General features: G+C 41.4%; 1 protein-coding gene across 1 annotated transcript; it reads right to left on the reverse strand.

Moving 5' to 3' along the window:
- Nucleotides 1-1335: 1335 nt before the first annotated feature.
- On the reverse strand, nucleotides 1336-18019 carry LOC130867548 (protein FAM104A-like). Its single transcript, XM_057759594.1, has 2 exons — nucleotides 17879-18019; nucleotides 1336-1569 (listed from the first exon to the last, which is right to left on the reverse strand). Exons 1-2 carry the CDS (start codon nucleotides 18017-18019, stop codon nucleotides 1336-1338), a joined length of 375 nt encoding a protein of 124 aa, XP_057615577.1.
- Between the last annotated feature and the right edge of the window lie 54070 nt (nucleotides 18020-72089).

A 72089-nucleotide genomic window follows, 5' to 3' on the forward strand; every position in this document is an offset into this window, starting at 1 on the left:
TCATTAGCCGAGTGTCTGTTCACTGTCCCCTGACAAGAACACGGACATCTTCTCCTGAAAACCTACCTTTCCCACTTGGGAAACATTAGCCATAACACGTCTATTGTGTGGTATGTGGTTCCCTTCATAGAGAGCTTGCTTCGCAAACAGAAGAAGGCTCTTCTCAGAATATGTGAAAACTATGTAACCCTCACAGCTACAGGGCAGATGGAATTGATGCCGTCTGGTTCACTGATCACTGACCTGATCATTGAGAAAGCATGGGCATTAAGGAAGGGCGTCCCTGCACAGGCTGGCTGGTTGCTCCATATGACTCTTTGTGGGGACAGGTCCATCAGTAAGTGACATTGTCTGCTTCTTCTAATGGCACCTCAGTTCACTCATCATAAGCCGCATTAATTGTGCTGATGGTTTTACCATTCCTGGGGTCTGCCACAGGCTGGGCAGGCACTGTTCCACCGGCCCACCCCGCCCCAAACAACTGCACTGATTTTGATGGTGTGAGATGCCCTCATCCGCGTGAAAGACTTGTTATACAAGGAACAGTCATCCCACCCAGCTTTCCAACAGCTCTTTAGTCAGAAATTGTGTGCAGTAGCTTAGACTTCATCAACATTACACATCATGGATGGAACAGTAAGGAACAACACACAAGCCGTACATATCTAGATTTTGCACTTAATCTCTGACAGATTTACAAGTGCTCTCCACAAAGTCTGACGGGAACACAAAGGGGCATTAAGGGAAGAAGCCTTCTCACTAGGGATGTGGAGTGCAGTTACCAGACCCAGGCTTCACGTTCACAACTGCAGAGGTTGACATTTGCGCCATTATAGGTAGAAAATCTCCCTTCTGAGGAGCTGCCCTGCCATTCATTTCAGAATGAGAACAAGCCCCACTCTCCCTCTAATCAATGCTCATTACCGCTTTGGTGTTGGCTTATTTGCTGCTGTTGTTTGTTCTTTCATGTTTTAATGAAGTACATACTCTTTTATGGGTCACTTAGCTTCTCATAAGGAGGGGTCACATTGTACAAGGACATTTAACCTGGAGACCATAAATGAGTGACTTGGACCCAACCTGAATGGGACAAACAAGCCATTCAGTATCAGGAGAAATCCTCATGCTGCTATTTGAACATGAATTGGACACCAGACTTGACAGAAAACATATCAAACTGTCACGAATGACCCTCTGAAATCACAGTGGTGGAGCAAAACAGCAAAAGAGTACAAATGCCCATTGACTCTTACTGAAAATACAGACAAGAGCCAAGACTGCTTTCTGGGAACGCCATTGCTTTTTATAAAGAAGGGAGGAGGAGCACCCAGGTCATCACAATGGTAATTGTCCTCTCTGCTGTAGGCTATAGAAATGGGCTTCCTTCAAGTTCTGGTTAATGTTGGAATAAGGACCTTGGCCTTGGCACAGTGCATAGTCCTCGTGTGAGAACTCGTGGACATTGGAGTAAAGTTCAGCAATGCACCGGTTTACGCTGCTTTCTGGTACACTTCCTCGTACTGGATCATTGATGCTGCTGTGGTTTCTTTCATTATCACTGCTTGATGACTGGAAGGAGAAAGACAGAAAAAGGATGGCTGTTATAATACTGTAATCATTTCCTGTTCAGCTTGAAGAATACTGGCATCATGCTCTACAAAAGTCTCCACAATCTATGAAGTGCAAACACTTGGGTAGCTCCTTCCCTCCTGAGAGCAACAACTATCACTAAACCTGGGGTTAAGGGCACCCATTTGACAGAAGAGGAAAAAGATTTGTTACAAATCCAAAGCCAAGTCTTTGGGAATGTCATGGAGAGGGTTCAAACACAGGTTTACTGCCTCCAAATCCTTTCACGTTTCCTCTGACCTTGTGGCACCATGCATTTTAATTACCTGAATCAGGCAAGTAAGCTCCCAACAGCCAGGATAAAGCAGCAATCAACGCTGCAGGATGTGATAGGAATGAGTAAAATGTAATGCAAGCACAAGTCACAGTGTGGCAAAGAAATGACGGGGAAAGCTCTACTTACACATATATTCACATGTGCACGTGTGTATACATACCAATAAGAGGATCTTTCCATACATATCCTCGAGAGTGGACATATCGGCACACCTTTTAACAATAGGAGCAAAATTACACATGTAGTTTGAAATGATTTTAATATTTGTTAATGACAACGGTAGGCCATCAGTCAGCATTTCTGATGATTAACACAGATTGGTCCCCAATGGTGTGTTTTGTATAGTTTGCATATGGTGAGTTTGTTCTTAATATTGTCTTTCTTGAAGTAGCTGTACTCTGTAATATTGGTGTTATCATGTGGGATCCCACCCAAAGAACCATATTCTGGGGTTCTGTAGACTTGGGATACAACTCAGTGGTATAGAGCTTTTCTTACATGCATGAGACCTTGGGTAGATCTTCTTGGGTATAGGAACACACATTTTGCACACACTCATGAAGTTCTTGCCTCTAATCTTAAGAGTATCAAAGGTGGAGGAGATTATCACAATGACCTTATGTGATCAGTAATGTTGAACACTATTGGTATCGTAGTCTTATAAGGGCATCTTTCCCGATGATAGCTGTAATAATGACAGAAACCAAGATGTGCCATCATTCTCTGGTCATGTGGAACAGCTCAGCCCACCACATCACCTACAGGTATCCAATGAGTATTTATGCAATGAGATTCATGCACTCAAAGACTGTACATGAGAGACACAGAAGTCAGATGCATCTGTGTGTGAGTAACTATATCAAATAGTTACCAATGAATTCAAGGGCTATGCTTGTGAAACAGGTCAAGAGGAATCTAAAGAAAGTATGCCCCTTATAAGACCTCTAATGTAAATATTTAGATGTAGCAATTTTACTATATGGTTTGTTTATAAACACGCAAACCCAGGCAATGTATCGCATTGGATAAAAACACCCAGTACACACTCTGGTTTTTCTGAGGTAGATTTCCTTTCTTGATTGTTTCATGTGTTTTTTTTAATGGCAAGCAGGGGAATCATCACAAATGGAAACATTTTGCTTTTCACTCTGTGTCAGGAAGATGATTGTATCATACAAAGACTGGATATATTACATTGAGGGGCCCTGGGTATATGGTGACAACAATGGAGAGCTTGCCAGGCACACAAAATGCACTGTGTTTGAGCCTAGTTCAGCATTACATGTGCTGAGCAGTACTCCTGTAGAGCCAGGTGGACTGTGGAGGATTATAATGCTAAGGTTATGATCATCTTCAGCAACATGGGCAAGTTGTGGATTACCTGAGTTACCTGGGACCCTGCCTGTGAGAACTCACAGGAAACCTCTCAGTTTCTAATTTCTAGCTGGCTTATAAAATTTTTACATCAGTTGTATAGTGGCATCACTGTTACAGTAATATTAATTATACAACTTGAGCAAAATGGATATTAACAACCAGAAACCAGTAAAGTGTTTTTATAAGGGAAGTAACTGCACGGGCGCATGAGCACACACCTGTAATACAAGCACCCGAGAGGCAGAAGAAGGAGGATCTAGAGGACAGTCTGGACTCCATATGAGCTCCAGGACAGCCCCAGCTATCTATCATGAAGCTGCCAAAACAAAAACCCAGAAAGATGGACATGCAAACAGACAAGAACAAAGAAACAATGAAAAAAAAGAATGCAGAAGAAAATTCAACTAATCTAAATGATATGTCATCTAATAATAGCCTTCAGACAATATCAGTTTTGCTTTTCCTAAAAAAAAAAACCCGATATTCTTGATTCTTATGGGATGACTATATTTCCCAAGTCCTTTGAAAACCTTAAAATGTGGGTAATAAATGTCAACATTACGTGTTGTTTGGAAAAATACTCATATTGTCTTAGTTGCACAGTTTCAGAGGTCAGTCACACTCAAGACCACCATGGGGCTACATGGCAGCAGGAAGGTAGACATGGTGCTGGAACAAGTTCTGAGAGCTTAACATACAACTAGGAGTGAGGGAGGGAGAAAGGGAGGGAGGGAAGAATGGAAGGAGGGAGGGACAGAGACAGACAGAGAGATAGGATGGACATGTCATGGGGCTTGAAACCACAAAGCCCACAGACATAGTGACATTCCTCCTAATACTTCCCAAGTATATTTAGGAATGAAGTTTGGGCATGTAAATGTACGAGCCCATTGGAGCTATTCTTACTCAAACCACCACATACTTGTACAGCTTGAGATAGGAAGCCATTGTTTCTACTTTTGTGATATCTTCACTTTCCATCTAATCTACACCAAGTGATTCACAGGCAAAACCAAAATTCACTTTGTCAGTAACTGAAAAACAGAGTGCTACTATGATGCAATGAAAATCTATTATGAGATTCAGTTCCTCTTGTCTTCAAAACAAATATTAGAGAAATAAACTGCAATGCTAGAAAAGAGACCTTGGGAAGAGTGCTCTTATGATACAAAGTGGCAAAGACAGCCTACCCTCAGCTCCCTAGGCAGGTCTTCCACCATCCACAATGGCTATTCATCGAATCAACTGTCCTCCCACTTACAAAGCCTGGACTTTGTAACGTTCTTGCTATGAGAATGGCCTTGAGGAAATTTTTTGGTTTGGAAATGTTTATAATGCAGGACCACTGGGGAATTTGTCTATTGTGTGATCAGTTTGCCCTTTTGGCAGCCCAAAATGACATTCTTAGCAGAGATATTTACACCTTCCTATAATTCAGTTTCAGAGTGAGTTAATTTCTCAGAACATAGTAGACCTGAAATATTTCAAGATCTCCAAAATTTAATTGACACATGAATGACCATTAGCATGTTCTGACTACTTCCAGAAAAGTATTTTTAGAATGCCCACCCATGTATGAAGAACAATCCATTATGGAAAAAAAGTAGAATTTTTTGGCACAAGGGTGGCTCATATCTTTAGTCCCAGCACATGGAAATGAGAGGGACTTGCATCTCTGTGAGTCTGATGTCAACCTGGTCTACACACTGAGATCCAGGATAAGCAGGGCTACACAGTGAAACCCTGCCTTGAAACATACAAACAAGAGAATAAAAGAGATGGATTGATTTATGTGTCCCTGAGTGTAGTTTATGTGCACCAGCAGTACTTAGGTGCTTGTGAAGGTTACAACAGGGGGATTAATGCTCTTCAGCTGGAGTTACAGTTGGAGAAAAATACCTCAATGTGGATGTCCAAATTCTAAGATAGAAGCTACTCGTCCCAACTGCTGACCTGTCTCTCCAGCCACACAAATCCCTCCCTTGTTTCTCTGCACTCTCAACGTACTTGAGCACTTGCCGTGGGCACTCCCCTACAGGTCCATGCACTCCATAAAATAAAAGGATATTGCAGAAGAATCTGGGGAAGAAGATCTCACCATTTAACGTTTCCAAAGTTTCTAAACAATGATATGGCCTAGACGTATGGGTAAAGGCAAGGTTAGAAAACCTTAATAAAATCTGCATGTTTCCTTCAGAGTCAAAGAAGCAGTGTGGTCAGCAGAGATCTTGTACAGTTCTGTTTGAGGACAGGACAGAGAATTGCTTGTGCAGGTTTCTTATTTATCAGTTACCTCAGAAGCCTGTTCAACTGGACTGCACTTGAAAGAGAATGCTGGGTAGACACAGGCCTTTGCAATGCCCAATCTATCCAAACACATGCTTGTGGATTTACTACTGGAACAGGAATCTCATCTTGTCCTTAGAGGCCCCTGAGCTGGAACTGACTTGAAAGTCTCTTTCATGAGGTCTATACTTCATGGGGATGAGCTTCCAAAAGAGGGAAGCAGCCAGCAGACCTACCCAGCCATGATGCCTGTGAATCACGACAACCAGCATGGTATGATAACCCTAAGGGTTCTAAGTGGCACATGCACTGTTGGTGACCTATGGATTCTCAATATTCAGTCCTGCTCAGGAGGAGGGAAATCATATCTGATACAGGACACCTAGGGATAGATATAGTATAGGAATCTCCAGAAGCAGTAACTGCCTCTTTAATAAAACATCATAATCCCTAATTACACTGAAAATATCTAGCCTTATACCTAGCCAGAAGTGCAGTCCTCATGCAGCATCATGGAAACGTCTTCTTCCAACAGAGACCACTGAAGAAAGCCACAACTAATGAAAATGCAGCACCGTGGAGCCCAGTCCCAACAGACACAAAGAAGAGAGTGGAGGAGGGAAAGATTGCTTGAACCAGAGGATCATGAGGTTTCTTGTGAGCCAGTGTCTCCTGGGAATGTCAGAAGCTACACCCATGGTCTCACCAATGTGATGGGCTAAGAGTGAACTGAAGAACAACCACCACAGACATGCCAAGGTGGCCAGAAAATGCCCAGCACACCTCAGTGCTACAAAAAAGAAAAATGAAAACAAACCTAAAGGCAACAAAGGGACACTGATAGTTGGAGAAAAAGCCCACATTGTACAAAGGAGTTAAGAATGAGGTACATGGGCCTCTACTCATTTCATTTCTGTTGCTGTGATAAAACACCCTGACCAAAAGCTACTCAGGAATAAAATTTTGCTTTGGTTTGATCCAGGGTTTCCTCACCTATTGTGGGAAATCAATGCAGGAACTTGATCAACATCTCACCTACAGTCAAGAACACAGAGAGAATAAACACAGATATCCTTGCTTGATCTCTTGCTGGCTTTCTTCTTCACATATACATTCTAGATGCCTAGCACAGGGAGTGACACCACTCACAATGGGTTGGGGCTTACTGCATTCACTAACAATTAAGATAACCCCACAGACATACCCCAACCTGATTTAAATCATTCCTCAACAAGACTATTTTAATGTCAATGAATTGAACTGGAAACAAATTATACTGAGTAAGGTTACCCACCTCTAAAATGACAAACATCACAAATTTTCACTCCCAGGTGGGTCCTGGCTTTGACTATTTTGCTTTGTGTGCTTATCTTGGAGTCCATTTGGGACCCAAGAAACTAGAAACAGGCCCTCAAGTTGGGAGAAGATTGCACAAAGGACAGAAAAGAGCAGAATACTGGTAACACCAAAGTGGAGAACAGAAATCATAGAGTCAGAATGGCTCAAACTGCTTGTGGAATAATGGGAATGGGAAAAGGAGGGGTTGGTGTAAGAGTTAATCAAAATGAAGTATGCAGAAAGAAATTACACGAGGACCAATGACCCTAGACCCCGAGTACAATATATTGTAAGAGGAGGATTGGAAGACATGATATGAGAGATTGTGAGGGGCAGACTGTGGGTAGAAAGGTGAAGTGAGAATAGGGGAAGGGAGTGGAGAGGGCAGGATGTGGACAGCTAAGGAAAACTCAGGGTATATGAAGAAGTTTTGTAAAATGTACTAGGTGATAAATGAGGTGCCACAAGGACATGTGCTCGACTCTAGCTCATAGCATACATGCAATTTTTAATGATTCATTTATCCTATGTACATGGGTGTTTTGCCTGCACATTAGTCTGTGTTATTCTATATTCATTGCAGTTTTTTCTCCATGTATGTCTGTGGGAACAGACAGCATAAAGGAAGACTTTGGAAATTTGGGTATTACAGTACTCAAGCATCTTGCCTTGCCCAGAATTGGAATAAGAAATCTGCCATAAACAGGATGCTCCTGAATGCATAAGCATTGTCGGAGCATAAAATAGTAAGTAGAAAGTAGTAGTGGGCTTTCCAGCTACTGGCTTTCTTTATTTACCCCATCCCATCTTGCCCCCAAGCACTCCTTTCCACCTGCGGTGTCCTTGGATCCCCCAACTCAGCCTGCTTCAGAGCTGAGGATCTGGGGAGCCAGTGGTGAGTGCTCCTACAACTGAGGCTTCTTTGTTCAACACCATCCTGCCTGCTCTTAAGACCTCCCTTTGGTTTGTGAGGTCCTTGGATCCTAGCAAGAGGCCCTGTTCCTGTACTGAGGAGATCCATCCTGTGTGGTGAGTGAGTAGCCTTCCAGCTGGCCAGCCATGGGGAACGGGGTCCAGGCCCCTTCCAATTCCCTAAACTTTTCTGGTCAACCAGCAGGAGCGGCTTGTGGCTAATGGCTTTCTTTATTTACCCCATCCCGTCTTGCCCCCAAGCACTCCTTTTCATCGGTGGGGACCTTAGATACACAAGAACAGCCCACTTCAGGGCCAAAGGTATCTGAGAGCCAGCTTCAGTGCTGAGGGGACCTAAGAGAGGGCACACCAAGAAAAACTCCCAAGTACACAGTCAGCCACAGCAAAGATTGGACCAGGATGCCAAGACTCTCCTTGCCACATTTGAAGGAATAGATGGGCAGGCAACAATGCAAGAATTCCTCCAACAGCCTGAAAATCAACATGATAACACGAGAATCCAGCGAACATGCAACAGGAAGACTTGAATACCCTAACAAAGAAGAATTAGAAGAGATTAACCTTAAACATAACCATTTGAAAATGATGGAGTCCCTTAAACAGGAAGTGAAAAACTCCCTTATAGAAATGGAAGATAAGACAAACTGTAGTATGGAGTGGCGGGGCTGCATCCTGCCACCCGGTTAGCTTTACCCAAAATAATTACACGGAAATTGTATTCTTTTAAACACTGCTTGGCCCATTAGTTCTAGCGTCTTATTGGCTAATTCTTACATCTTGCTTTAACACATATTTAATAATCTGTGTAGCCTCACGAGGTGTGGCTTACCAGGAAAGATCTTAACCTGCGTCTGTGTTGGGTCAAAGAATCATGGCAACTGCCTGACTTGGCTTCTTTCTACCAGCATTCTGTTCTGTTTACTCTGCGTACCTAATTTTCTGTCCTATTAAAGGGCCAATGCAGTTTCTTTATTTAACCAATGAAATCAACTCAAAACAGAAGACTCCCACATCAACAAAGACAAATTTAGGAAAAAGGAATAAATCCCTCAAACATACCCCCCACCAAAAAAACCAAGAAAAATCAATCAAACAGGAAAGGAAACAGTTTAAGACTTGAAGACTGAAATGGAACTAATAAAAAAAAAACAAACCCAAAAACTGAGGGCTAGCTGGAAATGAAAAATCTGGATTAAAAAAAAAAGGAACTTCAGAGAAAAGTATAACCAACAGAATACAAGAGATAGAGGTAAGAATCTCACGTGCTGAAGATACTATAGGGGAAACAGAAGCATTCATCAAAGAAAACAGCAAATCCAACAATTCCTTAACACAAAACATCCAGGAACTCTGCGACACCATAAAAAGACCAAACCTAAGAATAATAGGTGTAGAAGATGGAGAAGAATTTCAGTTCAAAGGCCCCATGATTTGGACGGACACATGGGGCAAAGGGGAAATGGGATGAGAAACATGAGAAGGGGAGGATGGGAGGAGCTCGGGGGATTGGGATGCTTGGGATATAGGAAGGGAGGATACGGGAGCAGCGAAGTATATATCCTATCTAAGGGAGCCATCTTAGGGTTGGCAAGAGACTTGACTCTAGAGGGGTTCACAGGTGTCCAGGGAGATGTCCCCAGCTGGTACCTTGGGCAACTGAGGAGAGGGAACCTGAAATGACCCTGTCCTATACTGATGAATGTCTTACCTATCACCTTAGAACCTTCATCTGGCGATGGATCGAGGTAGAGACAGAGACTCAGTTTGGAGCAACGGTCTGAGCTCTTAAGGTCCAAATGAGGAGCAGAAGGAGGGAGAACATGAGCAAGGAAATCAGGACCACGAGGGATGCACCCACCCACTGTGACAGTGGAACTGATTTATTGTGAGCCCACCAAGGCCAGCTGGTCTGGGACTGAATAAGCATGGGTTGATTCTGGACTCTCTGAGCATGGCGGACAATGAAGGCAGATGAGAAGCCAAGGACAATGGCACTAGGTTTCGATCCTAATACATGAACTGGCTTTGTGGGAGCTTAGCCTGTTTAGACGCTCACCTTCCTGGACGTAGATAGAAGACCTTCGTCTTCCCGCAGGGCAGAGAATTTGGACTGCTCTTCAGTATCGAGAGGGAGGGGGAATGGTGTGGGGGGAGGAAAAGAGGAGTGGGGATAGGGGGAGGGGAGTGGGGGGAGGGGGCAATATGTGGGAGGAGGGGAGGGAAACGGGAAACGGGGAGCAGGTGGAAATTTTAATTAAAAAGAATAAAAAGGAAAAAAAAAAGACCAAACCTAAGAATAATAGGGGTAAAAGATGGAGAGGAATTCCAGTTCAAAGGCCCAGTGATTTGGATGGACACAAGATCAACTCAAAAAAAAAAAATCAGTAGCCCTCCTATACACAAAGGAAAAAAAAAGCAGAGGAAAATCAGAGAAACATCACCTATCAAATAACATAGCCACAAACAGCATAAAGTATCTTTGGTTAACACTAACCAAGGAAGTTCAAGATCTCTTTGACAAGAACGTTAAGATGAAGAAAGAAATTGGAGAGGATACCAGAAAATGAAAGTATCTCCCACGGTCTTGGATTGGTATGATCAACATAATAAAAATGGCAATTCTACCAAAGTCATTCTATAGATTCAATGCAATCCCCAACAAAATTCTTCACAGAACTTGAGAATACAATAATCAACTTTATATGGAAACACAACAAACCCAGGATAGCCAAAACAATCCCATACAATAAAGGAACTTCAGCAGGCATTTTCATCCATGACTTCAAACTTTATTACAGAGCTATAGTATGGAAAACAGCTTGGTATTGGCATAAAAACAGAGACGTTGATCAATAAAATTGAATTGAAGAACCGGATATTAATCTACAAACCCATGAACACCTGATTTTTGACAAGGGAGCTAAAATTATACAATGGAAGAAAGAAAGCAACTTTAACATATGGTGCTGGCATAACTGGATGTCAATCTGTAGAAGAATGAAAATAGATCCATATCTATGACTATGCGCAAAACTTAAATCCAAATGGATTAAAGAAATAAATACTGATGGAGGAGGGTCATCTGTCTATCTGTTGCTTTCATTGGTTAATTAATAAAAAAACTGCTTCGCCTGATAGGTCAGAACATAGGTGGGTAGAGTAGACAGAACAGAATGTTGGGAAGAAGGGAAGTGAGTCACATACAATGAAGCTCTAGCCCAAGATGGATGTAGGCTAGAATCTTTCCCGGTAAGCCACCACCTCGTGTGCTACACAGATTATTAGAAGTGGGTTAATCAAGATGTGAGAGTTAGCCATTAAGAGGCTGGAACTAATGGGCCAGGCAGTGTTTAAAAGAATACAGTTTCCATGTAATTATTTTGGGTGTAAAGCTAGCCGGTTGGCGGAATGCAGCCCGCTGCTCCTTCTACGGAGTGGGTGCCCAACGTGGTATTCAACGTGGTAACTAAATCCACTTGAAAACCTGAGAGGGCTTTTTAAAAAAGGGAGAGAGTTTTTAACACAGCTTTTTGCTGTTTGTGGGTGGCTTGCCGCAAAGAAATTTTCCTGACTCAGCAGCAGGAAAAAATGGCTGTTTTAAAATGCTGGCTTTCTGGGCTGTGCTGCCATCGTGATCTCTGTCTGGCTCCTGCAGGGGACAGAGCTTTTGAATGGAGCATTTAGAGTAAAGTGCTACGATTTGTTTGATGGCAACTAGCCTCGCTGTGTGCCTGAAAAGGGAGCACTATGCGCAGCACAGAGGCACAAGTGACTCAGAGGCACAAGCAGCTTCGCCATGTTAGCTGTGCCATGCACATGGTTCAGAGGCATGAGTGGAGAAGCTCCGCCATGCTGAACTGAGCTGATCATAGGCAGGAAATATCATAATTTCCATAATAACAGCTCAGTTAAGGTTTAGACTGGGCAGGACACAGATGGTACCATATTTCCTCTACATGGTGCAACTTAAGTTGTTAAGTAGTGCTTAACGTTTTAAGAAATGCTCCTGGATAATAAAGAATTACAGATTCACAGTAGGACAGGTTCAGACATAAAAGATCTTTAAATGGTCATAATGTTAAACATACGTAGGCTTGGGAGAGTAGAGAAAGAATATAGAGAATAAAATTAATGTGGAGACAAAATACAGATAGTTATAGATTAAAACAAATAAAGAAAAATAAGCCACATAAAAATGGAAAATTCACAGAGGGTCTGGATTATGTATTTTATTGTGTTTTCTTTAAAATATTTGACTGTGAAGGAGCTCAGTTAAAAAAAAAACATTTCATTAAATGGGCTGCTAAACTGAACTTGCATATATGTTCTAAAGGTATCATGACTTCCAAATTTGAGTCTAAGGATATGATGCTTTGGAGAGGGTCTTCTTTTGTTTTCACAGAGAATGAGACTCTGTGGACTGTTTCTATCCCAATATGGTATGATAGACCACGCCCTCCTGAAAGGTTGCTGTGAACACCCTCAAAAACTTACTTCACTCAACTGCCAACTGAGATGAATCTAGCGCACAGGTTATTTCATGAAAGACTGAATAAGAGTGCCCCCATACATCAGGAAGAAGTCTGGAGAGAAATAAATACACCCATATTTCCAAATAGTGTTTATAAATGGTCTTTTACATTTAAAAGGGGATATGATATAGAAATGAATAATTTGCATTGGTATGGATTTTAAGGTCAATTTTACTATATGTATTTCTGCTCTTGAATTAAGGTATTGTGATTGTGTAGTTCATTTAAAAATGTAGTATATAATTAGGAAATATAGGTTGTTAATGGATAATCACCAATAATAGTCAAGATTGTAGTCATATTAGTTAGGTTTTCTAGATATATAGAGATATATTTCAGTTAGATAGGCATTCTTCGTATCTTTCAAAGACTACAAAATATGGCATTTTAAATGTTTTAATAACTTAGGGCTGTTCATGACAATGAGACACGTCTTCTCCTGACAGCACCAATCTCCTTCAAGAAGAAGATGAGCATTGAAGAGCCTCCTTATAAAGTTGGTTAGCCATTTGGGCAAGAAACTGCTCTTTCTTGGACTGTTGCATAAACTAGACACAAAGAACCCACAGAGAGAGGACTGCTAAATTTGCCTAAAGGTGAGATGGTCTTTCAAGGTTTCTGATTCATAATAGAGTCTGCAAGACATTCTGCAGGACACAAAAGAAAGTGACTGAACTGTCTGAAATTTCCTGCTTCATGAAAATGTCTGCTGGATACTATGGGCCTATAGGCCGAAGATGGAGGCCCCAAAGGTACAAAAGAACTTTGGGTGACTGTCCAGGCAGCGAGATGTCTTTGTCATTTCTAGAGTTTGGAAGTTGCTTATTTCTTGTTTGCTTAGGTAGTATTATATCCTTCTGGTGTCTTTGATGGAGTTGAAGAATAGATAGATAGTTATAGTTATAGTATTTCTTAGTTATGATAAAAGATAAAATAGATATAAATATTGTAACTGAAATTCTTGCTTTATAACTGTTTTGTTATTTGTATATTTTCTATGTGAAGGTGAAAACCTTTCTTTTTTGTTTAAACGGAAGAAGGGGAAATGATGGAGGAGGGTCATCTGTCTATCTGTTGCTTTCATTGGCTAATTAATAAAGAAACTCCTTGGCCTGATAGGTCAGAACATAAGTGGGTGGGGTAGGCAGAACAGAATGCTGGGAAGAAGGGAAGTGAGGCAGATGTGAAGAAGCTCCAGCCCAAAATGGATGTAGGATAGAATCTTTCTGTTAAGCCACCACATCGTGGTGCTACGCAGATTATTGGAAATGGGTTAATCAAGATGTGAGAGTTAGACATTAAGAGGCTGGAACTAATGGGCCAGGAAGTGTTGAAAATAATACAGTTTCCGTGTAATTATTCCGGGTGTAAAGCTAGTTGGTTAGCGGGACGCAGCCCACTGCACCTTCTACACAATATAAATCCAAACACACTGAAACTGATAGAAGAGAAATCGGGAAGTAGTGTGCAATATATGGGCACTGGAGACCACTTCTAAAGTACAACCCCACTGGCACAGACATTAAGAGCAACAATTAATAAATGGGACCTCCTGAAACTGAGAAGTTTCTGTAATACAAAAGACACAGTCATTAGGACAAAAAGGCAACCTACTGAATGGGAAAAGATCTTCACCCACCCAACATCAGACAAAGGTGTGATCTCCAGAATACATAAATAAATAAAGAAACTAGACTTTGAAATTCTAAATAACCCAATTAAAATGAGGTACTGAACTGAACAGAGAATTCTCAACAAAAGAAGTTCAAATGGCCAAGAGATACTTAAGGTCATGATCAACTTAGCTATTAGGGAAATGCAAATCAAAACAAATTTGAGATACCATGTTACACCTGTTAGAGGGGCTAAAATCAAAAACACCAATGATAACCTTTGCTGGAGAGGATGTGGAGTAAGGGGAACACTGATCCTTTGCTGTTGGGAATGCAAACTTGTGCAACCACTTTGGAAATCAGTGTGGCAGGTTCTCTGTAAATTGGGAGTCATCCTAACTCAGGATTCAGGAATAACACTGTTGGAATATTCCCAAGAGATGCCCAATCATACTACAAAAGCATTTGTTCAACTATGTTTAGAGCAGCATTATTTGTAATAGCCAGAACCTGGAAACAACCTAGATGCTACTCAGTGGAAGAATGGATAAAGAAAGTGAGACACATATACACATTATTCACAGTAAAAAAAAACAAAAACAAAAACATGACATCTTGAATTTTGCATGTAAATGGATGGTAATAGAATACACGATCCTGAGTGAGATAATCCACACGCAAAAACACGAGCATGGTATGTACTCACACATTAGTGGATTCTAGCCATAAACAAAGGACATTGAGCCTGTAGTTTGCGATCCTAGAAAAGCAAATAATAAGGTGAACTCAATGGAAAACATGTATAGATCCTCCTGGAATGTGGAAGCAGACAAGATAACCAGGAAAAAGTTGGGATCATGTGGGTGGGGGTGGGGTGAGGGGAAGCAGAGAGAGGGAGAAAGAAGGGAGAAGGGGAGAGCTTGGGGGAGTGGGATGGTTGAGATAGAGGAAGGGCAGATATGAGAGCAGAGAAGAAGATATCTTAATTAAGGGAGCCATTTTAGGGTTGGAGGAGGCATGGCTCTAGAGCGGTTTCCAGGTGTCCACATGGATGTCCCCAGCTTGGTCCTTGGGCAGTAGAGGAGAGGGTGCCTGAACTGTGTTGTCACATAGTCACACTGAATATTACCATAGAACCTTTGTCTGGTGATGGATGAAAATAGAGACAGAAACCCACATCAGAGCATTGAACTGAACTCTCAAGGTCCAGTTGAAGAGAAGGATCATGAAGATGAACAAGGAAGTCTTGACAGCCAAGGGTTGACCCACCCACTGAAACAGTGTGCCTGATATAATGGGAGCTCACCAAAGCCAGATGGACTGGGACTGAAGGAGCATGTGATCAAAGCGGACCCTCTGAATGTATCTGACAATGGGGGCTGACTGAGAAGCCAATGAAAATGCACTGTGATTTTTCTCTACTGTATGTACTGGCTTTGGGGGATCCTAGTCTGTTTGGATATACACCTTCCTAGGCCTGGATGGAGGGAGGAGGGACTGAGACTTCCCACAGGGCAGGGTACCATGCCCTCTCTTAGGACTGGAGGTCGAGGCAGGAGGGTGAGTGGGGAAGAAAGAGGGAAATGGGAGGAAGCGGAAATTTTCAACGTTATTATTTATAAAGCAATAAATATAAAAAATAAAGTAGTAGTGGTGGTAACTATGTCTGTGTGAATGCATTAGATGCCTTGGAACTGGAGTTACAGGGCAGTGTGAGCTGCCATGTAGTACTGGGAATTGAACCCGGTCTCCTGGAAAATAAGACAGTGCTCTTAGTGACTGAGCCATCTCTTCAGACCCCATACATGCTTTTTTTTTTAAACAAGGATACTGCTTTGGGGTGAACAATGTTATTTCCTGAAGCCCTAGGCCATTGAGTAAAAATCTCAGCCCTGCACACAAATTTCCTCTCTATTGTCCGGAAGGCCTCAGAGGTGATCAAACTGTAAAGGCAATTGCCACTGCTATTGGTTGCCCAACAGAACAAGCCAATAGGTGACTTTTGTTACAGGTTGTAGGGAAGTCAGTCTTGAACTCACCTGGAAAGTCTCCCAGCTGGCTAATGTTCACAGTACCCAGAACGGGTTATTATGGCTGTCATGAAGGAAAGGGTGTAAATGATCTTATCCATTGCTGGACACGGAACAATACAATACTGGCTTGCAAGGCATGATGAGCCCACTCGTGTAATGACTGCAGTTCTGTTCCTGCACCTAACCAGTTTTGGTCCTGATTGAATCTGAAGCCTGTTCCACATGAATCAGGGTATGCCTGGTGCTACAAACAGTCAAAACATGATACTTCCTTCAAAGTACTGAGGGAGAATTTACTGTTGTTCTGCTAAATGATCATGTTGTTAAACTGCCTTTTAAATATGCATGTTTGATTGCCTAGGTCTGCACTGCTCGCAACACTGGTTTAAGAAGCTTCTAGTTGCAATGAGTAATCATCAATGCAGAGATAAGTTATGTTTGGAAGGGCTGCTCTTGAGCAACCACAGACAGGACATCTACATCCACGAGGTGCCGGGAGAGATTGCAGGTGAGGGTGAGGAAGAAACATCATACTGTGCAGGTGAAGATGATCAATAAATTTCAAAGAATACAAAAGAGTACTAAAAAGAGATCTCCCTTTCTGGGCTGTCAGGCTGACAGGTAAACCAACCACCATAGCCCACAAACTGCAAACACCAGAAAGAAATATAACAGGTTATCAAACATTCCAGTAGATAGCTTCCCTTACCCTGCCTACAACGCTGGTATCACAAAGAGCTATAGTCCTGAGTTGGGCACGTGAAGGGTGCACATAAGCCTAACCTAAGTAGGTGTGAGGCCCATAATGCACTTTTCTCGTTTGTGTGTCTGCTGTTCTCTTGGAACGTGAGCATCAGGTCCCATGTGATCGTTAGCAGAGTAAAGGCTTGGGACCTGCACTAGTAATCCAGATGCTCTCCTTGAGTCTCCATTTCTTGTTTCACTCACTCATCAGGAGAAAACTGTGAAGCCGTTGTTCTCTATCAGAAAGACAGACATGTACAGAAGCTTTTGTCTTTTGTTTGCATTACCGTATCTCATACCTTAGAATCAGGGAGCAGATTTACATGCAGACTTCTAAAGATGCCAACCTTGGAAACAAAGGCAGTGTTCACATTTAGGTGACCATATGCAGCAGAATCTTCAATGGGTCAAGAACTCTACTTGCTTGACTCAGGTAGATCTAGGTGCATTTTTTCCAAAACCCACCTGTGTCTGTTCCAGAGGAATGGCATGCGTTGACAAGCCTTTCATCTCTTGCTTGAGAAAGGTAAAAGTCAGCCATACTTACTCATTGCGTGATAAGAGCTGCCCAGAAAACCTTTACAATGCTCCCTCCTCACTTATGCTTCCATTCAAACCATGCTGGGTTACCCCTTACTGGTTGTTAACGTTAAGACTGTGGAAGTTGAAATGCCAGCTCTTTGGCATAAGCATCCCTAAAGCTCTCCCACATCCCTTCACACAACCCCACTTTGGTTTTTGTTTTTTCAGGGAGAAAGCAAGAAGAGCATTGAAGCTAGTAGCTCAACACTTTGTTCTTCAAGTTTATGTCTTTCCTAACCATAGAAGGTGGGATTTTATTCTCCCTCCCTATTTGCAAGGTGAGGGAATTTCTGGAACCCCATCCTCCTGTTTGGGCTTGGGAAAACATCTCTGTGGGTCCCGTCTCTGTCCTGCTGTACAGTAAGGCTATACTTATGAAAATACTTAAAATCCTGCTCTGCCTCAAAAGCATTTCAGCCACGAAGACTTTTATGAGTGTGTCTGGAGGGTTCTTTTGCCAACGAGGAGATGGAAATGAATGCCACAGAGTGGGCAATGAGTCAAATGGAGAAGCTGTGTGGCCATCGCTTCTACCTCTATAGCGTGAGGGTCCTGGAAGGCCTGGTCCTTCTTATTCCTCTTTGATTGAGGGTCATCATGGTTGTCCTCCTTGTTGTCATTTCTTCTCCTTTTGCTGAAAATAGTTTTCAGAGGGAGAGGAAAACCTGTCGTCATTCAGGATTGATCTTTTGGGTGCTTAACTTTCAGCCCTGTGCCAATACCCAAATCTGCAGCCTTGTCTAGGATTAGAACAGTCAGAGCTGCTCTGATGGATTCAGAGTCTGCAGGTAGATGGCACTAGGCAGTGGAGCAAACAAGTCAAACAGGAATCCTAGGAATCCTAGATGTGCCTGAAACCCAAGTTCAAGTTCCCTAAATCAGAATCTTAATTTGAAGCACTGCTTGGGACCAAAAACATAAAGAATTTTATGGTCAAACATTCGAAATCTACCTGTCCAGGTTCATTTTCTTCATCCTCTGATATAATTGCTCCAAGTTAGATGATTTTAAGCCCTGCCATAGGGCAAATCAAGATATGTGAGCCTTCTTTGCCTGTCTACTCTTGTGTCCTTTCTGCCTGTGGCTGGGAACAGACATGTTCTGTGTACTGTCAGATCATTCCTGTTGATATACCAACAAGTATGAAGTCACTGTAGCTAGTTGACTTGACTGCCACCATGACACTCTGGCTCATGACTTCCCTGAAACTGTCTAAAAGTGCTTTCATGCTTCATTTACTTATATCTTCCCCCAATGCCTTCTTTCCACAAATAGTTTGTGATATTTGACACTATTATTCTTGAATAATCTTTATATGTCATTATAGAGATATTCTTGATCACTTACTATATTAAAGATAGTTGGTAGGGTTTTAGAAATATATTTGTCTGAGTTTACTTATTTTTCCGTAGATTTAATCCTTATTTAGTGTCTGAGATAATTCTTGATGGTCAGATATCATACTTAGTTTAAAGACTTATCAATTAAATTGCCTACAAAAATGAAGCTGAATATAGCAAGCATAGGGTATACCCAGACAAAGAAGTGTTAACACACATCACTGTCTGGATCTATTTCTGGTGAATTTTCCAAATGTTTCCTAACTTATCTCCTTAGAATAAGTTAAAGTGGGAAATTAACGGCATCAGAGGCAATGCTGAAGATATTGCATTTGATAGTTAATGTAAAGATTTTCTTTCACGGAGAAATGCTCTGAAAGTGAAAAAAATAATGAAATATTGCATGTCTAAATCAAATAATATCATCATGATACAGATGCTATATGATTAAAATTATTCAAGAGATTCATATACTATGTTATTTTGTAAAAAGAAAAATACTTAGCCTGTGTGTGACCTTCCTCAGGTATTTGAGCAAAGCAGACCCACTTTACATAGTTTTAGCCACATGTCGAAAATGAAAGAATTTTGCAATCTGTTAAATTCTCCAAGCATAAGCTTTCCTGTGAGTAATCATGTCCTCAAACCCAAGAATATAATCCTAAATTAGTGTATTGTTCAATATATTTTAAAAAATTGAAATTACAGTTATTCATATCTCTGTGTGCAGATACATGGTATGGTTTATGTGTGGTGGCTGGAAGGAAATTCATTGTAGCTTTTTCTTTCCTGATTCCACATGGAATCTGATTGAAAACACATCATTCGGCTCAGTGTCAATGGCCTTTAGCGACTTTTATCATTCAATAATTTCATATGTGTATAGAATTTGTTCTGATAAATCCCATCATGAAATTTCTGTTCTTCCTCTCCTGTCATTTTTCCCTCCCAACTACCCGCACTTTTTAATGTCCTCCTAAGACCATGTAATGGTGTTTGTTTGTGCAGGGCTTTAAGAATGTCTATTAGCACATGGGCCACTTCTCAGGAGCCAAATCCCTTACAAAGCTGGGTTCTTCCCCAATATCCATCACTTGTTAAGAGGTCCTCAGCTAGCCTTGTAAATTCACGAACTGCTTCCTAATCCATGCCAAGCATTTTCCTGCCTTGATCTTGTGTTTGTGTTGTGCATGTGGGCACAGTTGCCTTGGAATTCATGTGGGCAACAATGCTGTCATGTCCCGCAAATACAATTTCCTGACAAACATCCACCACTCCTAACTTTTACAATTGTTCCTTCCATTCTTCCCTGATGGTCCCTGAGACTTGGAATGGACAGCTTCATGCTTTAGATAACCCACTCTGTGGCCTTGGGGGCCTCCAAGTCTCTTATTCTCTTCATGTTGACAATAGAGGTTCTACTGTTAATTGCCATCTAATTCAAAAGGTGGCTTTCTTGTGACTGTTGAGAGAAGAACTAATGTATAGATATAAAGAAATGTGAAAGGGAAGTTTAAAATAGTTTCCATTAAACAGAATAATAGTACTAAATTCTCTTTAATGCTTAATAATCCAGAGACTCTTGGCTGCCAACACTTTTGCTGGAGACTTATTCCTCAAGGATTTAAAGCCCAGTGTCTGTGGGACATTTGAGCCTTAAAATCCTTGATTTCCAGCAGCGAAGTGGAACAGAAGTAGGGAGCACTCCCAAGTTTTACATTTCTTCCTTAGAATGCTCAGGTCCTTGAGCCTAACATCCAGGCTCTAGGGTCTACAGTGTTGTGGTCCTTGGTCCCTGACAGGGGCTATTGTGACAAGTGCAATACCTAGAATGCCAAGACCTTTGACCCTTTCAGAGTGCTCAAACACTTCCAGGGAGGAAGATCCCACCATTTTCCATCCCTGGCTCCTCACACCCTTCTCTATTTCTTCAGCACCAGTGCTCAGCCTCCTCTGCCTTTCTGTTGTTCCTTGTTGCATCCTCTCCTCCTGCTCCCCATCATTTCTGCCTCAGCCTGTGTGGCCCAAGAGCTCTTCCACTGCCCCTTGCTGTCCCTGGTGCTTCACCAAGGGCTGCTGCCTCTGCAGGGACAGCAGGTGCTGCTCTATGCTGTCTCGGGTGCCATCTCGTCTTCAAGCTACCAGCTTATCCTAGGGTGTCATAAAAAAACAAAACCCCAGACCCCAAACTGGCAAGAACAGGCCACAAGGGACATTCTTCTAATGGACCTGACATTACAACAGCAGAGGGCAAGTTGACTCAGAAAGAGAAGCAAGCTGCCAGCTCATACAGCAGGAATGGGGGTGCAGCAAATATCTCTGCAGCAGTGACTTCACAACCCTTCCTACTAATGAAATGTTGCGAACTGCACCAATGGCAGCCATCACGCTGCGCCACCAGGGCAAGTGTTGCCTTTGACCTGGGTGAAATGGCTGTAGAGCCTTCTACGGTGTATATCCAGGGCTGCAATGCCAAAATGCAAACCCTGACATAAACCTCTAAAAGTTATTTGCAAACACCCTGGCAGGTAGAGCTCCTTCTGGAACTGGAGCTGGAATCCATATGTTCTTGCATTGCAGTCTGCTCAAGGCATCTGTGCACTGTTCCAAGTCACCAGGGTACAACCAAGGCATTTTGTTTGGATTCTGAATGGGAACTGCATAAGGCTGACAGGCACAAGCAGACAGATGGCCTGTGATGGATGTGAGGATTGTTGGGCTGTTTCGATTTGTTACCCTCTATCTAAACAACTCTGTTTCAAGTCTGAGTGTCTGCCAGCCAGGCATGCTGGAAGTTCCCCACAAGGAAGTGCAGGGCACCTTCAACTTCTGCTTCAGGGTCTTCTGTATTCCACTCGACCCTGCCCTGCCCCCACATTTGCCCTTTAGTCTGCAGTGTCTTGGAATACCAGGCTTCCCTGTTTCTGTGCTGAGGAGTGTAATCCAGACTGGTGAGTGAGTGCCATCTCCAGGACAGACTGTCCTGGAAGGGAGCACAGCTCTCCATAGCTCCTGCTGCAGAGGCTTCTTTGTTACACAGGACCCTGCCTCCCCCAAGTCTGCCCTATTGTCTGCAAGGTCCTTGGCCCAGAAACTCTTCCTGCTCCTGTACTAAGGCTATCCATCCAGAGGGGTGAGTGTCTGCCTGCCAGGAAGGGCAAAGGACCCCTCCAGTGAGTGCAGGACACCTTCAGCTTCCTCTGCAGGGTCTTCTGTGTTCCACATAAACCTGCCCTCCCCCCACATTCGCCCTTTTGTCTGCAGGGTCCTTGAACTACCAGTTTCTGTGCTGAGGATTTAAATCCAGGCAAAAACAGCTCCTGCTCCTGCACTGAGGAGATCCACCCAGAGAGTCAGTTATAGCAAAGATTGGACCAAGACACCAAGACTCTACTGGTTCCATTTGAAGGAAGATATGGGCAGATGCCAATGCAAGAATTCCTCCAACAACCTGAAAGGCCACATGACAACACCAGAATCCAGGATCCCAAAACAAGAAGAATTGAACACCCTACTCCAGAAGAAATAGAATAAATTGACATTAAATGGAACATTAAGAAAATAATAGAGGACCTTAAATAGGAGTACCATATGACAATATTAAATCAAGACCAGGTAAAAGTTTAAATAGACCTGTAAGTCGTGAGGAAGTAGAAGCTGTCATCAGAAACCTCCCTACCAAAAAAAGCCCTGGACCAGATGATTTCAATGCAGAATTCTACCAGAACTTCCAAGATGAGCTAATACCTATACACCTCAATGTTTTTCACAAAATAGAAATAGAAGAGTCATTGCCAAACTCCTTTTATGAAGCTACAGTCACCCTGATACCAAAACCACACAAAGACTTAACCACAAAAGAGAATTACAGACCAATCTCACTCATGAAAATCGATGCAAAAATTCTCAATAAAATACTGGCAAACCGAATCCAAGAACACATACAAAAATTATACATTATGATGAAGTAGTCTTCATCCTAGAGAGGCAGGGATGGTTCAACATGCGAAAATCTATCAATGTAATCCACCATATAAATAAACTGAAAGAAAAAAACATATGATCATTTCATTACATGCTGAAAAAGCATTTGACAAAATTCAACACCGCTTTATGATAAAGGTCTTGGAGAGATTAGGGATACAAGGTTCATTCCTAAATATAATAAAAGCAATATACAGCAAGCTGACAGCTAAAATTAAATTAAATGGTGAGAAACCCAAAGCCATCCCACTAAAATCAGGAACAAGACAAGGATGTCCACTCTCTCCATACCTCTTCATATAGTGTTTGAAGTTCCGGCAATAGCAATAAGGAGATCAAGGAGATACGAATTGCAAAGGAAGAAGTCAAATTTTCGTTATTTGCTGATGATTTGATAGTGTAGGTAAGCGACCTCCAAAACTCTACCAAAGAATTCCTACAGCTGATAAACACCTTTAGTAATGTGGCAGGACACAAGATCAACTCCAAAAAAATCAGTTGCCTTCCTATACACTAAGGATAAGGAAGCAGAGAGGGAAATCAGAGAAACATGACCTTTCACAATAGACACAAATAGCATAAAATATCTTGGGGGAACTCTATCCAAGGAAGTGAAAGATCTATTTGACAAGAACTTTAAGTCTTTGAAGAAAGAAATTGAAGAGGATAGCAAAAAATGGAAGGATCTCCCTTGCTCTTGGATTGGGAGGATTAACATAGTAAAAATGGCAATTCTACCAAAAGCAATCTATAGACTCAATGTAATCCCCATCAAAATTCTTCACCGACCTTGAGAAAACAATCATCAACTTTATATAGAAAAATAAAAAACCCAGGATAGCCAAAATAATCTTATACAATAAAGGAACTTCTGGAGGCATTACCATCCCTGACTTCAAACTCTATTACAGAGCTAGCTTGAGAGTAACACTGAGCATATTTTTAAACTGTTTTGTTAGGTATGAGAGGTGTAGACAGAAACCTTTTTTTCCCAATGAGCCATCTGTCTCTTTACCTTTCTTCTGAAACAGTTTATCATTCCTCATTTTGATCTTTTCCTGGTCTTTCTGCTCTTTCAAAGAATTTCAATTTTTTATATATTTTCAAAATCAGAACTAAAAACATACTAGATGCAAGTGAAACACTTGAAAATGTGATGTTTGGAAGGTTACCAAAAGCGATTATTACATGGCATGCTCGTGAGACTTGGGAAGGTGACTGGAACTTCATCGCCTATCAGGCAGAGACTCACAATCAGAAAAGGGCTATAACAGACTTGTAACCACACTTTGGGGTGACATCTGTTCGAGCCCAGCCTCAATGGGGTTCACACTCACACGTTCCAGGGTAGGGGTGTGTAGATTAGAAAATTTTGGTAGGAGGAACAGATATGAACAGAAAGACATAGGATAGATCCCGGAAGGATATCCAGTGAATACTGAGTAAGCCCATGTTTATTTTCCATATGCTTATATACCCCAATCCAAAAAGGGGGAAGAAGGCAAAAGCCTGCTTTAACATAACACTAAGGACAAACAGAACAATTACTTGCTTCAGTACTTGAAACGCCAAGCGACTATAGTATAGTTAAGTTAAGTATTCTGTTGTTTAGACAGTGCACTAACAACCATACCTTAGTGGGCAACCACTCCCTGGGCCAAACCTCCTGTCACATCCTTGCAGAAGCAGGAATAGGCTTGAATTCTCTGCTTTTTTGTCAAAGTGAAGTAGATCCATGTCTAGGGCTATCTTACAGCCAAAACACCAAGTATCCACACCCTAGGTCAGGGTATCTTGTTTGTAGCCACTCCTTAATTCAGACTTCCTGTCAATAACTTTGAAAGAGCAAGAGTAGGCCTACACTCTCTGACCTTCAGTCAAATGGGGCAGACCCACTTCTGTGGACACCCTACACAGACTGGCTCCTTGTGTCTCCTCTGATAGAACATGACTTAGTCAAAAAGAAAAAGTGCCAGAATCTCCATGGTTGTATTACCTAGAATTTCAAAACATAATTAACCTCCCAGATCAATGACCTGTGGCTCTGCATCTGCATATTTTCCTTTTGGTTCATGCTATTATGTTGCTCAAACCCAATAAAGAGAAGAGCTTATGATCTAAGCTCTTAGAAATTCTTGATTCTGGCTGCTTTGTACTTCCATTGAGGACCACTGTTGAAGCACTGTTGGGGACCCTTCCGCAACCTCCTTGGTTATGGATGACCATGGGTAGTGCCACAGAAATCAGGACACAGGGGATGCAGAGTAGGAGATACAGCTGCATACTTTATTGCAAAGCCAGTGCTCCTTTTATAATACTCAAATCATGATTCAAACTAGGTTCCCATAATATATGAAAATAGTTTCATAGACTAGTCATTTGGTTGCAACTAATTTCAAGAGCTTCGTGCCCTAGCTAATCTAAACAAAAAGCTTGCTGTTATGGGAAAAACTCTTGTTGTAATATAATATGTAAAAACACCTCTAAAGAAGACAAACCACAACCTAATCAGAGCCTTTGAACTACAGTGCACATCTGTGTTCTCAAGGACTATTGGCAAGGCACTCTACTGATGGAAGAGGTTTGCCTCCTCCTGACTTGGTTTGCCAAGCCTGTCAGAATGCTACCTCAAGTCACCCCTGCACAGAGTTTCTATGCAGTTCAAAACCAGACCTTTGAATCTTCCTCCTTTTTCCTTTTATAATGAGTTAGTTTGTTGATCCACATATTTAACAGCATTTCTTACATGCTTGACTGATGAGGCTTAATAATAAGTAAATAAAACAGTAGCATAAGCAAACCTATAACAATAACTACTATCCCCATACTGCCAGCAGTGTGGGACAAACTTTGTACCCAAGCCTTAGGGGTCGAACCCCTCTAGTTTCTCAGCAATCTGTTGAGCAATGTCAGCATCTCTGGAAACCTCTGTGCCAATGTAGATTTAATATTAAATGTAATTTTTCAGTTTCCTGTCTTACAAATTTGTTGCTCAAAAAATAATTTCGCATTTTCTCCCAGGCTAATACAGATTCATTAAAAGCCAAATCAGTAACACAAAAAGTAATGGAATTTCAATCACAGTGTAATCTTTGTTCATTTTCTAACATCATAACCTCTTTTTCAGGATACTGTTTGCTTTACGGAGTCAACTTCATTCTGTAATCTGGCATCAATTCCAGCTTGTTGGGACCAAAGTTCATGAGAATCTTTATGCCAAGCTTCAACATAATGCTTAGTCTGCAATGAATTGTGTAAGGCTATCCCAGATACCGTGGCTAGCGTCATGACTGAAATTAGACTCAATAATACAGCAACAACCATTCCAATAAATCTTTTACTATGAGCAAGCAATTTCTTAAAAAACTCTACTGTTAACTGAATTAAAGGATTAGATGACCAAGGTCCATTTAACTTTACAGGTAACCAGACGTAGGGTCATTACTTCACAATGATAATGGACTGACCATTTAAAGGAATAGAATTATTTAAGCAAGTGTATAAGGTACAGTTGACACAAGAAATATTTTTAGAAAAAAAAGTTCCCAGTTAGCAGTAGATAAGGCAAAGGAACACAGGCTGTAACATTCCAGCTTTTACACATAGTAAAATTATACACAGAAGCACTGGAAGCAGTTCCGGGAAATGATCCATTATAGAGGTGTACAGTCTTTAAGGCAGCAGCCAGCTTCTACATATGCATCTGAACAGTGTCAGGAAATTGTAGAATAGCTATCCAAGGTCCACTTATCCCTCCATCTCCCCAGGCCATAAGCCGAGGACCATTAACTGTCTCGTTGTTGTTTGTAGCTGGAGTCATTGGCTTCTGCAGAAGTTATGGACAGTGAAGCACACATGGTCGGGAAAAGATTCTCAGCTGTAACAGGTTTATCATATCTCTGCAGAACAGCTTGACCATTAGCAGTGCGAGACTTAATTTGTCCCCAGGTAGGCACAGGAGCTTTAACATGCCTATGAGGATGTTTTCTGGCCAATGATAACTGGGCCATTGCTGCCACCGGCACCTCAAGATTGTCCTCGTTTCCCCTCAATGCCATTCTTCTCTGCACAGCTGTTTTAATGGGTCCTTCAGGCCTTGATCCAGCGGCCTAGAATCTACTGCTGGTGGCCATCCTGAAAAGACACAAGACCATACCCCCTTCCATCTACCAACAACTGCACAGGAACCCATTCGGCATCAGTAGTTTTGGCCCAAATTTCCTTAAAAGAAGCTGGCTCCAAAGCCTGAGATCTTTCAGACACATAATGCTTCTCTGCTGTAGTCAGAATGTCTCCCTGTGGTAAATTCAAAAAGTTTAAAATAAACAAAGCCTGATGCATAATAGCTCTAGGATTATTCTGTAAAGCCCAAATGTCTTTCATACCCAAGTCCTGCATTTTCCTCCTTTTTAGCTTTTTAATTTGTTGCTATAAGGTAGCGTGGGCTCTTTCTACAATGGCTTGACCTTGAGGTTTATATTCTATGCCAGTCACATGTTTAATATATTGATCACAGAACTGCTGAAATTTTGTAGAGGAGTATGTAGGCCCATTGTCTGTCTTTATTATGGCTGGTACCCTAATACTGTAAAAGCTTCAAATAAATTGGTAATGACATGATTAGTTGTCTCCCCAGATAATAGTGTAGCCCATATCATGAAGGAGAATTTGTCTATGGTCACATGAACATAAGATAACCTGACAAATTTTGGTATATAAGTTACATCTATCTGTCAAATATGGTTGGAATCCAAACCCCAAAGATTTGTACCATGGATATTTTGTATTAAATGTAGGGGATTACAGATAGGATAGTTAAGAATAATACACTTAGCTTGTCTGTAAGGAATTTTATATTGAACATGTAACTGAGGAGCAATGGTGTGTAAATGTTGATGTTCATCCTCAGCCAGAGCAAAGTTTACAAGAGTATCAGCTAGATTATTTCCCTTTTGTTAGATATCCAGGTAATTTGATATGTGATCGTATATGCACAATAAACACTACATGATTTTATTTTTGCAGTAACTTTTGTAATGTTAAAAATAACCCTTGTAGTATAGGATTATTAACATGAATAGAAGCAGGGCAAAAGGTCTTTACAACCCAATTACATGTTTGGAGCCAGCCACTATATTAAGGGCTTTAGTAGGATAATCCTGCAGTGCCTGAATACTGTCCATAACTCATTCTGTTATGCTGAGGAATAAGGAGATAATCGTGACCAAAACTGATTCAGTCCAATAAATGACATGAGTTCTACAACCACCAGTAAAGACAGTTCAAGCTTGTGAAATGGGTCGTTCAGCTATAATGTTGTTAATGACAAAATGCTGCTCTTTAAAAAATTTCTTGCCCCTGCTCAGTACATCATCTCAAATCCTTGAGATGAATTTATTCCAGAGGCTGATATTGAGATTTTAGTAACATTAGTTTAATGGCACCCAGATAAGAATTATTATTTATTGAAGGCATTAATGTCCAAAATCCCTGTGATGACTGACAGAGAAATTTTCTTTTTTCTAATATTTCAGGGGATGGGAAGACAGGGATGATGTATTTATTTCTGTAATTACTTCCTGCTAACTCTAGGACGTTGTTTTCGGGGCCCTGGAAGGCTAGAATGTTAGTCAAAAGCAATGAGGGAACTTAGAAGATTCTGGTTCATTGATAAGCTGAAAATACAGCAGTCACATTGGCTGGATTGGTCCACATCAGGTTTCAGCAAGGTCAGGACTCATAGTCATTTGGAGCAGGTTGTTATCAGCAACTGATGCTTGGATGTGTTTGTCAGCCAAGTGGAAACCTGGTAAAACAGACACAAACTGGGAACAGAAGTTAAATTTATGGACTCATTTGAAGCTTGTTTACTCATATTCTTAATAATTAAGGAAGAGGAAAGAAATCTTGTAAATTTTTATAAACATCTAAAGCCATTATTTCCTATAAATTTTACATTTTAAATATCCTCTAAGACCCATATAATCTCCAAGCTTTTATGTCTTTACATCCTTACAACCTGTATTGATGTTCTCAGTTTTTTATTTATTTTTTTTCGACCCTCTGAATTAATATAGACTCACAATAAAAGCATTTTGACCTGTGACTAACCATCATAGGAGCAGTTAGACTGCAGTTTTAATTTACCAACCATAGATGTGATGTTGAAGTTTTTAAGAAACACGTTTGGACTTCTCTATGGGAGTCTGAATAGCTAAGAGCTTAAGCATTGTTATTTTATAGGAGGACAACCATATAGAACCCTGTAACTCAGAGGATTGCTTGTATTATGATGATTAATTATTAACTTGTATTTATGACCTCAGTCCTTTATTTACCTTTAAAGAACATGATTGTATAATTAATATAACTATTCTTCAGTGAATAATCAGCAGTCTTACTAATGGAGAAGTCAATCAGTATTAGCACAACATAATTAAATATTTAGAATTTTATAGTTTTTCTTAAAACTCATTATTGGCCATATATGAGTTTTTTAATATCATTTTAGTCTCTTGTTTGTCCCCTTGTCCTTTAGACAACATGAAAATCTCCATGATTGTCTCCTCTCGTGAGTTTATCCAGCAGTCCAGAACATTGCATAGATACATTTCAAACAAAACCCAAAATATATAATATATGTATGTGTGTATGTATCACAATAAAAATAACTTAAATTTGTAGTAACATATAAAAACCTGTACTAATGTGAGACTTTTGAAACCAGCAGTAGCTTTTTTTATCTTAACCAATAATAATTTGTACCCAATTTCCTTTAAAGATGGTAAGTATTTGTAACCAATTGGATCTAAATGATTAAAACATATATTTTTTCTGTGAAAACAAAAGCATAGTTTTCCCCAAACATAATGTATCTTTAACTATTATTTTAAATCAACGCTTTTAAAAGTACACAGGAAGGCATAACTCAACATTTCTTTTTTTTAAAAAAAGCAGTATCAAGACAGAGAAGGGTTAAAATGAGAAGTTGCTGGCCATCAGAAAAGACTTTGAGGGTCAGCACAGTGAAGAACTTGACTTAGGAAAGAAAAGAGGGGGAGCAGCGCTGGTGGGCACAGAGTGTCCATGACTTCCAGCATTCCTGAAATAAAAAGTTAACTTCTCCAGTCACCATCAAAGATTCTCTGTTACACATCTGTGCAGTTTTTCAACTTCAAGCATTCAATCTCTGCCGCCCTGTACACAAGCACATCTCCCTGTAGTATCTCTGCCCACCTGAGCATGTGCCTGTATCCAGTGCCTTCTGCAGGTGCTGCTGGCAGGTTGTGGACCAGAGAACAACAGAGGAAGGTGGCCAGTGGCATGCCTCACCTTAGAGAAGTTTTTCTTTCAGGACCCAAAGCCCTGGAACTGATCCAATAAAAAATGCACAGGAGTCTAGAGGTAGAGGCAGCCTGCCTCCTCTCTTCTAGGATAACAAAGAACAATAGACAACAATGGACAGTAATGACAGACAGACAGGTACCGGTATCACTTAAACTTTTCAAAGACATAAACACATAAAACAGCAACATAGTAAGAGTTAAAACACAGACCAAGACAAAGCGAACTCATTCATCTGCACACACCTTTTTAAATCTCTAGATTCAAACTCTCTTCTGCAGGGAACCAGGGGCACACATCCTTTATACATTTCAAAAATGGAAGCAATTGTTGTTGTCTTTCCTTAGTCCCTCTAACCTTTAAAGTATCTCTAAGTAAATGTACAAACAGCTCTTGGCTGTTTTCTTGGCCATATTCACTTTACTTTTTTTAAAAAACACTTATATACAAGTTACTTAAGTTACTTCTTAGTTTACAATTATACTCGAGTTACTTTTTACTTGTATTTCGTGCTGCGCAGCTAACCTCGTTTTTTGTATTTACACTGCATCTCCTGTCCTGATAGCAGAAGATTGACCAATAGGCAAATAAGGTAAAGGCAGTTATTGAGCAATACTTTTTTAAATTTCAAATCAGCAATAGCAGACATCATAATTTGTATTTTACCTTTATAATCACTATCAATTATTCCTAAATGCACTATAATTTCTTTCATACTTAAGCTAGGTCTTCTGGTTAATAACCCAAAAGTCCCAGGAGGCAAGGGCCCATAGATCCCAACTGGCACCTTAACAGGCAAATTGTCCAGCTTTTGAAGTATGGTATGTCCACTGCGGCCCTATGTTTAGTGCCGGCTGGAGTGAAAAAATTGTGGCTTGCCCTTCTTACATCATGGACTTATGCCCAGTATAGCACCCCGCTAAAGTTGTTTACAGTTTTTCTTAAGGTGATATTTCATAGTCTTCCCTGAATTCTCATTCTGCTTATGGTAAGCAGTGACCATAGTTTCTGACATAAGCTGCATTTTTCTGGTCTTTGAAAAAATACTGTTACAAGTTTTCATGTATTGATTCAAATCCCCTGATTCCTTAATGGGTAAAATGGCCCTTCAGCAATCCTCATTAGCATTCTCATGAGCCAATAACTTCAGTAACTGCCGTCTTGCTTCCTCAACAACTACAGTTCTCTCAATAGTCTTCTTGACGTGGGTATTAAAATCTATGTGAAGTTCATTTAGCCTTTTGAAAAATCTTAGTCCAGGACCCGTAGTGTTCTCCAGCTGGCCTATTCTGTTCCCACACCTCATTAGCAATTTTTACTTGTTGATGTGGATTGTTATATTCCCAGTTCCTGATAACATAGCATATGTGTTAGCTCTAATTTGAGGGTCCTGACTGTGGACATTCTGCTTTGCCTTCTCAATGCACAAATCATTATACCACATTTGAAACTGCAAATACTCTCCTTCTTTCAGTAGCAAACACACCACGATTTTCCAATCCTTAGGAGCCCAATTTTCATAATGACAGGCAGTGTCAATTAAAATTTCTTTAGTGTCATGTGACTGTGTACAAAGTAACTGCTTTCCGACTCCTACTAATATCATCCACATTGACACCTTCATACCATGGCGGTTGGGCTACTCCCCCAATAGGCAGCTGTCATATGACAGGGAATACATGATGGTCAGGGGGTCATCCTCATCCTGGTCAAGGCCAAACTCATCTGGAGAGTCAAGATCAGAAGAATCCAAAGATTGTGCATACCCCCTGACTGCAGCTGCCTTAAACGATTGCTTCTGCAGGGAAGGAGCTGACAGTTTCACCTTCACTTTGACAATAGTTAACAATTCTTCCAGCTGTTTTTCTAACTTACTTGTCCTCTCCTTAGTAACTTCATGATCCTTCTGAGAAACTGTAACTGGCTCCTCAACTAACTGGGAATTATCTTTTTCAATCTCAGTTTGCATTTCTTCACTAACCTGTAACTTTTTCACCAGAGCATGAACCTTGGATGCTAAGTCTTTCACTGTCTGCACGGCTTTAAAGACTACATAAACAAGAGAACATACCTTGCTTTACAGCCTTCTCAATGTTCATCCGAACCTGATCCCAATTTCCTATACCCATTAAATTCTCATCTGAGGGAAACCAGGGATTATAGTCTTTGATAATTTTAGACACATCTCTATGTCTGACATAGACACATGAGCACCATGAGTTTTCAGCAAATGTTTAAGCATAGACAGAAACAGAGAAGAGTTAGCTTGTTCCGTTACCCTGTAATTACTTACCGTATTATCTGGCACTCATGATGTCCTTTCAGGGTCCCTGTTTGGGCGTCAATTGTTGGGGACCCTTCCCCAACCTCCTCGGTTATGGATGACCATGGGTAGTGCCGCAGAAATCAAAGCACAGGGGATGCAGAGTAGGAGATACAGCTGCATACTTTATCGCAAAGCCAGTGTTCTTTTTATAATACTCAGATCACAATTCAAACTAGGTTCCCATAATACATGAAAATAGTTTCATAGACTAGTCATTTGGTTGCAACTAATTTCAAAAGCTTCGTGCCCTAGCTAATCTAAACAAAAGGCTTGCTGTTATGGGAAAAACTCTTGTTGTAATATAATATGTAAAAACACCTCTAAAGAAGACAAACCACAACCTAATCAGAGCCTTTGAACTACAGTGCACATCTGTGTTCTCAAGGACTGACCATTGGCAAGGCACTCTACTGATGGGAGAGGTTTGCCTCCTCCTAACTTGGTTTGCCAAGCCCGTCAGTGAGAATGCTACCTCAAGACACCCCTGCACAGAATTTCTATGCCGTTCAAATTCGGACCTCTACAAAGCACTTATGAGAAATTAAAATGTGAAAACTGTACAGCCACTCCCTCAAGCAGACAAAATGTTTCTGCATCAGCTCAGGAACTCAGATGTATTGCATTGAGGCACAAGGAGTGAAGCTTTCACATTCCAGCTCTGCTGCTAATATGAGGTAGTGGGTGGTGTAATGGCTATTTTTGGTTGTCAACTTGACTCCATCTGGAATTAACTAAAACTCAACTGGCTAGGTACAAGTGTGAGAGATTTTTTTCCATAATTAAATCATTTGAAGTTGGAAGATGCAATTTTAATCTGGATCTTTTGAATTGGGGAGATAATCCAGGCCATACCTTCTGCTGGTCGCCTATATAAGGACATGGAAAAAGGAAGCTTTTGCTCTTTGCCTGCTTGCTCTATCCTTGCTAGCAAGTCCATTCCTTCCCTGGCATTACAGCCAAGTTCTTGGGATTCGAACATATACTGATGACCAACTGAGACATCCAACCTTGTGGACTGAACAGCTACCATATTCTTGGATCTCCCATTGGGAGATGGCCATTGTTAGACTAGCTGGACCACAGCCCATAATCTACTCTAATAAAAATATATTCTATATGCATAGAGATTCTTTTTATCAGTTCTACTCCTCTAGAGAAACCTGACTAATACAGGTGGGTTCTACCTAACTCATTCAATTGCTCTGCAGTCAGCTACAATAATTTTAAATAGTATAGGAACAGTTCTTCTGGGTTTACAAAATCTTTTTTCACTTGCCATAAATATTTTTTTCAGTGTTTTTGGCAAAGTAGATAAATACCTATATTGTGTGTGTGTGTGTGTGTGTGTGTGTGTGTGAGAGAGAGAGAGAGAGAGAGAGAGAGAGAGAGAGAGAGAGAGAGAGGTGGAGAGGGAGAATATGATATACACATACATGATAATTATTTTGCAGTAGCAAAGTTACTAGGATATGTTTAGCAACAACCCAGAGCCAAGAGTTTTGAAACATTCCTTCTAATTGAATAGGTAAAAGATTTCCTCCATCTCATTCCTCTAGAACCTCTTGATGATAAACAAAAAGATGCCTCTATCTTGAAACCCAGAAATAGCATCTTGGTCATATTTACCTCCAACTCCATCCCCTCGAGCTACTATATTCTTCCACCACTTTTCCTCCCAACTTCATGTACTCCTATTTTTTTGTAGAGACAGTATCTCACTGTGTAACCCTGTCAGGTCTGAAACTCACCATGTAGATCTGGCTGGCCTAGAACTCACAGTTATCTGCCTGTCTCTGCCTCCTGAGAGCTGGCATTAAAGGCGTGTACTACCACACCCAACAATGAATTTTCTTATTTTTATATTCCATTAAAAATTATTCAAAATTTAAGTATTTTGAAATACATGTAACAAAAGAAATGAAAGACTTCAACATCAAAAAAATATCAAGATATTGAAAGGAAGTCACAGAAGATACCAGATGATGAAAAGATATTCCATGCTCCTAGATTGACAGAATTAATACTGGGAAAATGGCCATACTACCAAAATTAATTTACAAGATGAATACAATTACCTGTCAACATTCCTTAACCTCTGAGCCATCTCTCTCCAGTCCCCTGTCAACATTCCTATCATATGTCACAGGATAAGAAAAAAATAATACAAGATTCCACATGTAATCAGCAAAGACTATGAATAGACAAAGAAACCCTAAAGAGTAAGAACAATACTGTAGGTATTACAATAAGAGACCTCAAATTATATTCCAGAATTATAATTATCCAGTCTGGTACTGACATAAAATAGACAAGAACAAAATGGAGTCTAACAGAGGTCCTGGAATTAGAGTAAACACATGCCTACTTTATATTGGAAAAAGATTAAACAAATGGTGCAGGCAAAACTAACTAGATTTCTACTCTAGAGGAATGAACATAGGTTCTTTTTCTTTTCTCTTTCTCTTTGTTTGTTTTTGAGATTCTTTCTCTGTGTAGCTTTGAAACCTGTCCTGGAACTTGCTCTGTAGACCAGGCTGGCCTCAGACTCACAGAGAACCACCTGCCTTTTCCTCCCAAGTGCTGGGATTGAAAGTGTGCACAAACACTACTCAGCATTTTTTATATATTTATTTATTGTGTCTTATTAGAGTCTTATCTTTCACCTTGCACAAAAACCAACTCAAAAAGGATCAAAAGCTTTAATTTAAAACCTGAGACTGAGGGATGGAGAGATGGCTCTGTGCTAAGAGCACTGATGGCACTTCCCAAGGTCCTGAGTTCAATTTCCAGAAGCCACATAGTAGTTCACAACTCCACTTCCAGGAGACTATACACCCTCACGTCACAGAGATATATATGCAGGCAAAACACCAGTGCACATAAAGATACAATTTTAAAAACCAGAATGATCCTTCAATTTACCAAGGTAATCTGAATCCATTTAATATAAAAATAAAACCAAATATTGAAACTTGTAGAAGAAAAAACAAAGTGTACATTTCAAGACACTGGGGTAGGCAGGAGTTTTTTGAACAGAGCACCAATAGGCCAGGAATTACTCCCCAAGAATCAGCAGGTGGGAGTACATGAAAAGAAACACTCTGTCCGAGCCTCAGTATTGAAAACAGTTTGGTATTGGCATAAAAACAGAGAAGTCGACCAATGGAACCGAGTAGAAGACCCTGATTTTAACCCACAAACTTATGAACACCTAATTTTTGATAAAGGAGCTAAAAGTATTCAATGGAAAAAAGAGAGCATCTTCAACAAATGGTGATGGCAGAACTGGTTGTCAACGTGTAGAAGAATGAAAATAGATCCATATCTATCACCATGCACAAAACTCAAGTCCAAATGGATTAAAGACCTCAATATTAGTCTGAACACACTGAACCTGATAGAAGAAAAAGTTGGAAGTACTCTACAACATATGGGTACAGGAGATCACTTCCTACGTTTATCCCCAGCAGCACAGACATTAAGGGCAACATTGAATAAATGGGACCTCCTGAAACTGAGTAGCTTCTGTAAAGCAAAGGACACTGTCACTAAGACAAAAAGGCAACCCACTGACTGGGAGAAGATCTTCACCAACCCTGCAACAGACAAAGGTCTGATCACCAAAATATATAAAGAACTCAAGAAACTAAACTTTAAAATGCTAATGAACCCAATAAAAAAATGGGGCACTGATCTGAACAGAGAATTCTCAACAGAAGAAATTCAAATGGCCAAAAGACACCTAAGGTCATGCTCAACCTCCTTAGCGATAAGGGAAATGCAAATTAAAACAACTTTGAGATACCATCTTACACCTGTCAGAATGGCTAAAATCAAGAACACCAATGATAGCCTTTGCTGGAGAGGTTGTGGAGAAAGAGGCACACTCATTCATTGCTGGTGGGAATGCAAACTTGTGCAACCACTTTGGAAATCAGTGTGGCGATTTCTCAGGAAATTTGGGATCAACCTACCCCAAGATCCAGTAATACCACTATTGGGAATATACCCAAGAGATGCCACATCAAATGACAAAAGTATCTGTTCAACTATGTTCATAGCAGCATTGTTTGTAATAGCCAAAACCTGGAAACAACCTAGATGCCCTTCAATGGAGGAATGGATGAAGAAAGTGTGGAATATATACATATTAGAGTACTACTCAGCAGTAAAAAACAATGACTTCTCGAATTTTGCGTGCAAATGGATGGAAATAGAAAACACTATCCTGAGTGAGGTATCCCAGACTCAAAAAGAGGAACATGGGATGTACTCACTCATAATCGGTTTCTAGCCATAAAATAAAAGACATTAAGCATATAATGTGTGATCCTATAGAAGCTAAATAAGAAAGTGAACCCAAAGAAAATCATATAGTCATCCGCATGGAGAGGGGGAAGTAGACAAGATTCCAGGGCAAAAACTGGGAACTTGCGGGTGAGGTGGCATGGGGCAAAGGGGAAATGGGATGAGAAATATGAGAAGGGGAGGATGGGAGGAGCTCGGAGGATTGGGATGGTTGGGATATAGGAAGGATGGATACGGGAGCAGCGAAGTATATATCCTATCTAAGGGAGCCATCTTAGGGTTGGCAAGAGACTTGACTCTTGAGGGGTTCGCAGGTGTCCAGGAATATGTCCCCAGCTGGTACCTTGGGCAACTAAGGAGAGGGAACCTGAAATGACCCTATCCTATACTGATGAATATCTTGCATATCACCTTAGAACCTTCATCTGGCGATGGATCGAGGTAGAGACAGAGTCTCAATTTGGAGCAACGGTCTGAGCTCTTAAGGTCCAAATGAGGAGCAGAAGGAGGGAGAACATGAGCAAAAAATCAGGACCACGAGGGATGCACCCACCCACTGTGACAGTGGAACTGAGTTATTGGGAGCCCACCAAGGCCAGCTGGTCTGGGACTGAATAAGCATGGGTTGATTCCGGACTCTCTGAGCATGGCGGTCAATGAAGACTGATGAGAAGCCAAGGACAATGGCACTAGGTTTCGATCCTAATACATGAACTGGCTTTGTGGGAGCTTAGCCTGTTTGGACGCTCACCTTTCTGGACGTAGATAGAAGGACCTTGGTCTTCCCGCAGGGCAGGGAATTTGGACTGCTCTTCAGTATCGAGAGGGAGGGGGAATGGAGTGGGGGGAGGAGAAGAGGAGTGGGGATAGGGGGAGGGAAGTGGGGGGAGGGCAATATTTGGGAGGAGGGGAGGGAAATGGGAAATGGGGAGCAGGTGGAAATTTTAATTAAAAAAGAATAAAAATAAATAAATAAGTAAAAAAAAAAAAAAAAAAAACACTCTGTCCAATAAAGGAATCAGTGAGCAGAGCAAACAGCCTGCAGAATAGGAGAATATCTTTACTAGCTGCACATCAGACAAGGGACTAATATCCAAACTTTACAAAAATAATTAGATCTTAAGCACCAAGGAAATAAAACTGCCAGTCAAAAATGCTCATATGAACTGGATAGTTTTCTTAAGAAAGAAAGAAAGAAAGAAAGAAAGAAAGAAAGAAAGAAAGAAAGAAAGAAAGACAAATGGCCAATAGCTGTTTTATAAAAAGTGTTCAGCATTCCTAGCCATCTGAGAAATTCAAATTAAATTACTTTGAGATAGTGCTTCACTCCAATCAGAATGGCTATTATCAAGAAATCTGAATACCAAGGTTGGAGAGGATGTGGAGAGGGAGAGAATGAACCCTTATGTACTGTCAGTGGGGGTTCAAATTAATGCAGCCATTGTGGAAACCAGTTTGGAGACTTCTCAGAAATTAAAAATAGAACTAGTATATATGCCCCAGCTAAACTCCTCATGGGCAAATCCCTGAAGAACTTCACACCCTATTATAGAGATATTTGCACCCCTACAATTAGTGTTGCTTTATTCATTTAACAAGGCCCTTGAATCAACCTAAAGACCATCAAAAAATGGATAAATAATATTTGTTGCATATATTTAAAAAATTGAGTGGGTATGGTGACACACACCTTTAATCCCAGTCCTTGGACGGCAGATGCAGGCTAGAGTGAGTTCCAGAATAGCCTGTACAGTTACACAAAGAAACTCTGTCTCGAAAAAAAAAATTGGAATACTAAATCTACTCAGAAAATTTTCAGAAAAATGTGTGGACTCAGAATGTATAATATTAACCAAAGTCACACAATCCCAGAAAGAAAGAGATGTCTCCATTATGTGCAGAGCCTAGCCAATAATATGTGTATACACATAAACACATGTACGCACAGTAACATGTAGAGAAAAGAACAAGGAAAGTTGTAAATTAGAGGACAGGAAGGACTGCATACAAGTAATGGACATGAGTTATGAAAGAGGATAGAAAGCTAAATTGTTTTTCTGGTTCTAACTCTATTACAGATTTTTTGGGGTTGGTGTGAGTAACTGCATATAAATACATCCAATAGTGAAAGTGTAAAATCTCTGTATTCTTTTTAAACCCATTGAGTTAGCTCACTTAGTGCTACCAGCATGTGCATAGCCACCCTCTAGAACATGGATAGCCTTTCTGGGTCCATATCCAAAAAAACCTGACTCCTTCCCACAGAAACCATCAGTTGTCAATAGAATGTCAATTAATGCAGATACTCAGGGTCAAAGTAGAGACTGTAGAGACTTGAGAGTGCTCAACCCTCAATGGGACGTCTGTATCACACCCTTTGTCCCCAGGGCTCTGGGATGAACTCAGAAGAAGGATCACAAAGACTAAGAACTAGCGGTAGAAGAGGATTGGTGGGCAATCACTTTCCTAACATGACAGGACTGTTGTTCACATTCACTCCCAGTGACTATGACGGGATGCACTAGCCCTGAACAGAAGGATGGATGTGAACTGTGAACGAAGACATGAAGCTCATTGCTCTTTCTAGTTCTAATTCCATTATGGACTTTGGGTCTTAAGACAATTGGTTTTAATATTACTGCACTCAGCTTCTTAAGAGAATGGCTTTTTAGTGCCTTTCGGCCATTGACATTTAAAGAGCACTATTGTAGAACTCTGAGACCATTTCTGAGGCCTCTCAGGCTTAGTGCTTTTCCCCCTCCCCTGGGAAGCTAACAACTGCACCTGCATGTACTCTAATGTTGGGAACATTCCGTCTCTCTGAGTCCTTGTGAATGTTTTCCAAATAGAGCTCTGTTCCTGGAGTTGGGACAAGATAACCCACAGATGTCCGCAGATGTTTTGACTCAGTCCCTGGGAAGGGGTCAAAGTAACCCTCAAATGTTTCCTCTTACCTCGCCTTATCTGGCAACCGCCCTACAGCCCTGGCTCAAACCAATTATTGTTAAAAGCCCTTTTTATAAGCCAATCCTAATAGTTAAAGAACAACCCCTGAGTTCCCCCTCCCTTGTTTCTATGGCTTTTTACTTTAAAATTAGCTTGTGACAGTCATTCAGGGTCTTTTGGCTTCAAATGCTAAAAGACCCTTCCGCAACGGAATTAAATCCTCTTGCTTTTACATCAACTGCGGTGTGAGAATGGTCTCTTGGGGCAACTCCTCCTCGGTGACTGGACTTCAGGGTCCAACACTATGGTACGCAGATACTCTGAATAGCAAACAGTTTTGAAAGAATACAAATAGAGTAGTTTTTGGTTGGTTAGCTGGTGTTTTTTGTTTGTTTGTTTTTGTTTTTCAAGATGGGGTTTCTCTGTGTAGCCCTGAATCTCCAGGAACTCACTCTATAGACCTGGCGGGTCTCAAACTTAGAACTCAAGAGATCTGCCTATCTCTGCCTCCTAAGTACTGGGATTAAAGCATTTGCCACCACAGACCAGCTAGAACAGATTTTAAGTTCAAATGTTGCACAAAAGCAAAATACAAGTTATACACAAAAGTTATACATACACACTCTCTCTCTCACACACACACAGGTCTTCAGTATCCCTAGACTTCTACCCATGAGTTATATTCATAACTAACACTGCTTTATATGTTATTTTAGCAATGTTTTACAAATTTTCAAATCTTCTATAGGTCGTTTTTTATAAAAATAATATTCTACTAACATGGCTGCTTCCAACTTTCTTCACTCAGCTGTGCTTCTATGTTAATAAGTATAAAGCTTTATTTTACAGTACAGTATTATAGTCATAGCTAGAAAATCTACATTTTATTGCTTTCCTATTTATAGCTTGCTTAGTGTATTTCTTGTGTTTCGCTATTAGTAACGTTGTTACCATTAGATGAGGATTGATCTAGGTGGCATAGAAATCAAAGAAAGAATAAAACAACCCTCGACAGGAGCAGATTGTCCTTTAATCAGAACAATGAGAGCTGACAGTCTCTCCATGGGAATAGAAACCATGCATACACTGTACATGGACCATGAGGGTTTTATGTGCAGACAGAATTCTTGAGCTGGAAGAGTCCATCTTCAGGGCTATTCCTCCATGGTTTCAGAACTGTAATTATCAGTGGAGGTTACGTGATGTTATCAGGGGAAACATGGATGTTCTTCTTGAAGGGGAAGGGAGATTGCTTAGTTTATGAGACCAGACCATCATTTGGGCTCCCTTGTCAGGAGCCTCCCAGATCCTAGAGGCCTGGCAGATGCTATCAGCCTGTCCTTAGAGTAGGAGGCTTCCTTATCAGGAAGTTCCAGCATCCTGGCAGCCTACAGATGTTAGTAGCTATCAACATTCCTGCCCCGGTTCCTTAACCAGTCTTAGGCTTTTGGGGCATTAGCACTTTAGCTATAATAAATATCTTTCCAGAAGAGCTGTGGAAAATTACACAGAATTGGACCAGTGTCATGAGTGCCCATTACCAGAAACGTAGATGGACACGTCTGTGTCTTTCCAAGGTGTCAGAATTTGTTGAATAACAATTCCAAACTGTATCAGCATCCTTGTCAAGTAATCCCATTTTCCCTTGAGGTGTGGCTGTTGCAAGATATGTTCTTTAATTTAACTTTATTTACTAATACTAAGTCTTTGTTCACACAAATTGTTTCTGTGTAAGTTGCAGATTGGTCACAAAGGGTTACCAAAGCCACAGGCATGTTGGGGAGCTCAAAGAAGAATCACCAGAGGCTGAAAAGGGGTTGTCCTGACAGTCTGGGGAAGGCTTCTTCAGTACAGAAAGAACTTTGATGCAGACACTGCAAAGTTGAGCCACAAGGTCACAGGACTGAGCCAAGAAGCTTGGGCCTGGACAGCATCAAGATAACAGCTGGAAGAGGCCAGGCCAGGAATGGAGATTGAGCTGAGCTGAAATCCTTGAGGCAATAGGATTCTCTGCCTGATGCTTGATGCACAAATCAGTTTGTTAGCTGACAGACTGGGGAGGCTGCCTTGGTCTCGGTGCTAAATGTCTTCTTTTGTTGTACTGTTTATTATTGTACGAGGTGATGTGTTGTCTAAGAGCATTTTCATTCAGGTATATGTTACAGCCTGGGTAGAGTCCCTGCCTTCCTCCTTGCCCTCCTCACCACCCCTCCTGTCAGTCTCCTTTGTCATACTAGAGACTCACTTCTATCTTCATGTCATATATGCATACATACATATGCATACATACATACATGCTTGTATGTCTCTGTAAAATCGAGGGATAGTGTGTAAGAGAAAACTTAGGCTAGTCATCTTTCAGCCACCTTCTTGCAAGTGACAAAACGATTTTCTTCTTTATGGCTGGAAAAAATTCCATTGTGCATTATGCCACATTTTCTTGGTTGATTCCTCTGCTGTTGGACACATAAGCTGTTTCCATGACTTACCTACTGTGAATATTGCTGCAGTGAACATCAGTGTTACAAGAATTATATCTAATTGTTACTCTTGGCTTAGGATTGCTTTGACTAAATGCCTTCTTCTGCGCATCCATATGAATTTTAAGATTGTTCTGGCAAGAATTTCATGGGGATATTGATGAGCATTCATTGAGTAGAGTCCTTTTGCAGTATAATCAATCTCACTTATTGATTCTTCAAATCCAGAGCACAGGAGGTCTTTCTATCTTCTGGTATCTTCTTCAGTTTCTTTCTTTGGTGTTCCCAAGTTTTTATCATGCATATCATGGAGGTTTTTTCCTTCCATGTTTAGGTACACTGCCAGGGATTTTCTTGAGGAAATCATGAGTAGTATTGTTTGCCTCATTTCCTCCACAGCTTGTTTGTTATTGGTGCATAGGAAGGCTGCTGATTTTTTTAGATTAACTTTGTATCCTGCCAGTTTGCTGAAAGTGTTCATCAGCACTAAGATGATTTTTTTTTGTTGTTTTGTTTTGTTTTTGATGGAAGCTTTACGGTGTTCTATGTATTAAATCTTATCATCTACAAGTAGTGAAACCTTGACACTGGTGTCCCTGTCCTCATGGAGTCCAGGTCAGGGTGTTGAACCTTCCTTGATCTGGTGTCTTTGGTAAGTCCTGGGGCCTAGTTTTTCTTACATGGTTTGAATATGCCTGTGTGGTGATTTAGTAAGATTAATCAATCTTAATCTCTCAATCTTCTTTAGTAAGTTTCCAGAATGGTTCCCTTTGACTTTTAGGAATAAATCATTTGTCAGTCTGGTACTGCTGACCCGTGCTGGTGCTTATGCATCCAATGGAGTGTGCTCAAGCCCCTGCCTCTGCACTGGCATGCAAAGTGGAACATTGAATTATGCTTGTAACATGGAGTTGCCCACTGTTTTGCATTGATATTCAGGAATTTAGAGTAGGAACAACCTGATTTCAGTTTAGGGGAGTGCTTTATTAGTGTTGGTTTTATAAACCAAGAACAATACGGATGCAGGAGCAGCACAAAGGTTACTGCTTACTTCCAGTCTTAACAAAAACCAAACAGGATAGTGTTTTCTATTTCCGTCCATTTGCATGCGAAATTCAAGAAGTCATTTTTTTTTTTTACTGCTGAGTAGTACTCTAATAGGTATATATTCCATACTTTCTTCATCCATTCTTCCATTGAAGGGCGTCTAGGTTGTTTCCAGATTGTGGCTATTACAAACAATGCTGCTATGAACATAGTTGAGCATATACTTTTGTTGTATGATAAGACATCTCTTGGGTATAGTCCCAAGAGTGGTATTTCTGGGTCCTGGGGTAGGTTGATCCCGAATTTCCTGAGAAAACGCCACATTGCTTTCCAAAGTGGTTGCACAAGTTTGCATTCCCACCAGCAATGGATGAGTGTACCCCTTTCTCCATAACCTCTCCAGCAAAGGCTATCATTGGTGTTTTTGATTTTATCCATTCTTACAGGTGTAAGATGGTATCTTAAAGTTGTCTTGATTTGCATTTCCCTGATCACTAAGGAAGTTGAACATGACCTTAAGTGTCTTTTGGCCATTTGAACTTCTTCTGTTGAGAATTCTCTGTTCATCTCAGTGCCCCATTTTATAATTGGGTTGATTAGCCTTTTACGGTCTAGTTTCTTGAGTTCTTTATATATTTTGGAGATCAGACCTTTGTCAGTTGCAGGGTTGGTGAAGATCTTCTCCCCGTCAGTGGGTTCCCTTTCTGTATTAGTGACAGTGTCCTTTGCTTTACAGAAGCTTCTCAGTCTCAGGAGGTCCCATTTATTCAATGATGCCCTTAATGTCTGTGCTGCTGGGGTTATACGTAGGAAGTGTTCTCCTGTGCCCATGTGTTGTAGAGTACTTCCCACTTTCGGTAAGCCAGACCCAAAAAGAGGAACATGGGATGTACTCACTCATATTTGGTTTCTAGCCATAAATAAAGGACATTGAGCCTTTAATTCATGATCCTAGAGAAGCTAAATAAGAAGGTAAACCCAAAGAAAAACATATAGGCATCCTCCTGAATATTAAACTTCATCAGGCAATGAAAGGAGACAGAGACAGAAACCCACATTGGAGCACCGGACTGAAATCTCAATGTCCAAATCAGGAGCAGAAGGAGAGAGAGCACGAGCAAGGAACTCAGGACCGCGAGGGGTGCACCCACACACTGAGACAATGGGGATGTTCTATCGGGAACTCACCAAGGCCAGCTGGCCTGGGTCTGAAAAAGCATTAAATAAAACCAGACTCGCTGAACATAGCGGACAATGAGGACTACTGAGAACTCAAGAACAATGGCAATGAGTTTCTGATCCTACTGCACATATTGGCTTTGTGGGAGCCTAGGCAGTTTGGATGCTCACCTTACTAGACCTGGATGAAGGTGGGTGGTCCTTGGACTTCCCACAGGGCAGGGAACCCTGATTGCTCTTAGGGCTGATGAGGGAGGGGGACTTGGTTGGGGGAGGGGGAGGGAAATGGGAGGTGGTGGTGGGGAGGAGGCAGAAATCTATAATAAAAAATTAATTAATTAATAAAAAACAAACAAACAAAAAACAGGATATACAAATTAGAAAAGAAAAATAAGTTCCTTTATTTTTGTGCCACAACTAGAGTGGAAAAACTTCAAAAACTTCATTTCCTTTCCTCCTGTCTCAGTGTTACATTTTTTTTAATGTAACGAAAGCTAAGAACTATCTATACATTTAGCTGTGAGCTAAGGTATTAGAAGTGTGAAAATCTCTTGCTGATGCAGTGGGTAGTGTTCCTTCTGAAGTTATAGCTTAAGAATTCATCAGTAGCATAGGATTATATGAAGAACTTTTAGTTTTTAATGTCCGGTTGTTGGGTCCCTGTTCACCTCACAGATTGAGTGTAATAATGGTTGGTTTCCTGGAAAACCACGAGTATGTTGAAAATTCTGCAGACTTTCTCATTAGAAGTTCCTGATGGTGAGGAGTTGGAATGTTGCAGATAATGGACCAAAATCATCTTGGGCGATCATTATCCTCTTTATCGCGCATGTATCCCTCCTCTGTTTCTGCCCTAGCATCCTCCTGACCATCAGATAACCATTGAAAATATGTGCTACCCTGGCAGGCCAATTGCTTCCAGTGACTCAAACGCTAAGAATAAGATAGCTTCTGAAGCCTGTGATGCCATAAGCTAGGGTCTGAAACCGGTAGCAGATACCTCTGCATTGCCTAACTATTGACCTGATGTCACCTCCAGTGTATCTTGTAAATGGTTCATAGGTTTCTTTTTTTTTTCGTAACTAGAAAAGGTTAAGAGAAATACATTTCTGTGATAGAACATGTCCTTCATAACAACCAGAATTGCTCCTGGACCATGGTCACTCATGTGGCTCAGAATAAACCCCATAGTATCTCTTTTGGAATGGTAGTTGTGATCTAAACATACTGTCGTATGAACCTTCAGAAATTTTCTTCTTCATAAAAGAGGAAACAGTAAGAATGAATCTTTTTTTTTTCAGAATTTTGAAAATTAACTCAGGCTGACAGTAGCCTGAAAACATTTATGCAAGTCATCTGGGTGATCATGAGGAGAATAGCAATTTCCCGCCCTGTAGCTTGTCTGGTTGCTCTAGTCCCTCCTCAGCTCCCATGTGGACTTGAAAGCCAGCCAGCAGCATGATAAACCTGAGCCTGGCAACCACAGGAGCAGCAGCGGCAATGCAGCCACCATGCTTTCAAAGCTCCATTCTTAGAAAATGCTCAGTATTTGAACTGTCTGGGAGTTGCCTATAAAAGCTCACTCACAGCGCTCATCTGTATTTGACTTCATTCAGAGCTCACTTTATCCATTTCCCGTCACAAAACCAAAACCAAAACAAACCAAAACAAAACACAGGCAGTTCTTGGACTCTGAGCTAACTGAGTCAGCAGCATAATATTGAGAAACAATTGTCCACCAAAACCAAAAAACATAAAAGACAAATCTGGATTGAGGATGCGTTTGAACAGCTCTGATATATTCTGGGAAGCCAGAAGTCTCTGTTTACACTTCAAATGGTGAGCATGTTCAGTGAAGATTCTCATTTCCAGGTAACTTGAGAATCAGTTAAATCAGGAAGTAAAGCCTGGGGCAGACTGTTAAGCAACCTAATTCTTAAAGCTTGTGTCTCAGTTAAGGTTTCTATTGCTGTGATAAAACACCGTGTGACCAAAGGAACTTGGGGAGGAAAGGGCTTATTTTGCTTACACTTCCACATCACAATCCTTATCAAAGGAAGTGGGCAGGGACCCAAATTAGGGAAGAGCCTGAAGGCAAGAGCTGATGCAGAGGCCATGCAAGAGTGCTGCTGACTGGCTCACTCCTCATGGCTTATCCAGCCTGCTTTCTTAAAGCACCCCTTACTACCAGGCCAGGGGTGGTACCACCCACATGGGGCTGGGCCCTCCCACATCAATTTCCGTTAGGAAAAAGCTCCACAGGCTTGTGGATAAGCCAGTCTTATGCAGGCAGCTGCTCAACTGAGGCTCTCTCCTCTCAGATGACTCTAGTCTGTGTCAAGCTGACAAAAAAAAAAAAAAAAAAAAAAAAAAACTATCCAGCACACTTAACCTCTTGTCAGCCAGCTGTACAAACATCACTCTTCAACTCCAAACTTCCCTCTTTGTTCCTAACATGGCATGTTAATTTTATATCACAATATGAAGCATTCCAACTTTGAAAACTTCCACAATCTTTTAAAAACTGAATACTTTAGAAGTCCAGACTCTTTAAATTATCCAAAATCTCCCTAGAATACAAAGTCTATGTAAATTCCAAAATCTCTTAACTGTGAGTACCTGTAAAATGAAAAATACGATACATGCCTTTTTACTCCAAGAAGGAAGAATCAGAAGACAGAGAGAATCAAATCTAAGAAAACTGTAGTCCGGAACTGAAAATTTCAGTGTCAGACTTCTGGGACCCACTTATGGGGCATTTCTTGTCAACAAAAATTGTAAGACATATAAAGAGAGGCAGGCAGATCTCTGTGAGTTCGAGACCAGCCTGGTCTACAAGAGCTAGTTCCAGGACAGGCTCCAAAACCACAGAAAAACCAAAAAAAAAAAAAAAAAAAAAAAGACATATAAAGAAACAAATGGCCTGTGTAGAGAAAAACTATTGTCCATATAGATGTCTGCAAACTGATGCAAATAAGCTATAAAATGATGTCATATTGGGAACTAAAAAGGTTGCTCAGCAGGAGAGAACATACTGCTCTTACAGAAGATTATGGTTTATCCAGCCTGCTTTCTTAAAGCAGTACCACCAGGCCATTGAAAGTTCTGTGACTCTGTGAAGAAGGCAATGTGACTGGGACTGGAGAAATGGCTGAGTTGGTCCCATATTAAAAAAAGAAGTCAGGCATGGAGCTTTGCCTGTAATCCCAGCATCGAGAGTCCATGACAGAAGGATTTCTGGCGTTCACTGCTAAGCCAGCCTAGCTGAATCAGTAAGCCCCAGGTCTCACTTAGAGAACTTGTCTCAAAAACTAAGGTGAGTGGAGCAATGGTAGTGCATGCCTTTAGTCCTAGCACTCGAGAGGAGAGGCAGAGGCAGGCAGATCTCTGTGAGTTCCAGGCCAGCCTGGCCCACAGAGTGAGTTCCAGGATAGTCAAGACTGTTACACAGAGAAACCCTGTCTTAAAGAAAAACCAAAACACTTAATAAATAAAGTGGATGACCACTGGAGAATAAAATCTGCAATTGGTCTCTAGCTTCCACACACATGTACATGCATTTCCACCCATAGACATGCACACACACACACACACACACACACACATGAGTGTACACATGTGTTCGCATATACACAATATATGATAAATAAACAGGACACTCCTAGAGAAGAGGCCTATGTGTTATACTGGCAGTGATACTGCCTTGGTCCCTGCTCCAACCCTGCTCCTTTAGCATTCCACATGTGTCTTGCAATCTCTGCTCTACAGTATTAGAGGGAGTTTCACTCCAGTTTTTGCCGCTACAATGGGAACCCCCCAAAAGAGGGGTATGTGTAACTAATTTATGTACCTTTTGAGATTCAGTGCCCAAACAGTGCTTTTTAAGCCAATGAACATCAAATGGATAAGTGCGATGGATCCTTCAGTTAAGGTTTAACGCTCATTAAATAGCAAAGCTCCAACACCAAAAATGGGGACAGAAGATGAACACCACTGTAGTATACCCGATTCCACTTCCAAAGGCTGCTTTCCTGGAAAGTTTTCTACCATGTTTTGTGGACTATCCAGGATAACTCCTAATAATCTTAAAATCATGGGATTCACATAGGATATAGTATCAGATACTTCTTTTTAAAATTCTGTGTCTGGTTTATCTGACTTTAGTGGAATTATTTAATGCTCTAGATGCCTCAGTTTCATAGTCCGTTCTTTTTGTCAGTCTTTATTTTCTACCTACTTTACAGGCATATTAAAAATTATTCCCTTATTGCATTTTAAAATTGTTGTTCTTGGTTGGGCGGTGGTGGCACACGCCTTTAATCCCAGCACGTGGGAAGCAGAGGCAGGCGGATCTCTGTGAGTTCGAGACCAGCCTGGTCTACAAGAGCTAGTTCCAGGACAGGCTCCAAAACCACAGAGAAACCCTGTCTCGAAAAAAACCAAAAAAAAAAAAATTGTTGTTCTTTCAGTTTCTTTCATTATTTCTGTTTTTATTAGTTCTTTGAGAATTTGTCCTATGTGGTTTGATCATATGTCCCCCTAACTTCTTCCAGAACTACCCACCTTTCCTGACCCACTCAACTTTGTGTACTATTTTTTCTAAGATCATCAAGTACAATGTGTGTTACCTATGTACTGTAAAGTGGGTAGCCACCCAGTGGTGCATGATTAACCTACCAAGCACTATACTGTCCAAAAGAACTGACTTTGCCTCTTCCAGAAGTTATCAATTGCGAGTGTCTGCCTGCTGGGCAGGCCTAAAGGTCACTGCAATGGAGTGAGGGCACCTTCAGCTTGTGTAGCAGGATCTCCTGTGTTCTACTCGACCCCGCCCTGCTCCCTGCCTTAGCCCTTTTGTCTGCGGTGTCCTTGGGCTACGAGGCATCCCTGTTTCAGTGCTGAGGAGTTCTATCTGGACAGGTGAGTGTGTGCTATCCTCAGGTAGCCTGTCCTGGAAGAGAGCACAACCCCCTTTCCCCAGCTCCTGCTGCAGGGGTGTCTTTTTTACACATGACCCAGCCTCCCCCAAGCCTGCCCTGTTGTCTGCAAGGTTCTTGGCTCAGGAACAGTTTCCTGCTCCTGCACTAAGGCTACTTACCCAGAGGGGTGAGTGTCTGCCAGCCGGGCAGGCCTGAAGGTCTCTGCAAGGGAGTGTGGGCAAGTTTAGCATGTGCTACAGGGTCTCCTGTGTTCTACTCGACCCCACCCTGCCCCCCACATTGGCCCTTTTGTCCTCAGTGTGCTTGGGATACCAGGCATCCCTGTTTCAGTGCTGAGGAGTTTTATCCAGAGGGGCTATCCACCCAGAGGGGGATACCAGATATCCCTGTTTCAGTGCTGAGGAGTTCCATCCAGACAGGAACAGTTCCTGCTCCTGTACTGAGGAGATCCACACAGAGAGTCAGTCACAGCAAAGACTGGACCAAGACACCAGGCCTCTCCTGGCTCCATTTGAAGGAAGAGATGGGCAGGCACCAATGCAAGAATTCCTCCAACAACCTGAAAGGCAACATGACATCACCAGAATCCAGGGATCCCGAAACAAGAAAATTTGAACACCCTACTCCAGAAGAAATAGAAGAAATCGACTTTAAATGGAACTATATGAAAATAATAGAGTATCTTAAACAGGAGGTGAAAAACTGCCATAAAGAAATAGAGATGACAAACAAAAAGGTAGAGGAAATGAATAAATCTGTCAAACATACCCAAGAAAAACAAGAAAAAGCGATCAAACAGGTAAGGGAAACAGTTCAAGACTTAGAGAATGAAATGGAGGTAATGAAGAAAACACAAACCGAGGGAAGGCTGGATATGGAAAATCTGGGTAAACGAAGAGGAACTACAGAGACAAGTATTACCAACAGAATACAAGAGATAGAAGAAAGAATCTCAGACATTGAAGATACTATAGAGGAAATAAACTCACTGATTAAAGAGCAAAACAAATCCAACAAATTCTTAAAACAAAACATCCAGGAAATCTGGGACACAGTGAAAAGACCAAACCTAATAATATTAGGGGTAGCAGAAGGAGAAGAATTACAGCTCAAAGGCCCAGAAAATATATTCAACAAAATTATAGAAGAAAACTTTCCCAACCTAAAGAAGGATATTCCTATGAAGGTACAAGAAGCATACAGAACACCAAATAGATTGGATCAAAAGAAAGCATTCCCCACACCCTATAATAATCAAAACACAAAACATACAGAATAAAGAACAATATTAAGAGCAGCAAAGGAAAAAGGTCAAGTAACATATAAATGGAAACCTATCAGAATTACACCTGACTTCTCAATGGAAACCATGAAAGACAGAAGGTCTTGGATCGATGTGCTGTAGACACTAAGAGACCATGGATGCAAGCCCAGACTACTATACCCAGCAAATCTTGAATTCACCATCGATGGAGAAAACAAGATATTCCAGGACAAAAACAGATTTAAACAATACATTGCCACAAACCCAGCCTTCCAGAAAATACTAGAAAGAAAATCACAAACCAAGGAAGCCAATAACACCCATAATAACACAAGCATCTGACAACCCTCCACCAGCACAACTCAAAGAAGGGAAACACACAAACTCTACCACCCAAAACAAAAATAACCAGAGTTAACAACCATTGGTCATTAATATCACTTAATATCAATGGACTCGATTCACCTATAAAAAGGCACAGGTTAAGAGAATGGATACGAAATCAGGATCCAACATTCTGCTGTTTACAAGAAACACACCTCAAACTCAAAGACAGACACTACCTCAGAGTAAAGGGATGGGAAAAGGTTTTCCAATCAAATGGACCAAAGAAACACGCAGGTGTGGCTATACTAATAACTAACAAAATTGATTTCAAACTAAAATCAATCAGAAGAGATGGAGATGGATACTTTATACCCATAAAGCAATAATTCATCAGGAGGAATTCTCTGTCCTGAATATATATGCCCCTAATCTAAAAGCACCCACATATGTAAAAGAAACATTACTAGAACTCAAAGCACACATAAAACCTCACACTCTAATAGTAGGAGATTCAACACTCTGCTCTCACCAATGGACAGGTCATCCAGCCAGAAAGTTAACAGAGAAATAGGAGAATTAGCAGATGTAATGAACCAAATGGACTTAACAGACATCTATAGAACATTCCAGCCAAACAGAAAAGAATATACCTTCTCCTCAGCATCACATGGAACCTTTTCAAAACTTGATCACATAATTGGTAACAAAGCAAGCATCCATAGATACAAAGAAATTGTAGTAACCACCTGTGTACTATCGGATCCCCATGGAATAAAGCTAGAATTCAACAACAGTTCTAAGTCCAGAAAGCCTACAAACTCATGGAAATTGAACAGTCAACTACTGAACCACCCCTGGGTCAAGGAAGAAATAAAGAAAGAAATTAAAGTCTTCCTTGAATTCAATGAAAATAAAGACACAGCATACCCAAACCTATGGGGCACTATGAAAGCAGTGCTAAGAGGAAAGTTCATAGCACTATGTTCCCACATTAAAAAAAAATGGAGAAAGCACACATTAGAGACTTAACAGCATACCTGAAAGCTCTAGACAAAAAAGAAGCAGATTCATCTAGGAGGAGTAGAAGACTGGAAATAATCAAACTGAGGGCTGAAATCAACACAATAGAAACAAAGAACAAAATCCAAAGAATCAATGAAACAAAAATCTGGTTCCTGGAGAAAATCAACAAGATTGACAAAGCCCTATCCAAACTAATGAAATGTCAGAGAGAGGTCCTGCAAATTAACAAGATTAGAAATGAAAAGGGGGACATACCACAGACACAGAAGAAATTCAGAGAATCATTAGATCTTACTACAAAAGCCTGTATGCCACAAAATAGGAAAATGTGAAAGAAATGGATACTTATTTTTAGATAAGTACCATATACCAAAATTAAGTCAAGATCAGGTGAACAGTTTAAATAAATCTGTGAGTCACGAGCAATTAGAAGCTGTCATCAGAAACCTCCCTACCAAAAAAAGCCCTGGACCAAATGGTTTCAATGCAGAATTCTACCAGAACTTCCAAGATGAGCTAATACCTATACTCCTTAATGTGTTTCACAAAGTAAAAACAGAAGAGTCAATGACAAAGTCCTTTTATGAAGCTACAGTCACACTGATACCAAAACCAAACAAAGACTTAACCAAGAAAGAGAATTACAGACCATTCTCACTCATGAACATCAGTGCAAAAATTCTCAATAAAATACTGGCAAACCGAATCCAAAAACACATCCAAAAATTTATACATTACAATCAAGTAGGCTTCATCCCAAAGAGGCAGGGCTGGTTCAACATACGAAAATCTATCAGTGTAATCCACCATATAAATAAACTAAAGGAAAAAATATGATCATTTCATTAGATGCTGAAAAAGCATTTGACAAAATTCAACACCCCTTTAAGATAATGGTCTTGGAGAGATTAGGGATACAAGGGTCATACCTAACTATAATAAAAGCTATTTACAGCATCCTGACAGCTAACATTAAATTAAATGGAGGGAAACTCAAAGCCATCCCACTAAAATCAGGAACAAGACAAGGCTGTCCACTCTCTCCATATCTCTTCAATATAGGGCTTGAAGTTCTAGCAATAGCGATAAGATAGCATAAGGAGATCAAGGGGATTTGAACTGGAAAGGAAGAAATCAAACTTTCGTTATTTGCAGATGATAAGATAGTGTACATAAGCGACCCCAAAAACTCCACCAAAGAACTCCTACTGCTCATAGACACCTTTAGTAACGTGGCAGGATACAAGATCAACTCCAAAAAATCAGTTGCCCTCCTATACACACAAAGGATAAAGAAGCAGAGAGGGAAATCAGAGAAGCATCACCTTTCACGATAGCCACTAATAGCATAAAATATCTTGGGATAACTCTAACCAAAGAAGTGAAAGATCTGTTTGACAAGAACTTTAAGTCTTTGAAGAAAGAAATTGAAGAGGATACCAGAAAATAGAAGAATCTCCCTTGCTCTTGGATTGAGAGGATCAACATAGTAAAAATGGCAATTCTACCCAAAGCAATTTATAGATTCAGTGCTATCCCCATCAAAATCCCAACAAAATTCTTTACAGACCTTGAGAGAACAATAATCAACTTTATATGGAAAAACAAGAAATCCAGGATAGCCAAAACAATCCTGTACAATAAAGGTACTTCTGGTGGCATTACCATCCCTGTCTTCAGACTCTATTACAGAGTTACAGTAATGAAAACAGCTTGGTATTGGCACAAAAACAGAGATATTGACCAATAGAATCGAATAGAAGACACAGATTTTAACCCACAAACCTATCAACACCTGATTTTCAACAAAGGAGCTAAAATTATACAATGGAAGAAAGAAAGCATTTTCAAAAAATGGTGCTGGCGTAACTCGATGTCAACATGGAGAAGAATGAAAATAGATCCATATCTATCACCATGCACAAAACTCAAGTCCAGATGGATTAAAGACCTCAATATCAATCTGAACACACTGAATCTGATAGAAGAGAAAGTGGGAGGTACTCTACAGTATATGGGCACAGGAGACCACTTCCTACGTATAACCCCAGTAGCACAGACAATAAGGGCAACATTGAATAAATGGAACATCCTAAAACTGAGAAGCTTTTGTAAAGCAAAAAACGCTGTCATTAAGACAAAAAGACAACCTACTGATTGGGAGAAGACCTTCAACAACCCCGCAACAGACAAAGGTCTGATCTCCAAAATATATAAAGAACTCAAGAAACTACAGTTTATAAAGCTAATTAACCCAATTAAAAATGGGGCACTGAACTGAACAGAGAATTCTCAACAGAACTTCTTCTGATGATCTAATGGCCCAAAGACACTTAAGGTCATGCTCAACCTCCTTAGCGATCAGGGAAATGCAAATCAAAACAACTTTGAGATGCCATCTTACACCTGTCCGAATGGCTAGAATCAAAAACACCAATGATAGCCTTTGCTGGAGAGGTTGTGGAGAAAGGGGCACACTCATCCATTGCTGGTGGGAATGCAAACTTGTGCAACCACTATGGAAAGCAGTGTGACGGTTTCTCAGGAAATTTGGGATCAACCTACCCGAGGACCCAGCAATACCACTATTGGGAATATACCCAAGAGATGCCCAATCATACTATAAAAGCATTTGCTCAACTATGTTCATAGCAGCATTATTTGTAATAGCCAGAACCTGGAAACAACCTAGATGCCCCTCAATGGAAGAATGGACAAAGAAAGTGTGGAATATGTACGCATTATAGTACTACTCAGCAGTAAAAAACAATGACATCTTGAATTTTGCATGCAAATGAATAGAAATAGAAAACACTATCCTGAGTGAGGTAACCCAGACCCAAAAAGACGAATATGGCATGTACTCACTCATAAGTGGGTTCTAGCCATAAATAAAGGACATTGAACCTATAATGTGAGATCCTAAAGAAGCTAAATAAGAAGATGAACCCGAAGAAAAACATATAGTTATCCTTCTGGATATTGGTAGGAGACAAGACTGCCAGGCAAAAATCGGAAACTTGAGGTGGGGTGGGTTGGGGGTAAGGAGAAATGGGGAGAAAAAGGGGAGAAGGGGAGGATGGGGAGTGCTTGGGAGAATGGGACTGTTAGGATGGAGGAAGGGTGGATATGGGAGTAGGGAAGTACATATCTTAATTAAGCAAGTCACTTTATGGTTGGCGAGAGACTTGACTCTAGTGGTGTTCCCAAGTGTCCATAGAGATGTCCCCAGCTAGATCCTTGGGCAGCTGAGGAGAGGGAGCCTGAAATGGCCCTATCCTATAGCCATACTGATGAATATCTTACACATCACCATAGAAACTTCATCTGGCAATGGATGGAGATAGAGACAGAGACCCACATTGGAACACTGGACTGAACTCCTAAGGTCCAAATGAGGAGTAGAAGGAGGGAGAACATGAGCAAGGAAGTCAGGACCGCGAGGGGTGCGCCCACCCACTGATCTAATGGGAGCTCACCAAGGCCAGCTGGATAATGGATCATGTGATCAAACTCAGTATGCGTACAGAATTCACTCTCTGTGCTGTAAACAATGAATATAATTATGATAATAACAAAAAAGTCATCATTTATTGCACTTTTACTACGTGCCATAATGCTACCATGGAACACTTCTACAAGAATATCCTCCATCATTCCTACAATATGAAGAGGATCCCAGCAGCAGCTCCCAAATACACGAATTTATGGAAGTCAGTTCTAGGGGTGGAACATAGTGATTAAGGCACAGAAACCCTATTTTGAAAAACCAAGTAAAAAAGCAAAATAACAGACAGTAATAACAAAAACCCATCTATATCCACGAGTTTCACATTTGTGGATCCAAACAACTGTGGATTGAAAATATTTTTTAAATTGTTTTTACTGAATCAATATTCTTTGTTTTTTGAGACAAGGTTTCTCTGTGTAGCTCTGGCTATCCTGGAACTCACTCTGTAGGCCAGGATGGCTTCAGACTCACAAAGATCCACCTGCCTCTGCCTCCCAAGTGCTGGGATTAAAGGCATGCATGTTCACTGCTCAGCTAATTTTTCTTATTAAAATTATCCTAGCACTATACTTTAAAAAGTAGTTATATAATATTTACTTTGTGTTAGACATTATAAAGAATCCAGAGATTCTTGCTGTTTGTCCAGAGAACCCTCCCTTGGTTCTCAGCACCAATATCGGGCAGCTCACAACTGCCAGTTGCTCCAGCTTCAAGGGATCCAACACTGCAATTTCCATGGGCACCTGCACACCATACACACACACACACACACACATACACACACAGAGTCATACATATAAATAAGTGGAAGAATCTAGCGATTATATGATGTCAATGGAAAGATGTTTGTGGGTTTTATATAAATACTACGCCACTATTAGAGCTTATTGGTATCTGATAAAGGTCCTGGAAGCAACTCTCTCTTTAAACACCAAAGGCCAGATGTGCATATATGTGTGTATATATATATATATATGTATATATATATTATTTTTTACTAAGTAAATTTGTATTGTGTCATAACATTTTATTTTGCTAACAATAATCATTTACTGAATACAGAACATATCCTCTAAGCCTCACCACAACCTTGTTAAAGTATTTTTCTTCTCGTTGCAACATTGCATGCTGAAAGAAAGAAGGAGGAATGTAAGAAACAAACACCTGGGGCTGGAGTGATGGCTCAATGGCTAAAAGTACTTTCCGCTTGCAAAAGATCCAGGTTTGATTCCTAGCACCCACGTGGTAGATCTCAACTATCTGTAATTACAGTTCTGGGGGATCTGATGCCTTCTTATGACCTCTGCAGGTACTGCATGCATGTGGTGCACAGACATACGTACAGGCAGAATACCCACACACATAAACGGTTGAATGAATGAATGAGTTAACGAATGAATGAATGAATATTTTTAAATGTCATGGACCAAAAGGAAGTAAGAAGGCTCAACAAGCTCAAAAGTTGTAGTATTCAGAAGCAGAAACTCCAGAGGGCGAGCCTCTTTGGTGGAGGACATTAGAGTTATACTGCGAGCCCCAAGGATGCAAATTTGTGAGTTTTCAGCCACACTAAAGTGGCCTTTTGGGTTATACAAATGCCTTTGGTCATCCATTGTCCTACAAGTAACCCTCCCTCGTTAGCCTGTAAGGAACTTCAATAAACTTAGTGGTTCATTGATTTAGACTAGAGAGGAATGTTTCTCTAGTCTCTCCTCAATTTTCTCTCTGGGATGAATAGATATTTGAGTGTTTTTCCCCAGGAAAAATCACACAGAGACACCCTTGTGCCACAAACCCATTCCCACAATATAAGATTTACAAAAGAGATGACTGTTGCTATAATTTACAGAAGACAGGTCCATAGAAAGGAAGCTATTGTGTGACAGTTTTCTCCAAGATTATACCAACCCCCGCAGGAAGCTCCTTAAGGCAGAAGGTAAACAACTCAAAATAGTTTCAGGAAGTCCCTGAAACTGACCAAATCCACTGGGCCCCTGCATCCCAGAGAAGCAATGAAGATTTTCGAGAGTCCTTCTCAGACAAGACAAGCTACAAAGAAGACCCTGAGAGGACCTAAGCTGCACAGAAGACTCTCCAGCAAGCCCAGCTGCCTGAGAGAACCAGAAACCAGCCCATCTGCCTGGAAAGATTTAACCCATTGGGACACGTGGGAAGGGCACCCTCCAACCTGTGGAGCTGCCTGCAGGATGTGCAGTGTTCTCTGGGGCCCCAGCTTTGGGAGCTGACACCATGCTGAAGTGGGCCTTGTGGATACAGTTGTCTTTGAATCATTTGAGCTCCTGTAAGTAACCCCTTACCCATATTCCTGTAACTAACCTCAGTGAAACTCTTTGGTTCAGGACTGGAGAGATGGTTCAGTGGTTGAGAGCACTGACTACTGTCTAGGGGATTGGTGTTCAATTCCCAGTGCCCACCCCACATGGCAGCTCACCACTGTCTGTAATCCAGCTGCAAGTGATGGATTTGACAGCCTCACACAGACATACCCCAATTGCAGATGAAATAAATAAACATTCAAAAACAATTCATTGATTCACCAAGATGGGCTTTGGTAGTACCTGTGCTTTATTCTGTCATGAGTTCCCTATCTGGGATGAGTAGTTGTATGTGTTGCTTCTCCCCAGGAAAACCTTAGCCACACAACAGAAGCAGTGATGAATTACCCTTCAGATGGGTTTTGTTAGGAAAAAATGATGGCATCAAGGCCACAAGCAGCCATGTCTGCAGGGAGGGAGAGTGAGTAGGTTGTCAGGTCCAAAGATGAGATTCATCAGGAGAGATAGCCACCAGGGATAGCGGATAGCGTGGTGACTTCCTAAATGAAAAGACCCTTTGGTTCCTAGGGGAGCTAACACATTGCACCATGCAATGCTGTGCAATGCAATTTTAAGGGGGCCATAGGCTGACTTTTCATTCCCAAAGAACAAAGGGCATATCCTGATCCCAAGGCCCAGATGAAGAACGGAAGGAGGGAGAACATGAGCAAGGAAGTCAGGACCGCGAGGGGTGGGTCCACCCATGGAGAAGGTAGGAGTGATCTAATGGGAGCTCACCAAGGTCAGCTAGACTAGGACTGAATGAGCATGTGATCAAACCGGACTCTCTGAATGTGGCTGACAATGATGGCAGACTGAGAAGCCAATGATAATGACACCAGGTATTGATTCTATTGCATGTACTGGCTTTGTGGGAGCCTAGTCTGTTTGGATGCTCACCTTCCTAGACCTGGATGGAGGGGGGAGGACCTTGGACTTCCCACAGGGCAGGGCACCCTGACTGCTCTTAGGACTGGAGAGGGAGGGGGAGTGAGGGGAGTGGGAGGGATATGGGGGATTGGGAGGAGGCAGAAATTTTTAGTAAATAAAGAAAAATTCAAGGTTCTTTGGAGTCTGGGGGAGAGGGAGACTAGCCTTGTCTGCAGCTGCAAAGGGGAGGGAGGCACTCAGCTCCAGGAGAGCTGCAAGGTCACAGCAGAGAGCTGGGGACAAGGCCTGATTTCTGGGAGGGAGAGCCAATGGCTAGGTCTGTGGTTCTCAATCTTCCTAATGCTGTGACCCCTTAGTCCAATCCCCCCTGTTATAATGACCCCAACTCTAAAATTATGTTTGTTGCTACTTCATAACGGTAATTTTGCCACTATTAGGAATGTAATGTAAATATCTGTGTTTTCTGATTGTTTTAGGTGACTGAGAAAACAGAGGGTCGTGACAGGCAGGTAGAGAAGCACTGGGCTAGAGAGACTGTAATGTACCAATAGTGTCTTGTGAAGATCGGGTAACTATGACAACTTTGAGCTGAAATCACATGGGTTGGCTCAAAACTGTGCATTTCCATTTACTGCTTCAGCTGGTTAGCTCGGAAAACATGTTAAAGGTCTCAGGGAGATAGTACTTGGAGCTGTCAGAACGCCGTAGCCTAATGTTCTCCTCAAATAGGCTTTGCTTTAGCAGAACACATTCTTCAGATGAAATCGTTTTGTGTACCAGGCTCTCACAAAATTCTTATCCATGTTTCCTCGGAGATATTCTTGTTCTAATGTGTGCAGCATGGGTCTCTGCATCTGCCCTAAGCTGCTATCTGGGTGTGGCTTTAGTGCTTGCTTTTTTCTCGCAATCTTCTTGAAAAGTGTTGCCCTGTTGCACTGAGAGAGGGTGTTGGCCTAGTTTGTCATTTTTTGTTGCTGATCAAAAGCACCTTGGGGAGGAAAGGGTTTAGGGATCTTACAACTCGCATTCCATCCTGGAGAGAGGTCAGCGCAAGAGCCTGAGCAGAAACTGAAGCAGAGACCACAGAGGAACACTGCTCTATTGGCTGGCTCCTCTGGCCTTTATCACATTCCTTTCTTATGCAACCCAGGGCCACCTTCCCAAGGAAGTCTCTGCCCACAGTGGGCTGGGCCTTCCCATACCAATCTTTAGTTAAGAAAATGCCTGGACAGGCGTGCCCATTGGCCAATATAATGGATGCAATTTCTCAGTTGAAGTTTTCTCATCTCAGGTGACTCTAGTAGACAAAGGCTAAATAGCGCAGGTCTCAAACTTAGTGATGATAGGATCAGCACAGAGTCTTGGACCACTCCTTAGAAACGGTTGTCATCTGTGAATGAACTCCCATCAGAGAGAAGCTCTGACACTAAAGCATAAGTCTCTCATCAGCAGATTACTAGGCCTCATTAGAAAGGGACTTTCTCTTTGAGTCCTTGAATTTTCCTGATTGCTTTAGCACACTGTCAATAATTTGAATTTTTCATCCCAGTAATGAATGGTATCATCACTGAAGTGGAAACATCATCAGGGGTTGCTGAACCTATGCCAGTAGTCTGCGGCTTTCCACTTCATTTCCTGTGGGCTCTGTGGTTATGTCATCTATTGTTCCCATGTGAAAGTGTCTGTGTCCTCTGAACTCCAGCAGCCTCATTGACTACATACAGTCCTTGAGTAAAGCACCCAGGGCTCTCACACCTGCTCCTGCTTCATCCAGCCCCCTTTAATGAAATGCTCTTGCTTTCCTGACCCCTAAACCAAATGTATTATGCACTCAATGCATGTGGCAGTAACTGTGTTCAGGATTATACCAATTTTATTCCACTATTTAATATTTGGCAGTCTTCTGATCAAAAGAGTGGCGTTTCATTGCTGTTTTCATTTGGTCTTCTATGATCACCATGAAAGGAAGGCTAGTTTTTCTTTTGTTTTGATTTTTTTAATTGCCCATGTGTTAAAAACCCTTTACTCACTGACTCCTGGGGAATTTTAAGGATAGTCTTTGTAAAAAAAGAAAACCTCAAAAGACTAACTTACGTGATCTATTTATATAAACTTTGTTAAAATTTTATCTTTTTTTAAAGAGAATTTTTTAATTTATTTATTTATTAAAGATTTCTGCCTCCTCCCCGCCACCGCCTCCCATTTCCCTCCCCCTCCCCCAGTCAAGTCCCCCTCCCTCGTCAACCCTAAAAGCAATCAGGGTTCCCTGCCCTGTGGGAAGTCCAAGGATCACCCACCTCCATCCAGGTCTAGTAAGGTGAGCATCCAAACTGCCTAGGCTCCCACTAAGCCATTAAGTGCAGTAGGATCAAAGACCCATTGCCATTGTTCTTGACTTCTCAGTAGTCCTCATTGTCCGCTATGTTCAGCGAGTCCGGTTTTATCCTATGCTTTTTTAGACCCAGGCCAGCTGGCCTTGGTGAGTTCCCAATAAAACATCCCCATTGTCTCAGTGTGTGGGTGCACCCCTCGCGGTCCTGAGTTCCTTGCTCGTGCTCTCTCTCCTTCTGCTCCTGATTTGGACCTTGAGATTTCAGTCCGGTGCTCCAATGTGTGTCTCTGTCTCTGTCTCCTTTCATCGCCTGATGAAGGTTAACATTCAGGAGGATGCCTATATGTTTTTCTTTGGGTTCACCTTCTTATTTAGCTTGTCTAGGATCATGAATTATAGGACAATGTCCTTTATTTATGGCTAGAAACCATTTATAATTTTGAATATTTCAAATCCTTATATAACTAACATCTTTTCTTAACACATTTGTAAAAGGAATGACTTCTGCCTGTCTGGTGATACATGCATCTTGCCTGGATCATTACATGCTTCTGTATTGTTCGTTGCTACTGATGTGTTTAGTATCGTCATTGTTTCTAGAGATGTGGCACAAATTCATCACTAAATAAATACTTTGTAGTTTGTAAAAGGTTATTTATTTTCCCAGTCATTGTCTTAAGTTTCTTTCCTCAGCATCTACTTGCCTCCTTAGTTTATTTCTAAGTATTTTGGTATTGATACTATTGTGAACAAAATCATTATCTTAAATTATCAGAATTTTTTCATTGCCATGTAGAAATACAATTAGCTTTGCATTAATCTGTGTGCTGCAATTTACTAAACTTTTATTGAATCTCTAGGGTTTTCTACATGTGCAGTCATTTTCCTTTCCCGGTTTGATGTCCCCTTTCTTGCCTAATTGCTTCAGGTAGAACTCCTTGTCACAAGACGTTGGACAGAAATAGTGAGGTAGGGCACCTCGTCACACAGCATTGGTCTTCACTGCTGGAGTCTTGGCCATCTGCAATTCAACCAACTAAAGACCAAAAATGTTAGAATAATGTGTATGTACTGAAGAGGTATAATTCCTTGTCATCCTTCCCTAAACAATATAGAATGAAAGCTACTTACATCCTATTTACATTGTGTTTTTATAAATGGCCTAGAGCTGACATGAATTATAGGCAAGTGGTAGTGTATGCCTGTAGTGTAGTCTCAGATAGTTAGGAATCTGAGGCAGGAGGATCATTTGAGCTCACAAATATGAGATCAGTCTAGGCAATATAGCAAGGTACTGTTCAAATAAAATAAAATGAGATAAAGTATAGGGAGATATGGGTGTATACTATTAATAAATATAACACCACTGTATATAATGGACTTAACCATAAATAAGATCTTCATATCAAGAAGGGTCATCTGGGAACCAATATCAGGTACTGGAGGAAAGAAGTATTAAAGTTCTAGGTTATATGGAAAATTTCTAGAGCTCAATTTCTAATTATCAGGGTCCAGTTGGTGCTTCCTCATGATATAAGGCAAAACATTATAGTGTTAGCAGTTGTTATTTTAGTAATTAAAAAAAATTAAATCTTTGTTTTGGGTAACACTGGTTAATATTCTGCTGGTTTTCCTCAGACATCTATTTTTAACAAAGTTTAAAAAACTCAGGAGATTTTGAAATAATTCAATCCTGGCAGAAATCAAAACCCCAAAAGAGGAGCAAAATCATCTTTCAATAAATTAATCCCCTTTCCTTTCTTCTTTCTTTTCTTAAACATTTTATTCGTGTTATAGAGGGGTTTCTTTACTGTTTTCTTTCTTCTCAATCCTTAGGAGTTGAGGAGTACTGAATCCATCACAACTTTGATGACACAGGTAAGATTTCAGATTCACATTTCCAGGTACCAAGAGTTCCCTCTAATGCCAGGATCCAGTCAGCCTTCCTCTACTGAGCACAGCAACGCCCACTGATATCTCTGAAGCACAATCGCATCTTAGGTCGGTATTTCTCCAAGTAAAGCAGCTGTTTGGAATTTAATGAGCCCCTTCCTTTTGTTCATGGAATATCAGAACCAAGGTTCAGGTATGAACCACATGAACTAGGGCCCAGGTCCATTATTGACATGGCACATACAACCCTCTTTGCTGCTCTTACAAAATGACACACTCAGTTCTGGGCTCTGTTAATGCCACCTAGAAGACAGGGTGGAGTGTGTTGTGTCACACACACATCTCACACCATTCACAGGTGGAGCCGTAACAAACTACATGACTCGGCTGAGTTCACAAGGACATGTCAATGAAGAGCTGAACTGGGGACCTCATGGGGGACAGAGCAGAGAGCTCTGTCTGCACCACGTGAGGATGCAGAGCTAAAGCAGAAGCGCTGGACTTTGGAGGGAACCTGTGACTCACTGTTCCAGTTCCCTTCTCCCATAAACGTCTCTGAAACCCTGACTTAAGTTTCCTGCCTTTGAGATTCTTTAATATGTTGAAGGCAATGGGGTTTTTCTGATCTCAGTGTGGGAGGCAGGCAGGGAGAATAGAGGCCATGTGTAACTGTGTGTGTGTGTGTGTGTGTGTGTGTGCCACGGCGAGTGGACAACCTCAGGTCTTTCCACTTCACCTTCTTTGAGACAGCCTTTCTTTATTGTTTTTCCACTGTAGATCAGTCTTCTTGGCCCTGGCATTTCTGGAGATTCTACTGTCTCTGCATGCCATCTCCCCATAGCAACCTTGAGAGTGCATATACTTCCGCTGTGTCCAGCATTTACATGGGTTCTGTGAATTAAAACTCAAGTCCTTACCATTGCATGGCAGGTACTTTCCACCAAGCCATCTCTCTCCCAGTATCATTCCTTGACATTTCGGTTTTAGGGTTTCATGAGAATCAGGATATTCACATTCAGTTGTAAGATTCCCTATGGGGTGAAAAGCCAGAGTTTAAGAACCTGTATGTGGATAGAGAGATGGCTCAGTGCTCGAGGGCATCATGCTACTCTTCCAAAGGACCAGAGTTAAGCTCTCTATTACCACATCAGGTGGCTCACAACTGACAGGATCTCAGTCTCCAGAGAACCTGTACCCTCAGAACTCTTGGGGCACATGCACTCACATGCAGACACCCACATACAGACAGACATACATACACATAATTTTTTAGCAGCTGTGTAATGCACCCAATATGGCATTATCTCCACAGTTAATGCTGCAAGAGGAGGAAATGAAAGGTTGTAAGAAATCGTTTTGCTTCTTGAAAGGTGAAACCTTGTTGGGAGCCAGGCTCTTTTGTGTGTTTCTGTATCTAGTCCCATGCTCAGGAGGCTGAGGCAAGCCTGAACAGCAGATCAAAATCCATCTCCCAAGATTTCTCCCCTAAACAAAATTTACTTAGTTATGGCGAAAAAAAACAAAAAAACAAACCTTTAACCTTTGCTTTCCAAAACAAAGAGTACTTAGAATGCATGGAAAAACAGTGTTTTGAGAACCTGGAGTCTAGCTCTCTTTCCCAGAGAAGGCTGTGCTCCCAGCGAACATCCGTGTGCACCGCGACCCCTGCTGGACATATTCTTCTCTGCAGTCACCTCACAAACAGCTGAGAAAGAGGCTCAGGACAAGGCACAGAACAAGGTCAGGGACTCAGCTCTGCCCTCTAGGGGATGAATGGAGCCAGGCGTGATCTCCAGAGGTGCCCCAGAGACAAACTGGACAAGAAGTAGAAACCCAGCTATGTGGAGCCAGTTGGTACCTGCATCTCAGTCCTCAGAAACACCATTCTCTACTGGAACAATGAAACTGGTCCTGGAGGATTAAGACTCTAATGATGGGCATCCGTGAGAGAACCTCACTGCCCTCAGTCTCCTGTTTTGTCTTCCTGCCGTGGCTCCCATAGCTGCCTTAGCTCGCAAGACAAACCAGGAAACTGTTATAAAGGGGATCAGATTGGACAATCTGGGAGGGGGAACTGGAGGGAGGAAATAGGAGAAGAAGTGGGGAGGGAAGGGGAGAATACAACTTGATTTACTAAAAACAAATGGGAAAATCAGAATTTCTGAGCCAGAGGAAGAATAATATATATCAATTATTCGTGTTAGATGAACACTGGCATCTACTTTTTTTTAAATTTTGAGGCACTCAGTAAACTCCTACCCACCAGAGAAGACAAGGATCCTGGGTATGGGTTCCATCAATGTTGATGGGCTGTTGGATTGCCTGGCTAGGACTGCTTTTGTAGGGAACGATGTCACCCGTGTGTTTTTTAAATTAAATTTTTCATTTATTTTATATCCCAACTGCAGTTCCCCCTCTCCCCTGTCCTCCAATTCTCATCCCCTGTCTCCCCTCTGTCCCCCATCTACTCCTCTCTTGTTTCTGGTTCAAAATGGTTACCCATCTTTTATTTATTTTTTTATTGAATTTTTTTAATTAAAAATTTCCACCTCCTCCCCGCCTCCCTTTTGCCTCCCCCTCCCCCAACTCCACATGCCCCACTCCCCTCGCCCTCCCTCTCCAGTCCAAAGAGCAGTCAGGGTTCCCTGCCCTGTGGGCAGTCCAAGGTCCTCCCCCCTCCATCCAGGTCTAGGAAGGTGAGCATCCAAACTGGGTAGGCTCCCACAAAGCCAGTACATGCAGTAGGGTCAAAACTCAGCGCCATTGTCCTTGGCTTCTCAGCAGCCCTCATTGTCCACCATACTCAGTGAGTCCGGTTTTATCCCATGCATTTTTAGTCCCAGTCCAGCTGGCCTTGGTGATCTCCTAATAGGTCAGCCCCACCATCTCAGTGGGTGGGTGCCCCCGTTGCGGTCTTGACTTCCTTGCTCAAGTTCTCCCTCCTTCTGTTCCTCATTTGGACCTTGGGAGCTCAGTCCATTGCTCCAATGTGGGTCTCTGTCTCTATCTCCATCCATCGCCAGATAAAGGTTCTATGGTGATATGCAAGATATTCGTTATTATGGCTATAGGATCGGGCCATTTCAGGCTCTCTCTCCTCAGCTGCCCAAGGACCAAGTTGGGTACATCTCTCTGAACCCCTGGGAACCCCTCTAGAGTCAAGGCTCTTGCCAACCCTAAAATGGCTCCCTTAATTAAGATATATACTTCCCTGCTCCCATATCCAACCTTGATTATCCCAACCATCCCATTTCTCCAAGTTCCCCCTATCCTCCCTTTCTCACTTTTCTTTCCCCATCTCCCCTTTCCCCCATCCCAACCCACCCCCCAGTTCCCAAATTTTTTTTTATTTTGTTTTTCGAGACAGGGTTTCTCTGTGGTTTTGGAGCCTGTCCTGGAACTAGCTCTGTAGACCAGGCTGGTCTCGAACTCACAGAGATTCGCCTGCCTCTGCCTCCCAAGTGCTGGGATTAAAGGCTTGCACCACCATCGCCCGGTCTCAGTTCTCAAATTTTTGCACAGCAATCTTGACTACTTCCAATATCCAGGGGGATAACTATATGTTTTTCTTTGGGTTCACCTTCTTATTTTGCTTCGCTAGGATCGCGAATTATAGGCTAACTGTCCTATATTTATGGTAAAAACCAATTATGAGTGAGTACATCCCATGTTCATCTTTTTGGGTCTGGGTTACCCCACTCAGGATAATGTTTTCTATTTCCATCCATTTGCATGCAAAATTCAAGAAGTCATTGTTTTTTTTTTTACCACTGAGTAGTAGTCTAATGTGTATATATTCCACACTTTCTTCATCCATTCTTCTGTGGAAGGGCATCTAACTTGTTTCCAGGTTCTGGCTATTACAGATAATGCTACTATGAACATAGTTGAAGAAATACTTTTGTAGTATGATAGGGCATCTCTTGGGTATATTCCCAAGAGTGGTATTGCTGGGTCCTGGGGTAGGTTGATCCCGAATTTCCTGAGAAATCGCCACACTAATTTCCATAGTGGTTGCACAAGTTTGCATTCCCACCAGCAATGGATGATTGTACCCGTTACTCCACATCGTCTCCAGCAAAGGCTATCATTGGTGTTTTTGAGTTTAGCCATTCTGACAGTTGTAGGATGGTATCTCAAAGTTGTTTTAATTTGCATTTCCCTGATCACTAAGGAGGTTGAGCACGACCTTAAGTGTCTTTTGGCCATTTGAACTTCTTCTGTTGAGAATTCTTTGTTCAGCTCAGTGCCCATTTTTTAATTGGGTTACTTAGCATTTATCGTCTAGTTTCTTGAGTTCTTTATATATTTTGGAGATCAGACCTTTGTCTGTTGCGGGGTTGGTGAAGATCTTCTCCCAGTCAGTGGGTTGCCTTTTTATCTTAGTGACGGCGTCCTTTGCTTTACAGAAGCTTCTCAGTCTCAGGAGGTCCCATTTATTCAATGTTGTCCTTAATGTCTGTGTTGCCCAGGTTATATGTAGGAAGTGGTCTCCTGTGCTCATATGTTGTAGAGTACTTCCCACTTTTTCTTCTATCAGCTTCAGTGTGTTCAGACTGATATTGAGGTCTTTAATCCATTTGGACTTGAGTTTTGTACATGGTGATTGATATGGATCTGTTTTCATTCTTCTACAGGTTGACAACCGGTTCTGCCAGCACCATTTGTTGAAGATGCTTTCTTTCTTCCATTGTATACTTTTAGCTCCTTTATCAAAAATCAGGTGTTCATAGGTTTGTGGGTTAAAATCCGGGTCTTCTACTCGATTCCATTGATCTACTTCTCTGCTTTTATGCCAGTACCAAGCTGTTTTCAATACTGAAGCTCTGTAATAGAGTTTGAAGTCATGGATGGTAATGCCTCCAGATGTTCCTTTATTGTATAAGATTGTTTTGGCTATCCTGGGTTTTTTGTTTTTCCATATAAAGTTGATTATTGTCCTCTCAAGGTCTGTGGAGAATTTTGATGGGGATTGCATTGAATGTATAGATTGCTTTTGATAGAATTGCCATTTTTACTATGTTGATCCTCCCAATCCAAGAGCAAGGAAGATCCTTCCATTTTCTGTTATCCTCTTCAATTTCTTTCTTCAAAGACTTAAAGTTCTTGTCAAATAGATCTTTCACTTCCTTGGTCAGAGTTACCCCAAGATATTTTATGCTATTTGTGGCTATCGTGAAAGGTGATGCTTCTCTGAATTCCCTCTCTGTATCCTTATCTCTCACTCTGCCCTTCTTCCCAGCATTCATTTCTGTCTTCTCCACCTACCTAAGTTTTGCCCTATCAGGCCCAAAGCAGTTCCTTTACTTATTACCCAATAAAAGCAACACATGAACAGAAAAACCTCCTACACTATTTCCCCTTTCCTGTTTTAAAAAAAAGGAATGTTTTAATTTTAACATAGTAAAAGTACATATAACAAAACAGGTTTCAAATAATAATTACAGTTAAATACTTATATTTACTTTATCTTTTATCATAATTAAGAAGAACTATAACTATAAATATGATTTCTTCAACACCATCAAAGACTCCAGAAGGATAGAATATTACCTAAATAAACAAAAAGTGCATTATAAGGAACTTCCAAAACTCTAGAAATTACAGAGACATCTCACTTCCTGGACAGTCACCCTAAATTCTTCTGTATAGTTGGGGCATCCATCTTCAGCCTACAGGGCCATAGTATCCAGCAGACTTTTCCATGAAACAGTCACTTTCTCTTTGTCCTGCAGAATGTCTCACAGACTCTTTCATGAAGCATGTACCCCAAAGGACCATCTCACCTTTAGGCAAGTTCAGCAGTCATCTCTCTGTTGATACTACATGTCCAGTGAAGCAGTCTAGGCCAGAGCAGTTTCTTGCACAAATGACTTGCAAACTCTGTTAGGAACATTTCCTAACACAAGCTCCCTGCCCATGCAAAAATTCCCAATCAAGCCAAATCAAAACAAACTGAATTAAGAAATATCCAGGTTTAATGGGAGATCTACACTGTCAGGTGGCCCCGAGGGGGAAACTGGGAAGCCCTAGGAATGCCATCCCTGGGAGGAAGAAAGGGAGACCACTTGTTCCTCTTTTGGGGGATCACTTAAATACCCTGGGGAGTGGTCCTGACCCCACCCCCAGGGAGGGGTCAGGACCTGGCCTGCTGGGATTTGAAGTCCAGACCAGGCCTGGGGGCTGAGATAGATGCAAGGGGCAGGGGCCTACACTTCCACCTTGACATTTCAGACTCTTTGGATATAGGGGTGACAGAAAATTGGAATTGTAATTGTGACAAACATTTAGGCTCTTTTGGGAAAAAAAGGGCATAGACTCAAATCTGGCTACTTCCTGCAGGCATGGGGTGGTGTAGGGAAAGGGAGAGCCAGGTGTTCAAGTTCAGCGAGAGGTGTGGCTGGAAAGGCATCCCATGATCTGTCATTCTGGAGAAGGCAAGCATCTGTTCCTTGGGGGAGATGAGTAGGCAGTGTCTGGAAAAAACTGTTATCGCTAAAGATGAGTGTGCCAGAATGAGGAGCAGGTAGGCCCTTTATTGTGGCATCCTGGAAAATCAGAGGGTGGAAGGTCCTATCTGCTGGACATACCAAGTGTCTTGAGTAGGCACCCAATTAAGTCTGGAGAGATGGTACCAGCATGGGTGTCCCAAGAGCTTGGCAGCCGAGGGGGTGGTGAGGATTACTGTGTGAGGTCCTGTTCATCGAGGTTCGAGAGACCTGTCAATCTTTGACCAGTTGGTGTCCACAAATTGGTGTATATGGAGAACTCCTTGTGGGTTGGCCTGGGCACATGTCTGGCAGGAAGGTTGAAGCTGTAAAAGAGAATCTTGGAGATGGGTGGTGTTAAAAGGGGCTCCAAGAAGCGGAATAAAGCTTTGGGGAAACGGCTAAGAATATCTCCACCCAGTAAGTGTGCTGGGAAAGCCGGTATCACTAAGAAAGAATGAGAGAAAAAATGTCCTGCAAGAATGCAGAGCAGTGGCAAAGATTTAAGTGGGGAGGAAAGGGTCCCATCTACCCCTATAACTGAAATTGATGAGGGAAACTTTAGGCCTGAGTGAGAATAAAATTTATGTACTTACTCGCCACTTGTAGCATGAACCTAGGCTAGGAGAGAGTTATGGGATTTACCAAGTCTGGGCAGCATCAATCCTCTGCAAGGCTGAGATGTTTGAAGGCTGGCACAGTTTCACTTTCCAGTGGCGATGGGGCCAAACTCTGTGGCTTGGCATAGAAGACAAGCCCGCATGGGGGCATTGTGATTTCCAGTGTCCAGGTTGCTAGAAGATAGGGTACAACCTCTGAGCAGGTGTAGTGCAATATCATGCCAAGTGACCATTTAGGCCTCACTTGATAGAGCCCTGTGGTTGGCTTCCTTTGTCCCCCTTCCTGTGACCTTAGGGAAGCTGCTAAGGCCTGGACCTGTAGATTATTATAGTTTTGTCTGTCAGGAAGACTCAGCTGATTCCTCTCGGGCACTAAAAACTTGAAAGGCCATTTTCACCATTTCCTGTATAGGAGTTTGGGGATCCTCTTCAACTTTTCTTAACTCTTTCCTAATATCTGGTACTGACTAAGAGATAAAGTGGGAAAGCAGAAGCATTAATAGAAAAGGAACCTAGCCACTTTTCTACCTGAGAGAGATTTGAAAGAGAAAAGAGAGCTTGGGAGGGGCTAGCCCACTGCGTGGAGTGGAACAGTGAGGTAGGAGGGGGAGGGGAAGGTGTAAGTTGACCTTGAACCTCCGAATTGGGAAAGGGAGGGGGAAGAATGTTGCTCCACTGGAGGGGGTTGAGAAGTGTGGGGTTGAGGGAGTTTGGGAGGGGCCAGTGCCTTTGGCAGCATGGTGCTGTGAGAGATTGGCTACTAAGGGGAGGGGGGCAAGAACACAGAGACCAAAAACCGTGGATATATATATATATATATATATATATATATATATATACACACTCTGTTCAGACAGGCTCAATTTAAAAAGATTTTTGTAAGAGGCTTGCAGGGGCAACAGCAGACCTGACTTTGGTGCCCATTTTAGAGTCTATGCCCAACCATGTGGCCTAAGTTCATTTTAGAGCATCCTCTAAAATGGCTCTTAGGTCCAAAAGGGGCTGTGGAGATTGGATGCCCAGCATCCCAGTACAAACAGATCTCCACCTCAGCCAAGCCTGATCCTGCAAGATTGACCGCAACCTGGGACTTGAATTCCCGGCGTGAGCTCACAACTTCAGCAGAAATCCAAAAATGACAAAAATTAGTATAAATGGGTCCCCCAAAACCCTATAGCATAGACAAGAAAGGGGACTCACCAAGATGCAGCCGCTGTAGCCCAGAAGCTGATTTTAAGTGGGGCATAGAGAGCTTGAACTGTAGACTAAGGGGCCTTTCAACACGAGGCCTACCACGTGGAAAGAGCATGCCCTAGCTCAGCGGAACCTCCAAAATGTTAGGAATATTTCTTAATGTAAGCTCCCTGCCGACACAAAAATTCCAAGTCAAGCCAAATTAAGAAATATCCAGGTTTAATGGGAGATCTGCGCTCTCTGGTGGCCCCAAGGGGGAACCTGGAAGCTGTGAAAAACGTGACCACTGCAGGAAGAAAGGGAGACCACGTGTTCCTCTTTTGCAGGATCACTTAAATACCCTGGGGAATAGTCCTGACCTGCTGGGATTTGGAGTCCAAACCAGGCCTGGGGGCTGGGATAGATGTGAGGGGCAGGGGCCTATGCTTTCAACTTGACAAACTCCATAAGGAGCCTCTTTGATGCCCATCTTTTTTCTTAAGTAATTGATGCTGCCAGGAGCAGACATGTCTCACTGTCATGAAAAGTCCTAAATTATTAAAACATTTAAATGCCATATTCTGTAGTCTTTGAAAGAGATGAAGAATGCCTATCCATCTGAAATATATCTATGTACATCTGAAAAATCCACTAACATGACTACAAACTTGACTATTACAGATGACTATCTATTAACATATATTTCTTAATTGTACATTTCATTTTTAAAATAAACTACACAATCACAACACCTCAATCAAGAGCAGAAGTATACATATAACAAGATTGATCTTATTATATCAATAAACCAAGATTTATACCAATGTAAATTATTTATATCTATATCATATCCCCCTTTAACTGCAAAAGAACATTTATAAACAATATTTGGGAATATGGGCACAGTTATATCCCTCCATATTTCTTCCTACTGTATGGGGGCACCATTAATCAGGTCTTTCATGGTGTTTCTTGTGCTCTAGATTCAGCTAA

This window comes from Chionomys nivalis, chromosome X, assembly GCF_950005125.1.
Source record: "Chionomys nivalis chromosome X, mChiNiv1.1, whole genome shotgun sequence".
NCBI lineage: Eukaryota > Metazoa > Chordata > Mammalia > Rodentia > Cricetidae > Chionomys > Chionomys nivalis.

What these genes read in the sequence shown, in the direction of transcription:
- LOC130867548 (XM_057759594.1), bottom strand. Translation starts at nt 18,019, where the DNA reads ATGACGACAGGTTTTCCTCTCCCTCTGAAAACTATTTTCAGCAAAAGG. An exon ending in AGGACCCTCACGCTATAGAG is followed by an intron (nt 1,570 to 17,878) that starts GTAGAAGCGATG and finishes TTCTCCTTCCAG; the next exon opens with TCATCAAGCAGTGATAATGA.